This window comes from Cryptomeria japonica, chromosome 5 (assembly GCF_030272615.1).
Source record: "Cryptomeria japonica chromosome 5, Sugi_1.0, whole genome shotgun sequence".
NCBI lineage: Eukaryota > Viridiplantae > Streptophyta > Pinopsida > Cupressales > Cupressaceae > Cryptomeria > Cryptomeria japonica.
In genome coordinates, this window is record NC_081409.1 from 551,421,156 (window position 1) to 551,493,244 (window position 72,089).

Sequence of the window (72,089 nt, forward strand, 5' to 3'; positions counted from 1 at the left end):
ATACTAGTAAGAACACAAAAAACTGCACATAGAACTAAATAAGAGAAAAAAATGAAAGGAAACATTTTGGGTTGATGCAAGATGGCTCATCAACCGGGGATGCACCTACATCAGATAACCTAGGTAGAAAAATATTTTCCATGAGAGGCAACTCATGAACATCTAAAAGGATTCAAAATGAAATCTCATACTCATTTATCTTCCAAACATCTTCCTTATCTACCAACCTCTTCCTTAGCTCTACCGGTACCTCAACCGGCTTCTCTAACCTCTGACTCCCTTTGTCACTCTTTCCTTTCTTCAGGTCTACACATTGTTTCTATTTTTGCAACTTGAATTTTATTCTTCCTAGGACTTCATCCGGTTTGTCACCATAAGCTCTATGTTGACTAGTTCCATCTATCCATCAAGCTCAATGTAAGATCCTTCTTCAAGCTCATGTCACCCTCCGGTATAACCTTTGCAACTAGTTCTATCAGATCTTTCTTCAAACCCTTTGGTATAACCTCTACAACTAGATTTATCAAACCTTTCAATATAGCCTCTGCCACCAGTTTCTCAGTATTGCAACTTCTCTCGAGACTTAGATTCTTCACCTCCTCTAACTCCTTCAAAGAAATCAACGTGAACTTATATCCATCCTTTTGAATAGTAACTAGGTTCCTTCTATAGTCATAAATAACTCCTCTATCATATTGCTAAGGTTTTCCCAGCAAGACTTGACAAACACTCATGGACACAACACTTCAACTCTAAAAGGCCCAATATTAAAACTCACCAAATACTACTCCTTTTATCTCTATCTTCTGATCATCTTGTAACCAACTCACCTCATAAGGACACAGATGCTTAAGCCTATTCAACCCAAGCTTCACAACCATCTCCTCAGATACTAAATTATCAGTACTTCCACTATCTACAATAACCTTGCAACACTTACCACCTAATTTGCACACAGTCTAAAAAAGCCTCTTTCATTAAGTAGATCTGATCTCCTTTCTTCTAAACATAAAGGATTCTCCTTGCTCTGGTGCACAGTCAAATTGATTGCCATCCAGGTCTTCACTTCCCACACAACTTCTTGCCATCCCTTGCTTACATTCATAGGATCTATGTTTGGTTTCTCCACACCTAAAATATTTACCAGAAATTCCCTACCGATACTACTACTACTTTTCCTTGGTGTCCTCTATTCCAGTTATTTACTCCACTTATGTTTTGAATCTTCTTCTTCAATCGGGTTCTTCATACTATCACTCATCTTGAATTTCTCCTTTCCCTTATTCAGTTGTCTTCTTCTCACCTTCTACTTAGCCTTTAAAGCATATCGGTAAGCTTCTTCAACTATGGAAACCTTCAACATACTCATCTCATCTTGAATGTTAAAAGAAAGTCCATTGATGTACCTTGCCACCTTCTCTTTGTCTATCTCTCGATGTCCAGATCTGATTACCACCTTGTAGAGCTCCTTAGTATATTCCTTCATAGTCATGTTTCTTTGTTTCAGGTTCTGTAACTTCTTGAACAACTCCAATTCATAGTCTCCCATTGCGAACTTGGCCTTCAATGTTGCAACCATCTGTCCCCATCGGGTGATCTTCAATTCACCATTCTTAACTCTATCTTTCTGCAATTATTTCCACCATAACCTAGTACCCCCTTTCAACTTAGTTTGTGTTGACCAGACTCTCTACGGATCTTTGACATCCTCAAACTCAAAGTAGTCCTCCAAATCTCCAATCCAATCAATCAGATCCTTTGGTTTTAGCATTCCATAAAAGTTATAAACCTCAACTTTATGCACTTTACTCACTTGTGCCACTGCTCTCAGGAATCTTTCCTCTCTTTCATCTTTTGGTCCTTCAGCTTCACTGGCTTCCTCATATTCATCCTCAAAGTCAGGGTTCTTTGCAAACTAGTCAAAGCATTCTGAATTTCATTCCTCACTTCATTCTTGAAGTCTTCCATCATCTTCTCTACCCTCTGGGGGTTTGTTCTCCTTAACGACACCTCTTCTTCCACTCCCGTGAACTGCCTCAATTCTACGATCTGACTACCGGTTTCAATTGCATCCCCTCGATGATATATTGAACACACACACAACCTACCTCTAATTGGTAGTCTCTCCACCCCAAGGAATGCCTCAATGTTCGTAAATGATTCTTCCACCAACCAGTCCATAACCAACTCTGATACCATTTGATGTAGCCATAACTAGTAAAAACCCTCAAAAGAGTCAACCAGCTTATGAAGGGAGAGACACAACAAAATCAATAAGAAAACATAACAAATTCACATAAATAGATCATAATAAATCCTTATAACTTTTGGCAATCAACGGACAATCATCATATTATCATCAAAGAACATCTTGTAATTAACCGATTACATGCAGGCTTCAAGCTAGATACAATCCAACCGGGACTCTAAGAGTCAACCAGATCACAATATGCGAATATCAAACCTCGTTCTTAGTTCTACCTCCTATGCCCCCTAAAAATGATTACATGACATCATATTTCTACCCACCGGAAAACATCTGGGTCGACTTCATAAGAATTCATTCACCAATCCAAGAAAATGAAATGTGTAATTAGTTATGCCCTAAGATTTAGACAAATATTTTTGCAAAATAACAAACAAGTGATGTGGTTCAGCAAGAAGGTCGGCCACACACCAAACTACATCGAACAAGACCCAAGATAGATCCTTACACCAAGAATTGCACTTGTAAAGAAGGAAAACCAATCGGTAAGTGCAAGAACTATCTCGAAACCCAAAAACAGTCAAGTGAAAGTGATAACTAACTAGGAAAGAACCCAAATGAATTGGAAATCTGGAATCAAGCACATGCAACCATCTAGAAATTTAAAAATAAGATCTACCATGAAGAAGATAAGAAGATAGAAAACTACACAAAGAACTAAACAAGAACAAAAACTGAAAGGAAATATTTTTGGTTGATGCAAGATGGCTCATCGATCGGGGATGCTCCTACATCAATAACTATCATGTGGAGGATGTAGTGACAATCATTATGATTTCAGCTAGAAATTTTTATGAGGATTGGGAGATCACCTAGAAGCGGATCATCGGCTAACTAGTCTGCTATTACTTGTCCTTTGATTTCTTTTCTATCCACATATTCTATGTCAAATTTACTTAACAGCATGACCTATTTAGTAGTTCTACCAGTGAGAGCAGCCTTTGACAAGAAGTACTTGAGAGGGTTGATCTTAGCAATCACTTTTGTTTTGTTATTGAGATATAGTGTCAAATATTTTGTGTGCTAAAGATAAGTTCTAAGCATGCTCTTTCAATAGGGGTATAATTGAGCTCATACCCTACTAGTGTGAGACTAATGTAGTATATAGTATTCTCTTTTCTATGATCATCTATATGTGCCAATAATGCCCCCAATGCCACTGTAGTAGTCGATATGTATAAAAGAAGTGGTTTTCCTGGAATAGGAGGCATAAGAACCGAAGGTGATGGAAGATATTCCTTAAGTTTCTCAAAATCCTTCTGACATAGGCACTCCCATTTTAATTTGATATCCTTGCATAATAGATGATCAAATGGGTGACAATTTTCTGTAAGCTGTGAGATGAAGCATTTGATAGATTGGAGCTTTCCTTGGAGGCTGCATAGTTGTCTAAGGGTCTTTGGGGGATGCATTTCCATGATAGCTTTCACCTTTGTAGGATCAACCTCTATGGCTCTACGCAAAATAATGAAACCTAACAGTTTCCCTAATGTGACAGCAAAGATGCATTTCTTGGGATTTAGGCATAGTTTATATTTTTCCAATCTCTCAAAAATTTGCCTTAGGATAGGGATGTCCTCATGTCTTGTCTTGAATTTTCCTAGAACATCATCCGCATAATCCTCCATGATTTTGTGCAAAAGATCATGGAAAATTGTTGTCATTTCTCATTGGTATATAGCTCTAACATTATTGAGAACAAAAGGCATGACTTGGTAACAAAAGGTACCCCACGATGTTGTGAATGTTGTTTTGTGTTGGTCTTCCTCTATGATCCTGATTTGATTGTATCCAGAAAATTTGTCCATAAGTGATAAAAAATCATGTCCTTCTGTAAGGTCTACAATATTGTCTATCTATATTGGGGAGCAGGAAATCATCCTTAGGGAAGGCTTTATTCAAATCTTTGAAATTTGTGCAAATGCAGATGCCCCCAAAAGGTTTTCCGACAAGTATAATGTTGGAGACCCATTCAGGATAGTCTATTGGTTTTGTGAATATAGCATCCAACATCTTTTGAAGTTATGATTTGATGAGGAGTGGAATGTGTGGATGCATCTTGCGTAACTTCTTCTTTACTGGTTTTTCATCTGGACAAACAATAAGATTGTGAACTACCAAGTCAGGATCTAGGCAGGTGGCATGTCAGCATATGACTAGGCAAAATTGATCTTTGTTTCTGTGAGAAAACTGATAAAGTCCTATCTCTCTTGATCCATCAAGGACTTGGCAATGAGCACATTCTTTGGAGTGTCTTTGGCACCCACATTGATGGTATTTGTTTCCTCTATCAGCAAAGTTGACCTATCCCATTTAGGAAGAACAATGGTAGGGAGGTAAAGTCCCTTATCCTCAAGTGCCTAATCCAAGTTTTCACTTTCAAATACGCCCTTTAATTTTACTTATTCCTCATCCAAAGGTGCCTCAGAGAGGTTTTCACCTAGGGAATCATGATTTTTATTTTTAATTATCTTTTTTGTGACTAAGGGCATTGACCTTACTACCAAAGTATCAGTTTTCATGTAATTGAATCCCATGAACTATGTTGTAGTCTTCTAAATTGCACATAGTCAAAAGAGTCATGAGAGCATTGTCATTAGCACAGATGTCTAAACTAGGCTTGTCTCGTTGGTCCCAGTCTATAATCTTGAGGTGAACAAGTTGTAGTTCATGTGAGGTGGAAGGGGTTATGGGGGTGATGGTGTTGATGTGGGTGTTAAAGAAGATGTCATCTTCATATTCAAGGTCCATTTCATGGAATTCCTCTTCACCAGAGCCTTTGGCATCCAAAGAAGGACTTGAAGGGGCACCGATGATAGTGATATTAGGTACTGGAGTATAATCCAAGCCCAATGTTATACTTGTATGGGATGGTAATTATTGGTGCTTTGATTCCTTTCTCTTTTGGCTCTAGGCCATGTCCTTTATAACCCATCTTCTCCACTATGGCTAATGCTTTTGGATACATCTTCTTGGGTATTTTTGCTAAATCTTCATATTATTCCCGGTACAACCATGAAGAAATATCTGTCTCAAGACTTTCCTCATCAAGTGGACCCCATTTCTTGAAGGTAGTATCCTTAGATTGTATAATGGGTTTCTGGCCTTTTTTTATTTCTTTGGGCTTACCAAATGACCTAGGAGACAAGGGTAGATTGCCTAATAATAAGACATCCTCAAGTTTGTATTCTCCACAACCATTGTATAAGATCTTGACTTTGAGATCTATCTAAGATGAGGTGGATGTGACTTTTGATGTGTCAGATGGGGGAGTTGGAGAAGGTCTATTTAATGGCCAATGATATGGATGTTTCCCCTCTAAGATTTTATAATACTTAAAGGGTTGTGGATCATCTTTGATAGCGATCTCTCAAACATTGAAAGGAAATTTGTAAGTGGAATGAATGGCTTGAAGGGAATGAATCCACGGGCATCTGAGGAGGATGTTATAGGGGTGATCAATATCTAGGACTTGACAAGGGGTCTCAATTGTAACAAGGCCCACTTAAAGAGGCAAAGTAATCATTCCTTTGGAAACCCTTTCTGATGATAAACTTATAAGGCCCTGAGAGGAGGGTAGCTCAGTGCAAGAAAAAACATAATAGATCTCGAGCCATGTGTATCTCCTTGCTTCCTTTATGTCTAATTCTTCTCATCAAGAATAGTAGTGCTCTTATTGAATTCAACTAATAACTCATTTGCATCAACGAAATCCTTCATAAGCTCCTCATTCTTCTTCATAAGACTTTCTCTAAGAAACATAGCCATGTCTAGATTAGCTTGTATTTCCTCTTTCTCCTCTCTTTACTCTTGAAGATGTACATACAGGTTACTGATCTCCTGGTTCAGCTTAACTATCTCATGCTCATGATCTCTTATTTTATCTTCAGCTATCCTCTTGGCTTCCAACTCTTGACTCATCATAATGGTAAGGGCTTCCAACTCTCTCCTAAGATTTGTCTTATCATCATTTAGCTTTTCCACCTTATTAACCAAGGCTTCAATGTTTTCTTCCTCAGATGAACTATTTTCACTAAGTTCCAACAACTTCTTAGCCAACTCTTTTCTTTTAGCCAATGAGGCTTTGTAATTGACCTTTAGTTCATTACAGGCATCTTTAGATTCTGCAAGCCTATATGAAAGCTCTCTATAACTCATTTAAGCTTCCCTCATATTAGTCTTAGAGATCCTTTCCAAGTGGTTAAGCCTTAAGGGAATTAGGCTCTGATACCAATTGATAAACTTATAAGGCACTGAGAGGGGGGGGTGAATCTGTGCAAGCCAGATCTTAATAGATCTGATAACAACTTTCACCAACTTGAAAATCAATATGCATGCAAGAAATATAATCACATAAGAAAACATCCAACAAAGCATGCAAACCATAACACAATGATTTTTTCACGTGGAAACCCAAATGGGAAAAATCTCAGTGGGAATTAGTACCCACAAAGATCAACTATCTGTAGTATAGGGATCTGATCGGTTAAGGTCATACAACACCTTGTTAGGGGTACACCTGGTTAAGAGTGTTTTAGCCCGGTTAAGAGCTATACAATAAGGCATGTTAGGACCCAACCCTGTTAGGAGCTACCCGGTTAAGGGATTTCAAAACAAAAGATAATGTGTCACCTTGTTAGAGTATTTTAACCTTTGGACCTGTTAGGAACGTACCGTACCCTATTAGGAGTGACCTTGTTAGAGGATTTTCTTGCTGAAATTGTTAGGGAACAACAAGTTTGACTGATTTGTTGTTAGCACCTCTATGCCTAATTAGATCCACTTCTTCTCTACTTCTAACATCGACTAAAAATCAAAACCTAACTCCTTCTTCCACCGCATGATCAAATTCTCACTCTTAATCCATGAAATCATTTAATTTCCATCTCCTTATAAAAACTCTATTAAGTCAGCTAAGAACCTTGGAACAATTCCCTAGGTTCATTGAATCTAGATACCTTACTCATTTTCCTGCTCATTATACTTTTCTTATGTCAGCCACACAAAACATAACTTAATAATATAACACAAATTCTGCTGGTAAATGATCAAAGAAACTCTCCTTTATCGGTTCTCTATTTTTCCTGACTATGACTGTTCTTCCAATCATAATAGCTCAATACTCTAAATATTCTGATGTGGTTTCAATCAAAGACTCATACAAATGTCATAAACATATGTTTTAAACTGAAACATCTAACTCTTCTCCAATATTTTGTACTGGTTGCTTGAACATTGCTATGTTCCTGTTTACCAGTTGCAGGCAACATAGCAGTTTTGTTGTCTGACAGATTCCACTACCAGTTGGGTTATACTAGTTGGTCTAGATGACTTAGATGACTAAAAAAGTATGGTTTTCATCAATGAAAACATAAATAAAGTCATCATACAATCTATTACATCAATATCATCATCATCAAGCCAACATATGCATCATCATAGGCTTTGATTGTGATTCATCCTGACGTATAAACCAGGACCTCAGAAAGCCCCAATTGATTTATTAACTTATATGTATAAAGATTGAGTTCAGATCCACCATCTACCAAGATGTGTTTAACCTTGTTTTCTAGATAAGGGCTTCAATATGTAATGTTTTATTATGGTCCTCATCTACACGACTATCATTGGAGGTGAAAACAAGGTGTTGCTAGGTGGAAATGTTTCCAATGAGGGGTTGGAATTGGGTAGCATTAACATTGTCGGGTGTTGGCAATTGGCACTCATCCAAGTTATAAGTGTTGTCATTGTTGGCAAAACACTTCATAGGAGATCCGGAAATCAAGGTAACTGGAATTCACTTCACTGACATTCAAGGAACAGGCAAGTGTATAACTAGCAAACTTGGAACTGGTATTCTAAGGCCAACATAGGAGATTGATCTAGCAAGCATGGAAGTGACAATGGTCATATTGTTTTATGTTTATATTTTATCTGGGCTGACATGTGTCTTATCTTTTGTGATATGTTTGTAAGATGACATAAGGCATTTGTGTTTATTCATGTAAATGGATATATAAGTCAGTCCGGGTTAGGTCATTAAAGAATGATGTGGATATATGGGAAATAAGTGATGCAAAAGGTTTTTCGATGTTATCTTGATCAATAGAATGTGAATGTAAAGATCTATGATTGGTCTTGATTATTTGTCTAGAGGATTGGGAAGTGATCTAAGATATCAGTAAGGGAGGTTACATTTTAATCGGTATAGACAATGTTTTAACCGAAACTCATCTAGCATAGAAGATGCTAAGTTTAGTTTTTATTTGTAATCCATTATTTGGATCTGTAGTCAGTGAGTATCCTTTTGTGATGAGAAGTGTGCTCTAGGAAGTGTGCCTTTTTGGATGTGCAAGCCCTTCTTTTAATATTTATTCATTTGGCCAATGGATAGATATTATGGGTCACAAATCCCACTATGGTTTTTCCTCTTTGAGATTTTCCACATATAAATATCTGTGTTATGGTGTTGATTCATTTGGTTGCATTGATATTACTTATTGTTACTTTATTTTATGCATACTAGTAAATAAGAGGATTTGTTAATAAGGTTAAATCTACTCTATTATGAAGAACACTGATTCACACCCCCTCTCATTGTTCTTGGATTCTAACACTTGGTATCAGAGCCTTCTTCCTCAAAATAAGTCTAACAGCTTAAGGAAGATCTTGAATCCGGAATCCCTGGAGATGACTTTACAGAAGGAACTTGAAGTAGCACTTGAGGACTATGATGTTGAAAGGTTGAAGAACTTGAAGCTGGAAGATGAGTTGAATTCTACAAAGGAATTTAGTCTTACCTTATAGGAGAGGTCATCATCTACTCAAGCTAAAAGGAAGGAACTTTTACAAAATCTGGATGATGAAGAGAATGATAAACTTATAAGGCACTAAAAGGGGTGGTGAATCAGTGCAAGCAAAAATAATACAAATCTGATCACCAACTTAAACAAGTTAAAACTTAATAAGCATAAGAGGAATATCACCACATAAGCTAATTTCCAATAAAACAAATTCCACATAACACAGGAGATTTATACGTGGAAAACTAAAAGGTAAAAACCACGGTGGGATTTAATACCCAAAAGATTTACTATCTATAGAATATAAATTTTGATTGGTTAAGGTCTTACAAACATGCCCTGTTAGGAGAAGACCCATTTAGGAGTCACCCAGTTAATGGATTTAAATGATGAGCCCTATTAGGATATTTGACTTGTTAGGATCAACCTCGCAAGAGGATTTAACACTCTGATCTAGAGTTACCCGGTTAAGGGATTTAAAAAGTGAGGCATGTTAGGACCTACCCAACTAGGGGACTTTACTACTATTAGGATAACAACAGTTCAAATTATCTTCATGTAACACCTTTGTGTCTGATAAGATCTACTTTAGATCCTCAAAAAATCAATAACACATCAATACAGAGCTTCACTAATCACTGCACAATCACAATCTCAATATTCACCTTTGATCTTATGTCTAACTCATATCTCATCACACTTTACTTTTATAGACAACAACTAAGTTGGCTACAACCTTGGAACAATTTCCTAGGTTCAATGAATCTAAGAGAAATAATATTACATGTCAAACTTATCTTGGCCACTGACATAACAAATCAAAACATGTGTCATTTTTGTGATTAAAGTGACTTTCTCACTACCGGTTAAGTGTTCATTAATATACCTTCTTTGTACATCAAATATTGCTTATCTGGATGAACCATCCAATGCGGTCATGAACATAGCTCCAAATACCTATCTTCATCACTCCTGTAAAACCACATCATTCAACTCTTCATCAATTGTCTCTACCGCTCGCATGAATGCAAATTTGTCTTTGTTTACCGGTTAAGAACCTATTTGTTGGTTCACTGGTAAACTGTCATCTGTACCGACTATTTCTTATCAATTGGCTTCCATGGCTTAGATGACAACAAAAATATTGTTGCCATCAAACATGAATCTCAATCTCTTCATCACATTCACTAATCAATCATTTATTGGTTGCATATCACAATAGTCTTTACCAGTTCAGTCAAATGCCAATAGAGAAGAATGTCCTTAAGAAGTTATGTCAGAAGCTAAGTCAGGAGAATAATTGTTAAAATGTGGTGACTGATCAGCAAAGTACTGTACACTCAGCACGTATCCTCGTCGGGGAGATTGTTAAAATGTGGAATTTTTTTTGCCATTTTTCATTGATGAAAACCGACATTGTAATAAAACCCTAAAAAGGCCGACTTTGTTTATTGCCCTAAAAATGCATGTTATAAGCGGTTGGGATGCTTAAGGCATTGTAAGGTTGATGTACTATTTTTGCTGGATATTAAGAAAGATTGGATGACTGTGTATGGTGGACGTAACCCATTCTAGGTGAACCACATTAAATCTCTATGTTATCTGTGTCCTATTTTATTTCTTTATCTTTTGTATTTAAATCTGCATATAATTGTTAGTTCATATTTGCTTCGGATCTGCTTGAAACCCTAACAATTGGTATCAGAGTGAGGTATTCTGTAAATTGGCAAGACTCTCAGATTTGAGTGGGAGCAATGGAGGATTCCAAATTCAAGGTCAAAAAGTTTAACAGCTAGAATTATCAGTTATGGAAAATGCAGATGGAGGATTACCTGTATCAAATGTATTTGTGGCGGCCATTGGAAGGAAAGGCAAAGAAACTGACCACAATGTCAGATGAAAAGTGGGACATTTTAGATAGAAAGGCACTAGGATCCATTCGATTGTGCCTTGCGCTGTCTGTAGCATTCAATATAACAGAAGAAAAAATGGCTGTAGATTTGATGGCAACATTGGCTAAGTTGTATGAGAAACCCTCAGCTTCGAATAAGGTATTTCTTATGAAGCATTTGTTTAATTCAAAAATGAGTGAGGGAGGATCTATAGTGGAGCAGTTAAATGAATTTAATACAATTACCAATCAATTGTCTTTGGTAAAAATTACCTTTGTAGAAGAGGTTAGGGCTCTCTTGATTTTATGTTCTTTGCTAGAAAGCTGGAATAGCTTGGTTATGGTTGTAAGTAACTCTGTCTCTGGTAAAAATACTTTGGTATTTGATGATATTGTTGGTGTTATCCTAAGTGAGGAAATGTGAAGGAAAAGTACAGGTGAGACTCCAACATCATCGAGTAGTGTTTTGAATGTGGAGAACAAAGGAAGATCAAAGGAAAGATTAAAAGGCCTTGGGAATGAGAAGTCACGAGGGAAGTCAAAGAAAGAACGCTCTCAATCTAGAGGAAAGAAAGATTGTTGGTACTGCGGAAAGCCTGGTCATCTAAAGAAAGACTTTTGGTCTCGGAAAAACAAAGAAGGAGACAAAAATGAAAATGACAGTAAGGAAGCTAGTATTGCAAGTAATACTTTACAAGATGCTTTAATCTTATGTTTGGATAATGTTAATGATTCTCGGGTAATAGATCCAGGGGCTTCATTTCATGCTACACCCCATAGAAAATATTTTCTAGATTATGTTCAAGGTGATTTTGTTTGGGTGATGATGAGCCCTATCAAATTGTTGGAAAAGGAAAGATAAAGATCAAGTTGCAGAATGGTAATGACTAGTTTCTCCAGGAGGTAAGACATGTTCCTAATTTAAAAAGAAATTTAATTTCTGCAGGGCAACTAGGTAGTGAAGGTTGCATAGTTACCTTCTCAGATAATATGTGGAAGGTCACTAAAGGATCATTAGTAGTAGCTAAAGGTGTGAAGGTAGGCACATTATATCTGTGTACTGGTAACACTTACTCTACCTTAGCTGCTACAGATAAAGTTACTGCAGGGACAACAACAATAAATGTTGCAAGAACAAATTCGATAATGTGGCACCATAGGGTTGGGCACATGAGCGAGAAAGGGATGAAAACCCTTCACTACAAAAATCTATTACCAGGGCTAAAGAAGATTGATTTAGAGTTCTGTGAAAATTGTGTTTATGGTAAACAGAAAAGAGTTAGATTTCTCAAGGTTGGGAAAGAGAAGAAGAGTGAGAAGTTAGAGCTTGTACATTTAGATGTATGGGGACCGGCTCAGGTATCATCTCTTGGTGGCTCTTGTTATTATGTTATTTTTATTGATGACTCAACCAGAAAAACATGGGTATATTTCCTAAAACAAAAATCAGATGTTTTTGAAACTTTTAAGAAATGGAAAGCTTTGGTTGAGAATGAGACAGGAAAAAAGTTGAAGTGTCTCAGATCGGATAATGGAGGTGAGTATTGTAGCAAATCATTTGAAGATTACTGCTCTTTAAATGGGATTCAAAAGCAAAAGATAGTTCTAGGAACTCCACAGGAAAATAGTGTGTCAGAGAGAATGAATAGGACTATCATGGAACACGCAAGGAGCATGAGATTGCATGTTGGATTGCCCTTACATTTTTGGGTAGATGTTGTACATACTGCTATCTATTTGATAAATAGAGGACCTTCAACCCCTTTGGATGGTGGTATTCCAGAGGAGGCATGGACTGGTAAAAAGGTAAATTATTCTTTTCTAAAAACTTTTAATTGCAAAGCTTTTGTCCATGTTGATAAAGAAAACAAAACCAAGCTTGATGCTAAATCATAGAAATTTACCTTCATTGGATATGGGATAGATGAATATGGCTATCAGTTATGGGATTTTGAAAATAAGAAAATAATTAGAAGTAGAGATGTTATATTCAATGAGAAGGTTATGTATAAAGAACAGATGCAGGAAAAGAAGCATGAACAGGACAAACAAGAATACGTGGTGTTGGATGAGATTCCTAAAAAATGAAATGCCATAGGTACCTGATGCTCAGCAACAACAGATTGTCCCACAAACTCCTGCAAGTGTTAGACATTCTACGAGGACAAGTAGACCCCCTAAAATATTTTCTCCTTCTTTGTATTCTATTTTATTAATGGATTCTGGTGAACCAGAAGAATATGAAGAAGCAATGTAGGTAGATGCCAAACAACAGTGGGAGCTAGGCATGAAAGAGGAGATGGACTCCTTGATGAAAAATAAGACTTGGGACTTAGTCCCTTTACCTACAAAAAAAAGAGCCTTGCCTAACAAGTGGGTTTATTGGCTAAAGGAGGAGGAAGGGGGTCAGAAAAGATATAAGGCCAGACTTGTGGTAAAAGGTTTTGCACAGAAAAAGGGTATAGATTATGATGAAATATTTTCTCCAGTTGTAAAAATGACTTCAATTAGAACTGTACTTAGTCTTGTGGCTGCAGATGATTTACATCTTGAACAATTAGATGTCAAAACAGCTTTTCTAAATGGAGATTTGGATGAGGAAATTTACATGTTGCAACCACAGGGATATGAGGTCAAAGGTAAGGAGAACTTGGTGTGCAGGTTGAAGAAAAGTCTGTATGGCCTAAACCAAGCACCTCGACAATGGTATTCAAAATTTGATAGTTTCATGGCTAAACACGGTTATCATAGATGTCATTCTAATCATTATGTATATTTTAAGAGATTTGATAATGGCAATTATATTATCCTGTTGCTTTATGTTGATGACATGCTTGTTGCTGGGTCTAACATGCAACATATAAGTGATCTTAAATAGAAATTAGCCAGGTCATTTTCTGTGAAGGATTTGTGTGCAGCTAAGCAAATTCTTGGTATGAGGATTACACACGACAGGAAAAATAGAACCTTGAATTTGTCCCAAAGTGAGTATATAAAGAAGGTGTTGAAAAGATTTAACATGCAGGATGCAAAAGCAGTTAGTACACCTTTGGCTAGTCATTTCAAATTGACTAAGGAGATGTGCCCAAAGGCACAGGAAGAGGTTAATAAAATGTCTAACATCCCGTATTCATTAGCTGTTGGTAGTCTGATGTATGCAATGGTATGCACAAGGCCAGATATTGCACATGCAATGGGAGTTGTGAGCAGGTTTCTGAGTAATCCAGGTATGGAACATTGGAATGTTGTGAAATGGATTCTTTGGTATTTGAAAGGAACTAATACGAAGGCATTATGTTTCAAAGGATCTAATGCTGCTCTGAGTGGATTTTTTGACTCTGATCTGGTGGTGATATTGATTCATGGAGGAGTACTATAGGGTATGTTTTTACTATAGGGGGAACTGCAGTCAGTTGGGTTTCTAGGCTGCAAAAGGTTGCATTTTCAACCACTGAAGCTGAGTATGTTGCTGCTACAGAAGCCAGCAAGAAGATGATTTGGTTACAATGTTTTTTGGAGGAATTGGGTTAGACACAGGAGGATCGCCCATTGTATACTGATAGCCAAAGTGTCATTCATCTTGCGAAGAACTCTACTTTTCAATCAAGGACAAAGCACATTCAGCTCAGGTACAACTTCATCCGGACTGTTTTGGAGGAGGGTCAGTTACGGCTTGAGAAAATTCACACAAGTGAGAATCCTACCGATGTGTTCATGAAGGCAGTTCCACAGGAGAAGCTGATTTCTTCATCAGTTTCTGTTGGTCTTCTTGATTGATAATTGTGGAATTTATACCAGTCGAGTCATAGTGTTTTATCCAACGGATGTTGCATGTATAGTGATGTCATGTAGTATCAGTCTCCAAGTGGGAGATTGTTAAAATGTGGCAACTGATCAGCAAAGTATTGTACACTCAGCACGTATCCTCGTCGGGGAGATTGTTAAAATGTGGAATTTTTTTTGCCGTTTTTCGTTGATGAAAACCGACATTGTAATAAAACCCTAAAAATGCCAACTTTGTTTGTTGCCCTAAAAACGAATGTTATAAGTGGCTGGGATGCTTAAGGCATTGTAAGGTTGATGTACTATTTTTGCTAGATAATAAGAAAGATTGGATGACTGTGTATGGTGGACGTAACCCATTCTGGGTGAACCATGTTAAATCTCCGTGTTATTTGTGTCCTATTTTATTTCTTTATCTTTTGTATTTAAATCTGCATATAATTGTTAGTTCATATTTGCTTTGGATCTGCTTGAAACCCTAACAATAATTTCATCAAAAATGAAATGCAAGCCATGACTATGAGGATGTCCAAGGAGATTGAAGACTAAAAGAAGTTTGAAGAAAATCTAGTTATATCTCTGAAAGACAGATCCGAGGAATGCATTAGGTCGGCCCATGAGAATGTTGTGTTGAGAACTGAGTTGGTGCAATCACATAATAATAAGCAAGAGTTGGAATGAATGATTTCAATCCTAAGAACTGATCTGGATGCTACAAATTAATACGAGGAAAGTTCAAGGTCAATTCTTTAAGGCTTGATGAATTATTGAATGATCAAATAGACACTGGAGACACTAGAGGTCTTGGATTTAAGCATGGAGAAAGCTCTAGTATTCCAAATCAAGGGAATCCACCAAACAACCAGAATAAAAAAGGCAACCCAATGCACATAAATTTAATGATAGATGCTTTATTTATAATAAGTTTGGTTATAGAGAAATTCAATACAGAAATAAAGCAAAACAAAATAATAATGTTGTTCTCGGTCAGTTTTCAAAGTGTAATAAGTATGGTCATAAGATAGAAGATTGTAGAATGAATGTGAGATGTCATTCATGTGGAAAGTTTGGACATATGGCTAATCAATGTAGGTCGAAGAATGGTCAAGGACTCAACAAGGCAATTCAGAAGAACAATGTTACTTTCTATGCATGCAAAAAAACAAGACTTATTGCCAAATATTGTAGAAGCAAGAATACAGTAGAAGGGAATGATACATCAAATGAAAAAGGAAAGAAAATGGTTGATGAGATCCAACAGGCTCATGATAAATAGTGGATTAGGAAGTCTGAAGATCAATTGACAGAGGTAAATTCTCCAGTTACCCAACTGATAAAGAAAAATGTTCTTGCACCAAAAGGAAACTTATCTGGTAACTAAGGCTTTGGCCTTAGGGGGAGGCAAATTAATGTCAAATCCTACATTTCCCCATGTAGTGGTCTAAAAGCTTGTTTTAGATCTTGGTGAAGATAGTCTGGAGATTTACTAGCGTTGGGATAATGGATTGTGTATCTGGTATCATATGTTGGCGTGCATTGATGTCAATGGGAAATTAGGGCTTCACAGATTAAGAGGGATAAGTTAATTCATTTTTTATCACACTTCACTCAAAGAAAAGAAGAGTGATTTTAAGGTGATCAAGGCAATTAAGAGCATTTTGCAATATTCTCTATGCGGATTTATCAAAAGTTTTCACCGGCTTTGTTTGTGAGGTATTTTCTTTCTTTTCATGCAATTTTTTTGAAATCAAAATGGCTTCTAGATCTGCTTCTGCTCCAGTAGATGTGGATGTCCTTGTTGTGGTGGATATTAAGGATTGTCCACATCTGGAATTCAAACGATGCCCTCAAATTGCAAAGGTTGATGACTCTATCGACACATTTTCTAGGGTTCCCGATAGAGTTCTTTATGTTGATGTGAGAGAATATATTCATTTCACTCTGGAGGATTTGGGTTCATTAGATATTAAATTAATTTATATGTCTACTTTCCTGAACAAGGATGGATTCCTTAAACCATAATTTCAAATTCTGAAGGATCAAGGTTTTACTGACATTCTGGAGATGCCCGAATTCAAGGATGACATGATTTGGTATGTGCTGAGGCGAGTCCATGGAAAATTCATGTGTCTTGATTGAGCTATAAAATCACAAAGGATGTGATTCGTGCTATCACTGGCTTACCCCAAATTGGATAGACACTAGGTGGGAGGAATATTCCAAACAATGAGTTGAACAAGCTAATAGGTGCCCCCTTTGACAATCGGTCGATGCAGATTAGCACTATCAAGGATAAAGTTATTCAATTTTCAAGCATGGTAATTGGATACAAGGTAACTCAATCAAACCAATTGAACTCTATTTCTAGTTCCTATATTTTCTATGCACACAAAATGGTGAAAGAAAATGAGAAATATGATCTTTGTTAGTGGATGTTTGATGAGTTGATTTCTAATTTGGGAAAGATTAAGGGAGATAAGAAAGGTACATTCCCAGTATGGAAATATCATTGTTTTTTTAATGCTTTTATTTTTAAATGAGATACTGGGATCTAGTAAGAGGAAATGGGCCTTTGATATATTGGTAGGTAAACAGATCAAGGATGCATTGAGAAACTTGTGACAAGACAAAGACTCCATTTTGTGGGGTTATTTCAAAGAAATTCAAAAATCTACGAAGAAGAGGGAAAGGATCCCTAAGAATATTGTTGATAAATACTCTACCGACCTATGCTTCATGGTGAAAAAGGATGAAAATTTGATGGAGGCAGTGCAACCTAGGACTATCTTGGTTACTAAGATGGGCTATGAGGTTGATGCATAGATTTTGGACCTTTATGTCAAGATTCTTATAGATGCCCCAGTTGATGAGAAGGAGAAAACATTTGGAACAACTAAGCAAAAGGAATGTGAGGTAAAGATTTGTTTTGGCAAGAAGAAAAGGGAAGGACAAATCAAGAAGGTTAGATAGGTTGTCCAGAAGATGTCCTCTGAAACCAAACAAATCATTAGTTTGGTAGAGACATTTCCTCCAATTGTTGTTTCAAGATTCTCCAGCTGTAGGAACTGATAAGGGTTTATCCAAGAGGAAGAAACCAAAAAAATTTATTTCTCCTATTGAATCTAGTTCTGAGACTAAGGAAGAAATCCTGAAGATTCCTAAGATCTATATGAAGATTCAGAGGAAGAAGCCTGAGGAAGGGAAGCTACATAAATCCATAGTCACTCCTCCAGTAGCTTAGAAGAAAATTTTGAAGGAGAGGAAGCCTACTGAGAAAAGGAAATCAGCTAAGGAGTCTGCTCCCTCCCCCGATAAGAAGAAGAAATCAGATTTTGATATTGCTCTTGAAACTGATAAAAGTGTAAAGGTTATTGCTCCTCTTTCTATTGCTGAATTGATTGATCAAATAAAAAATAATGGTATTTTGAGTAACATACAACACTATTATGATGATATGGATGATAAAGAAGAAAAAAAGATTGAGGAATCAGTTTTGTTATATTTAGACATATATAAGAAAGCTTTACTTGAAATTGAGACTCAAAAACTGGCAGATTTGTATAATAAGTTAGATGCTAGGAGGTTATCGGCTATTAAGGAGGATAAGCATATTAAGATTTAGGAATTGGTGACTGTTTGTGGTGCTATAACTCATGAAGAGATGCAGAAGTATCTAGAGTTTGCTAATAAAATAATTTTTTGGAGTAGACACTGGCATATAAGTCTTATGGTGCGAAGAGTAAATGAAATTGTGAAATAAACTCTTGAGGCCTGGGTTAAATTCTTTGTGGATAAACTTGGTTTCTTTACATTACCAGATATTCCTCCTATGTCTGACATTCCAAACATCCTGGTTGATGCTAAAGGTAAAGGTATACTAGGTGCAGATCCATCGATTTTGGAATGAAAAACATCTGAGAACATTCCTCTGGTAGTTACACTTGTACAGGATATTGAGATCAATAGACTGGTAGATAATCCTCTGGTAATTAACATTTATACAGTTGAAGTTCATGAGGTTGAGGCAGTGGAAAAAACTACACCACCTAGCAAAGCCACCAATGCTGAGGAGGTAAAGAATAAAGTAGATCAGAAGGCTGAAGGTCAGGTTGATCAAATTGAGGTCCGAGTACTGACACCTTCACTAGTTGTTGGTCCCTCATTGTTGGCACTTGACTCATCCAGTCAAGAATATTTTATTCATCTTGGAAATAATAACATTGAGCAACTAAGCAGTTTTGAATTGATGTTTGTTGTAGCTCAAAAATTAAGTAAGGAAGGGTTAGAATACAAACAGGTTATTGAGCAAGATATTCCTATTTTGCAGCAACTTGCACCAGAATGAAAGATTGATCAGGTAGCTAGTCCATCCAGTAAGTTGAAAGGTTTGACTAAGTGCATTTCCAAAGAGTATACAACTCTTCAACAAATGTTAAACCGGCAGTTGGTGGAAAGGTATAATGTCGCTAGGAAGGTCACCTATGATAACATGATCACATATGACAAGGCTAAGCTGACAGATGAGATGATAAGGATTGATGAGGGTCTTCATCAATGCAGACAAATATACCGGTCTTGCACTAGCACAACAAAACTAACAACAAACCTAGATAAAAAGGTTAAGGAGGATAAGGATATGTTGGAACAACTTGTCGTAAGTTTTGATGGTAGTGAGTCATTGACCAGCATAGTTGATGGTCATATTTTTCTTTTAGAGTCTGAAATTTCAACCCTGGAGAAAGAAGATAAGTTAATCTAGCGGGCCAAAGAGTTGAGAGGTTTGGTAAGTCCCTGACTAAATAATTTGTTACTTCATAAGTGGGAATGTATGAAACAGATGAGTTTTCCCATGCCGACAACCCTAATAAGGGAAGAACTATATACTTACATTCTAAATGACTTTGTATCTATTTTGGGAACTTTCAAATCTGGTTGGGATACTTATTTGGCATTTTTGAAGGGTGCTTATCTAGATATTTTCAAATATATCTAGATCCAATAATCACATTTTGGTTTGTATAGAACTTCATTTCTTATTATATTTTTCCCTAGTCTTTGGCATTGTTGTCAAAGGGGGAGAGATGGATGTGAAAAATGTCTAGGGACATAAGAAGTAATGTATAGCTCAAGGGGAGTAGTCTTTTGAAATTAGTTTTTGGATGGGAACCCATACAACACTTCAATGATTCATTTTTCACATGAGTGTTTCCATCAATACCAAAGAGGGAGATCATTGGCAATTGACACTCATCTGGGTTATAAGTGTTGTCATTTTTGGCAACACACTTCATAGGAGATCCGATAATCAAGTTAATTGGCATTCACTTCATCGACATTTAGGGAACCGACAGGCGTATAAATGGAAAACTTGGAACCAATATTCTAAGGCTGACATAGGAGATTGATCTAGCAAGCGTGGAAGCGGCAATGTTCATATTGGTTTATGTTTATATTTTATCTGGGCCAACATGTGTCTTATCTTTTGTGATATGTTTGTAAGCCAACATAAGGCATTTGTGTTTATTTGTGTAAATGGGTATATAAGTCAGTCTGGGTTAGGTCATTAAAGAATTATTTGGATATATGGGAGATAAGTGATATGAAAGTTTTTTTGATGTTATCTTGATCGATAGAATGTGAATGTAAAGATCTGCAATTGGTCTTGATTATTGGTCTAGAGGATGGGGAAGCGATCTAAGATACCAGTAAGGGAGGTTATAGTTTAACTAATACAGACAATGCTTTAACTGGAACTCATCTAACATAGCAGATGCACATTCTGAGTTCAGTTTTTGTTTGTAGTCTAGTATTTGGATCTGTAGTCAGTGAGGCTCCTTTTGTGATGAGTCATGTGCTCTAGGCAGTGTGACTTCCTACATTTGTAGGCCCCTCTTGTAATATTTATTCATTTGGTTAGTGGATAGATATTGTGGGTCACTAATCGCATTGTGGTTTTTCCTCTCCACATATAAATATATGTGTTATGGTGTTGATTCATGTGGTTGAATTGATATTACTTGTTGTTACTTTCTTTTATGCATATCGGTTAATAAGTCAATTTATTAATAAGGTCAAATTTACTCTATCTGATAGAACATGGATTCATCTACCCCTCTCAGTGTTCTTGGATTCCAATAGTTGGGGACACGTGAATCGAGGAAGGATTGTTCCGAAATCTCCTTGTGAATAGGGGAGGTCTTAAGGATCTCTAAGATGGAGATCTATGTGGGGGTTTTATAGGGATGGTCAAGGAGGCCATATCACTGGGTGGATAACATGGGGGGTGGTTTTGGTAGAGGAGGGGATCCTTGGATAGTTACTATCCTTTGGTGGGTAGTCACATTGTAGTCATTCTGAGAGTGGGAAGTGGAAGGTGTGGCACCTTCAATGACTATCTTAGCAAGGTTAGGTCTTCTTGCTAGTTGAGATGGAGCAGGATCACCTTGGACAGTGATCCTAGATCTATTTTAGGAAGGGGGAGGGTTAGCTCCTTGGACAGTGATCACATTGACATGGTTATTTGTAGGCTCAATGCGACCCACTAAAAAGTCAAAGCCCATTATATGATTGGTATAATCATAGTTCGTGGCATTAGATGATGAGCCCTTACCTTTATCATACTTCAGGAAAGGTTCAAAGTACATCTTGAGTTTGTCATTGCTATTACCAAATTTTGCTATCGCTACCTCAATATCACCCTTATCAATGAGGTGTTGTATGTAGTTCTTCAATTTCATACACTTTCATGTGTCATGCCCATTAATGCGATGATAGTCACAATACTCATTCTTATTGTACCACCTAGGTTTAGGTTGATTTGGATCAAATGAGCAAGTTATCGAAAAGACGACCACACCCGTTTGGACAAGATTTTGGAGCATAACCTCAATGGGCTCAGCAAGGTGAGTATAATCTCTTGTAGCCTAATTGTTAGATCGGGGTGGTCGCCCCTAGACTGAAACATTATTGGGAGGCCTTTGAGATTGATTTTGGTTGTTTTGATGAGTATTGAATTGGCGATTAGTGGTGCTGGACTTTGGAGGAGTGGCCATGGTCTGAACTGGCTCTGCGTCAATAACACCATCATTGACTACATTCTTGTTCTTAGACAAAAATTTTGGTTTGTCATTGTGATAAGAGGAGGAATTTTGACTTGATTTTTGATAATTCTTTAAGATGGCTTCCTCTAACAAGACACATTCAAGGGCTAGGCCCTTGTCAATCAACTTTTGGAAAGACTTTATGCACTGAGATGTCAAGGGTTTTGATAGTTCAGGCACCATATTTTTCTTAAATAATTCAATTTGATGTCATTTTGGCATATCCCATTGGAATTTCTTGATGAGATGTTGCCACCTCTGCAAGAAGTTAGTGAAATTTTCTCTAGATCGTTGTTTTGTGTTACAAAGGTCCATCATAGAAACATCATTGACAATGTTATAGGCATAGTGGGACATGAACTTTTCTGCTAAGTTTGGGAAGGAGGTGATAGAACCTCAAGGAAAGGTCAGGAACCATGAAAGAGAGTCTCCCGTGAGACTCTTAGGGAAGAGCCTACAAAGATATAAATCACTGCAGGAGACTTCTTGACATAAGATATGAAAGTCATGGAAATGGTCTCGGGGGTCCCCTTGACCCTTATATTTCATGAACTTAGGCATCTCAAACCCTGGTGGGTAAGGTGCAACTGATATTGACGGTTCATAAGGATAGGGACAAAATTCCTTAAACAAGTAAGGTTTTATCTTGTTAGTCCCTTCATGTTTTTGATAATGTTTTACATGTCCTGGATTTCCTTGAAGATATCCTATTGTAGATTTTGGACATTATGGATTGTGTTTTCCCTAGTATCATATGAGTCATGGAAGGTGTACCACCACCACTAATATATTGATATGATGAAGAAGTAGGGATGTGAGATATGATGACCAGTATCACAAGGACTTGAGTGACAATTGATTGTGACCCGTGAATTGTTGTGACAGGAGGAAGTGAAGCATGGATGAAATTAGCAGTGTTATTGAGAGGAATAGAAGATTGTGGAATAGAGACATGTGGTCGGGTAGAAGAAGATGGCATAGAAGAATGTTGGAGGATAGATATGATCAAATCGGGTATTAGAATGGATGTCAAGAAGAGAGAAGGTTGGATGGAAACCATGGAGATGGATACCATGGGCGCTATTGGTTGGGGTTGATTGATAGGTGGGGGCACAATTGATTGGGGTTGAAGGATAGGTGTAATGATGTGAGTAGGAGAAAAGTCTCCTTGTGGTTTTTGATCAAGAATGAATCTATCAAAATTAGGGGGAAGGCAACCTTCATTTTAAATAAGAGTCTTTAGAAGACCACTAGGATTATGTCAGATGAATTTCTCGATCATTTCTTGATTGTATAAATCTTCTAGGAATGTTCGCACTTCTGAGGAGAGGTCATCTTGATCAACCATGTGAGGGTCCTCTTGGGGTTGGAGATCTTGGGTGTTGAGTTGCACACTTTGCGTAGGATCTTGTGTAGGGTCTTGATATAGGACACTAATGTATGGCATACCATATTGTTGTTTGGCCATCTTTTTCTTTTGAGATCGAGTTGTGACCATACAAGAATAACCTTAGAAAGATTTGTTGGAAGAAGAGTTTTGATAAAAGGGCTTAGCTAGGACTTTGATATGATTTTGGATTTGATGAAATTGGATAGATTGATTGATGGGGTCCTTGGTTTAGAACATGAGTTTAATTAAGATTTCACCTTAGTCCATGGATGAAGATTTTAGGTGGGAGATGTTGATGAAACCACAAGCAAGGTAACAACCAAGTTGGGTAAAATTTAGACCTTAGGATAACGATCAAAGTCCATTTTCTACTAAGGATTGGCTAATGATCCAAAGAAAAATAAAGACGTAGGATAAGAGTCTTGATCGAATCAAAGGATGAGGAAAAGGTACTTAGGGGAAATTATTTCCCAAGTTAAAAGGCCAAATGATTAATTAATTAAATATGAGGTCTAAACAAAACTTCACAAGGCATAAAACCTTAGTGTGAGGTTGATTTGATTGAAGGATTATTGATTAAGGATGATTGATTGAGAATTGATTTGATCAAAGATGATTGATTAAAGATTGGTTGATGTGCTAAGTCCTTAGAAAAGATTCATGATGAAAGATCAAAGAAGGGTGATAATGATTATTATAAGAGCTTAATGACTAGATTATTTTTGGAATGGAAAAGACTCAATAGATGATAGGTTTGGATGGCAAATTGTATGAAGGTATGCGACCACCCTGATTTTGACGATAGTTGGTATTGAAAAACAAGCCAGATCCTTGGTGTAAAGCATAAAATCTTAGTTCATTGCTAGCATCAAACTCATTGCTATGACCATGAATATGTTGGCAATTTGGAGGAATTGATTATGTGTTGCATTGATGTTTTGTCATTGATGGTAACACCAGTTGTTCCGATTGTTTACCAGTTTCTGGTTGGTTTACAATATTCATCTGGTATGCTTTGGTTTGTGTAATTGGTTTGGATCTATCATTTAGGTTATTTGGATGTGTATCATGATCAGTTGGTTTGGGATTTGATGACTTGCGAGCTATCATTTGTTCTAGTAAGCCTTTTGGTCATCGAAAAGGGTTTTACCAGTAGAGATTTGTTAAAGATATTTTGATGCATGTGATAAGTGGTGTTGATTTGGCTTCTAGATGGCTTCCAGAATGTTGTTAGTTATCTTGTTCATGTTCTAGTTCATCGGTGGTGTTGGATTTGGTTCATGGCGACCTATTTTGGGTTCGGTGTTATCTAGGTTATGGACCGGTTTATGTAACGTGTTGGAGGATGTTACTAATGTGTTACCAATGGGATTTAATGATTGGTTTAAATTTTTTTCAGCCTAAGATGACTTGGTTGATCATTGGATTGTGGGTTTATGTTATGAACTTATTATATTATCTTTTTGGTGGCCAATTGTTTAGGTCCCGAGTTGGTATGAATATGATGTAAGATCTCTTTGTAGATCATGGGTATGTGGGATTATGGTTATCTAGGTGCGAATAATGTTATAATCATATGTAGAAGGATTGGTTGATCATAGGTGATTGAATTGGGTTTGTAAGGGAAATTTAAGGCCTCCGGTATTGAGCTTAACTGGAACTATACTCACGCATAGGAGATGCTATACTTGTAGTTCACTCTTCTTTTTGGATTGTAGTCAGATGCTTTTGTAGTCAGTGAGGCTCCTTTTGTGGTGAGAAGTGTGCTCTAGGATATTGGCCTTCTTGCATGTGTAGGCCCATCATACAATAATCATATACTTACAACAGAAGTATTATCTAACTTTGGGTAGGCTTGCCACCATGGTTTTTCCCTTTACCAGGTTTTCCACATACAAATTTTGGTGTTATGTGTTATGGATGAATTGTAACTATTTTGTGATTTATGCATATATCTAATTGCTTTATCAGTCATTTCGGTATTAAGTTTATGTGTTTTGGTAATAAGGTTTTGAATGCTTAAAGTTTTGTAATTCGGTGACAACTGATTTACCCTCCCCCCCTCTCAGTTGTCCTCTAGTTATTTGAGTTGTCTAACAATTGGTATCAGAACTTGGTCCTCTCTGAAGAAGCTTAACCACTTGTGGAAGATCCTATGGCATCTAGCAATTCAATTTCATCAAATACATCTGCAGTTGTTTTCTAGAGAGAAATTCCTAGGCTTGATGGAATAAATCACATGGTGTGGAAGATTCAGATGGAGACTCATTTGAGATTTCTTGGAAAAGAAATTTGAGATCAATGAGAATTGTGTTATATTATTTAATCCATCATTTTGAAATCCTCCTCTGGCAGGTCTAGATAAAGAGCTTGAGAATGATTGTAGAGCTAGAGAAGCCCTTTTGTGTGCACTTTCTGATCAACAAATAATGGGACTATCTGACAAATCAACTACAAAGGCTATATGGGACAAATTGGAGAATCTGAATGAAGGTAAACCTACTGTTAAAATTGCTAAACTTGATGGTTATCAGGTGAGGTATGAGAACCTGAAGATGGAAGAAGATGAAAGGATTACTGCTTTTATGGAGAGAGTTAATGAGATTGTATTGGGAATTCAATGTTGTGGTGGATGTCTGAGCAAAGATGAAATAGTTTCCAAAGTATTGAGAGCTTTTCCACTGGCTTATAAGATGAAGGCTACTGCAATTAATGAGTTGAGAACTATGGCAAACACCTCTGTTAATAGGGATACCTTGGTTGGGAAGTTATCTTCTTTTGAACTTGAGGAATTTGGACCTTCTGGTGCTATGAAATCTGAACTTTCTTTTCATGTATCTACATCATCTACCAGCAAGAGTGATTGGAAATATTTATATGCGAAGGAACTAGAGGATATGAAAAAACAAGAAGAAGAGTTTGAGAAAATTGAAGCCTTATTTGCTAGAAGAGTACCTAAAGGACCAACGACAAGTAACTATGAAGGAAAATCACCTTTTAAATGGTTTGCATGTAACAAGATAGGTCATTTTGCATCTAGATGTCCTGAAAGGAATTCAAAATTTGATGAAAGAGCTAGAAGATCTTTTAGGCCTAACCATGATTATCAGAACAAGCATAAGAATGGGAAAAACAAAGACAAATCATGCTACTATGTGGATGAGGAAGGTGTGACTGATTCTGATGATAAACTAGCACAAGATTCAGCTATTGGATCTGATAGTGGAAAGGAATGGGTATTTTTGGCTATCAAGGAGATGATCTGGTACCTAAAGTGAAGGCCCATGCTGCTAAAATTGAAGACAAGGGTGAATGGGTAATTGACAATGGATGTTCACATCATGTGGCTGGAGATAAAAGTAAGTTCTTATCTATGCAATAATTTGATGGTGGTCAGGTTAGATTTGGAAATGACAAAACATGTATGATAAAGGGAAGAGGAACAACATCATTGGATGGTAAGCATAACATTGATAATATTTATTATGTTATAGGTTTAAGGAATAATCTTTTCAGTGTGGGATATTTTGTGGATAAGAGATTTTAGTTACAGTTCAAGGATGGAAAATGCAAGATTATCAACAGATTTGGATTAGAAATTGCAACCGGTACACAGACTAAAGGTATTATCTTTCATTTGAACTCCGGTGAGAAGACATGTTTGATTGCACAAATTGATGAGAGTTGGCTATGGCATAAGAGATTGTGTCATGTGAATTTTGATCGCATTGTGAAGATCAATTCTATTAAGGTAGTTAGAGATATACCTAATATTGTAAGGCCCTATAATCCAGTATGTAAGGAATGTCAAATGGGGGAAAAAAGTCATAATTTCTTTTAAAAGTATACAAGACAAATCTAATGATGTCCTTGATATTATTCATATAGATTTATATGGTCCTGCTAGAATCAAATAGGGTGATATATATTTCATCCTAATCATTGATGATTATTCTAGAATGATGTGGGTTACTTTTCTAAGGCATAAATCTGAAGAATTTACAAAGTTTAAAATCTTTAAATCTTAAGTTGAGATAGAAACAGGATTGAAGATTTAATGTTTAAGTTCAGATTAGGGTGGAGAATTCACATCTGGTGAATTTAATAGCTATTTTGAGAAGAAAGAGATAAGGAGACCGTTGTCTGCACCCTAAACACCTCAGCAGAATGGAGTTGTAGAAAGGAAGAACACAACTATCTTGGATGCAACTAGAACTATGATGATGAAAGATAATTTGCATCATATCTATTGGAGAGAAGTTGTAAGCATGGTGGTATACACATTCAACAGAGTTCATATCAAAGGAGATACCAATAAGATACCTTATGAGTTATAGTTTGGTCATAAACCAATAGTTAAGTATTCCAGAATCTTTGGTATTAAATGCTATATCAAGAGAGATGATTACAATGGAAAGTTTGATCTTAGATGTGATGAAGGAATATTTCTTGGTTATTCTAATAAAAGAAAAGCATATAGATTTTATAACAAAAGATTGCAGAGAATTATGGAGAGCACAAATGTCAAAGTGGATGAGAAGAACATAAGTAAAATCAAAACTTATGAGAGAGAACTGGTAGTGGAAATGATCATAACTTAACCAGTAGCACCTACACTGGAACACAATGTTGAACTAGTTACTCTACAATATTAGAAAATTCAACAGTAACTGAAGATCAAGACAGAGGAATAAAAAATTAGAAGACTCCTAGGTATGTAAGGTTGAAGCATTCTGAAGATTAGATCATTGGAGACAAAAAAAGGAGTGATGACAAGAAGAAGGTTGGCAACTAATGAGGTATGTTTTATTTCTCAAGTTAAACCGGCATTAGTAATTGAAGCTTGTAAAGATGAAAGTTGGATGAAAGCTATGGAAGAAGAATTGGATCAGATAAAAAAGTATAACATGTGGACTTTAGTTCCTTGACTTAAAAATAAAAATATTATTGGAACTAAATGGGTTTTTAGGAATAAATTGAATGAGGATGGACAAGTTGTGAGGAATAAAGCTAGATTGGTTTGTAAAGAATATTCTCAAAAGGAAGGAATTGATTGTGGTGAAACCTTTGCACTGGTAGTTATTCACTATGATAACTTTGTTGCTATTGATATATCAAAGAATCTGATATTTCATTCTAAGACAAAGAACATGTCTATCAAGTATAATTTTTTAAAGGAGAAAGTGGAAGCAAATTCAGTCTGGTTTATGTGAACACTAAAGAGCAGATTGCAGACATTTTCACTAAACCTTTTTCCTAAAGAATCATTTGAGTACTTCAGAGATAGATTGGGGATTTCTCCCCCTTCAGTAGAGATCTGAGTGATGTTGATTGGCATCAGTCAACTATGCATTATCAAAGCTACTATTTATTCTGGATTGATGTGGTGGTGCTACTACTCATGGGGAGTAGTCAGTTGTAAGAATCAGAGGATTTGTGATTTTTCTTTGATGTTTATGTTAGATTTTTGGCATTGATGTCAAAGGGGGAGAGATATATGTGAAAAGCAGAGCTTAACAAAATATTAGTCAAAAGGCGAGTTTGGTTCAAAACTTCATTGTTATATCATTTTGTGGGAGATTGTTGCTTGTCTCCATTGGGGAGACTTGTTTGGCATTTCTTGGCACTTGGATGTTTTTCACATCTAGTGTTGCCATCAATACAAAAGGGGAATATTGTTGGCAATTTAGAGGAATTGATTATGTGTTGCATTGATGTTTTTTCATTAATGGCAACACCATTTATTTTGGTTGTTTATCGATTTTCGGTTGGTTCTGATAGAGGGGTTGGTTTATGATATTAATCCAGTATGATCTAGTATGCTTTGGTTTGTGGAATTGGTTTGGATCTGTCATTCATGTTATTCAGATGTGTATCACGGTGAATTAGTTTAGGATTTGATGACTCGGGAGCTATGATTTGTTCTAGTAAACCTTTTGGTCACTGGTAAGGATTTTACCAACATAGCCTTGTTGAAGATCTTATGATCGACATGATAAGTGGTGCTGGTGCGACTTCTAGATGGCTTTCAAGATGTTGTTAGTTATCTTGTTCATGTTCAAGTTCATCAGTGGTGTTGGTTTTGGTTTATGGCAACCTATTTTGGGTCTTGCACTATCTAGGTTATGGACCGGTTTATGTAACATGTTGGAGGATGTTCCTGATGCATTACCGATGGGATTTAATGATTGATTTACATTGTTTTAGCCTAATCCAACTTTGATTGATCATTGCATTGCGGTTTTATATTATAAACTTGTTATATTATATTTTTGGTGGCCAACCTAATTGTTTAGATCTCGGGTTGGTATAAATATGATGTAAGATCTCTTTGTAGATCATGGTTATGTGAGATTATGGTTATCTAGGTGAGAATAATGTTGTAATCATATGAAAAAGGTTTGGTATATCATAGGTGATTGAATTGAATTTGTAAGAGAGGTTTAAGGCCTCTTGTATTGAGCTTAATTGGAACTGTACTCAAGCATAGGAGATGCTATACTTGTAGTTCACTCTTCTTTTTGGATTATTGTCCAATGTTTTTGTAGTCAGGGAGGATCCTTTTTGTGAAGATTAGTGTGCTATAGGATATTGGCCTTCCTGCATGTGCAGGCCCCTCATATAGTAATCCTATACTTACTACAAAAGTATTATTTGATTATGGGTAGGCTTCCACCGTGGTTTTTCCCTTTACCAGGTTTTACATGTACAATCTTGGTGTTATGTGTTATGGATGGATGGTAACTGTTTGGTGATTTATGCTTATGTTTAACTGCTTTATCAGTCATTCTAGTATTTAGTTTATGCGTTCTGGAATTAAATTTATGTGTTTCGATAATAAGGTTTTGAATGCTTAAAGTTTTGTAATCCGATGACAACTGATTCACCCCCACCCCCTCTCAATTGTCCCCTGGTTATTTGAATTGTCTAACAGAATATAATCATGATAATGGTGAAAAAAGGTCCTATGTTTAAGTAAGAGCTTATGGTTCGTATACCAGAACTTTCAGCATCTAACGAGTTATGCTTGTGTGATCTTATTTTTCTTATTTGGACGATGGATTGAGTTCTTAGGATGCTTGTACAACTTAGGCTTATGAAACATGAGGTGAGTGGAGTTTCGACGTAGTTTTGACTTGTTGGAAAATTTGGACTTGTGTGTGACTTAGACTTGACTAAGGTTGATTCAAAATTTAACTAGGATATGACTAGGACAAAACTAGGATATGACTAGGATGACAATTTGGACTTGACTAGGGTATGACTAGGACATGACGTAAGGATGACTAGGGACTATGACTTGGACTAGGCTTGACTTGGATTATAATATTACAAAAGGTGATAGACTTGGACTATGATGACTAGGATGTTGACTTGGATATACTAATTCTACTCTTGGCAAGAAGATATTGAAAATACATTAGCCATTGACTCAAATAGAGACATCAAGCATAACATGCTATCTTCGGAAGTTGGTTGAGGAGGAAAATCTTTGCTTGTTGACTCAAGTATACATCTAATAGCTAATTAGAATATGGTCATTAAGTCTCACACAGTGGATTCTCAATGTCATATTAGCTAGCTCCAAACACTAATGGGGGCAAAACATGGCAAGTCTATTGGGGGAATTACTATCTCCCTTGCACAAATATCATCCACCTTTCGGAGGTGAACTCGGTGGATTCTATTCCTAAAGCTCTTAGTAAGTGTTTTCATTTGAAGAATACCCTTTGCAGTTGTGCAAGCGTGATTAAGGCCTATAGCCCAACAAAGTACTAAGAAAGATGTAGTCGCAAGCATAATTGAGACCTAAAGGCCCTACAAAACACTCGATTTGAAAGTAAACTCTCATATAGCTCCTTCCTCCAAGATTTTCATCCCAAGAAGCCTATTTATTATAGTGAGTTGGAATGCTTGGATTTTAGCCGTACTCAATTGGGTCATTCCCCTCTCACCAAACCCTATGCTAATGTGTCAATCAAATCAAGAGGGTAGGCCTACTAAGGGCTAAAAGCATGCAAGAAAACTAGAAAAGTTTCAAGGGTCTTGATTTTTGATTGTTTATATGTTACTGAACAGATTTTGTCTTTCTTTTAATTGAATTGATTTGAAGCTCTGTTATCCTCTTTGAAAAACAAAAGTTCAACTAAACAATTGGGTAAATGTGACATACATTACTTCCCTCTTAATTTTAGATAGGTATAGCTCCATCCATTAGTTATTCAGAGAATAATATAACTAAATAAATCTGATATGCTTTTAACCTGAAAGCACGTAAGGCTGCCTACTTCATTCTTAGATGAGAGGCCAGTAATATGCAAATATTTTAGAAAAAATATTTCTTAAAGATGCCTCACCATGAAAATCAGAGGTAATTAAAGCAAAGTTTAATAACACTGACTTCAGCACTTCATAAAAAATAATAAACAAGAGAAACAAAGTCTCTTTTTAAACAAATATCCTTCTAAACAACACAGAAAGAAGCCCCAAATTAATAATAACATTCACCATCAAAAAGATAATCACAGATAATTTGACTGGATTAATATTTGCAAAGAAACATTACTCCATGGATTCAAACTCAAAGATTTTCCACCTCAAAATGCATATGATCTTTATGGGTATATTCCATGCAACAAAGACATAAGGATACACACAAAAATTCTTTCCAATTTCAGATTCTGGAAAAACTAATCACTTCCTTCAGAAAAACAAAATTTTCTAATCTTTAAGTCTACTATTCTAAACCTCTCTAAAATCTCTTTTCATCTAATTTATCATAGTCTTTCAAAAAACAAAGGAGGTCTCCCTAAAAACCTGACCTCCTCTAAAACAGTTATAAAACTAACAGAGTATTTAGGGGATAGATGTCCCAAAGTAATTGCAAGGTTTTTCAAAAGTATTTGAAAATAAAAACAAAGCATAAGCATCAAATTATGCTTCATTTTCAGCGTCATCTCCCCTTCCATTTTTCCAGGCATCATGGGCGGCTACAAGCTCCTGAATCATAGACTGACTCGGATTCTTCATGGCATTAATTTTTGCTTTTACAGCTTCCTTTTCCCACCTGTGTTTTACCATTTTCTCAGCATGTTTGGGTAACTGATCATTGCCAATGAACATCATGGATTCAATTCGAGCAATCTGTGTTATATCTTTAGAAGTAAAGTTTCCTTTGGCCCTAATTTTTTCCATGTACAATTTAAATTCCTTTACCATGTTGTGTGTATTTAGCCCATAAAGCCCTAGTTTCCAATCATGATCTGGGTTAACCACTTTGTTATCATTGACCAAGCTATATTGAAGATCCGGGAGCTCATAAATGGAGGATTTAGCATTAGAGATTACAGCCTTGAATGTAATTACTCTCCACGCTATGGTTTTCTTCAACACAAAGAGCTAGCACTCATCAGTTACCAATTTTATTGAGTTCTCTATTAAAAACTTAGTGGCTCCATATTTTTCTATCTTGGTGAACATGGGTAATACATTTTCCCACTGATGCTCCTTCTTTTCCCATTACACAACCTAATTTTGGATCTCCATAATGAGGTTTTGAATTTCATCGCACAGGTTCCTGCAATCTGCAATATATTTTTCACCATCCTTGATCACCCCTTCAATCCATTTTTCTATGGCCTCTATGATGCTTTTGGTTCATTGAACTTGATTTATCAGTTTCTTGTTCTTCGGCAAAGTGGGATCGAAGTTTTTTGAAACTTGCAATATAGGGAGTACTCAAAAATAGCCTAGGCTATCAATGAATTTGGCTAAAACCTTGATGTCTCATTTGAGTTCTTTTTTCTCTTGTCCATCTTTCTCTGACCTGGTGAGCATTTTCTTAGCCATCACATTGAAAAGGTGGTTATCAAACTCCCTGCTCATGTTTCCGAGATCTACTTTGGTAACCTCAAAATCTTCTACATTTATTTCTTTACTTACATCCTTGGGTTTATAGAAAGCAATTTCAGCAACTCATCTCCTGGTGGTTGTTTTGAACTTCTTTTGTTTAGGACCTTTTTCCATGTATTTGACAACCATGTCTTGAATTGGGATAGACACTAGGATTGATCTCCATTTCTTACTTACAGAAGAAGTTAACCATTTGGGAGTTGTACTTGAACTAGTTGTTCCTCTAGTTACCTTAAGTGGTGGTGTCATGGCTACAGTGATTGCATGGGAATCTATGGTGTTGACAATATCAGTACAAAGGTCTTTGACCTAAAAAATCTAAGGATTGAGGGTCTTTTCTTTCACCTCTATGTCTTTGGCCAGGTCCATTTTCTTCTGTGCAACACTCTGTAACCTTGTGAATCGAGGAGCAGGACAGTTCAAGGCAGGATTAGGCTCGTGCTTGGTGTGAGATGACTTCTTATTTTTACCTGCATGAACAAAAATAGAAGTGGGGTAGAAAGGATTTTTGGAGAACGTAGAGAAACTACATTATCTCTTGTAGGACTGATACTGCCTGATTTCATTTCTCTTTTCTTATTAACCCAAATTGCAGTTCTCTCCAAGACTCTTTTTGTTCTGAGTTGTATATCATCTTCTTCTTCCACATTCCAATTAATTGAGGATGTTTCAGGTTCAGTTTGATCTAGATACCTAGGTTCAAAAAGCTCTAGATTATCTTCTTTGATCCCACTTATATCAAGTTTCACTAGCAGTGAAACTATCTGTCCCAAAACCATTCTCATATTGTCTCTCTTGAACACTTCAAGTTCATCATAGAAATCTTCCCAAAAAGCTTCCAAGTGTGAGATAAGAAGATGCACCATAAAACCAAGGCCTTGTGAAAAACCTTTATTATCAAAACCATTCCTTCCTTGATACAGTTTGAAATTGAAATTCTTCAAGTCAGCCCCTATGCTCAACACATCTGACATTGAACTACAAGATAAATTACCCAATTGAACAAGGAAATGATCTTCCCATTTATCTTTGGGTTGATCTTTCTTAATTACACTAGACAATTGTCTACAAATCTCAGCAAGGACAAAGCAATCTGAACAAAAATGAGGAAGTATGAAAGGTTCTTCTTCGAAACCGCCTACCCTTATATAACATAAATGAGGGAATTGAACAAAGAACCTACCATATCTTTTTACCAAGGCCTTGGCATCTTCAAACATTCTTTTTTATTTCATTTTCTTCAATTTATAGCGCAGGTCCCCTAGGAAAGCATTATGCACTCTCCTAAAATCTTGTAATGCAATCTCTCTTTGCAGCATGGGGTAAAAGTCATATACAGAAACATCCCCTTCAGCAAGTTGTCTAGGAATTCCCATTATTTCTTTGACACATGCCAAACAATATATCAAATAAGAAGACATAAAGAAATTTTGTTTGAACTTCTTTCCCATGCTCAACTATTCTCTCATAGAGTCAGCAATAAGCTCTACCCAATCAAGGAACTACTTTCCCTCCAACACCAATTGTACATGATAGTAAATCCATTCATCAAAGCTGTAGGCTTTAGCTGAACCTCTAACTCGGTGTAACAACAACATAACATCATGAATATGGGGAAGCATGTGATTTTTGTTGGGGTATTTAGGTAGCCTAGAGCCACCTCTTTGAGGAACTATCAACCAATGTTTCGCTATATTATTCTAATGTCCACTCTTGTATGCATTGAACTCGGTGACTGATTGGGCAAAGGAAAAATTTGAGAACTTGTAATCTAGCAACTTGAAAACAAAAGAAATGACTTCCCTATTAATCATGAGGAGGGTTTCACCATTGCCCCTCTTGATAGTTTCAAAAATAGGGTCATAACGTGCAATGCACTCCCTAACTAATTTTGGGCAAGGAATAGCAGGTGGAAAAGTTGTTGCCTCTATCAGGCCACTACTTAGAATTTCTAAACAAAAAAACCTTCAATACCTTTAAACATTCTTTCCTTCAAGGCTTCCAAATTCTCCCCTTTTAGGTCTGTGTCAATGATAATGGGTTATGTGCAGGCAAGACTGAAAATATTTCCGAAAAGATGCATAGTTGACTTAATAATTTATAACCAACAACCCTTCTCTCTCCAAGCAATTTTATTACGAGAGAGCAAAATAGCTAAAAATCACTGAAGAAGATAGGAATCAAAACTCACCTTCATGGCTAAAACCAATCAAAAGACTACCAGCAGAAAAACCTTCAACCAGACACTCCGCAACAATGAAGAACAGGTTTCAAAAATAAATCACTTCATACCTTATAACAAATGAAGGGCCAAAGCTCATTTAGTGCATTAATTTTGGCTGTCAACTCAAATGTGCCGAGCATTGGGATTTGACATCACACCTGTGTATTGAATGCACGATGGTGCTCTCGGCGTAACTGCCAATTCCCAAAAATGATTACTTGCCTTAAAAAATTGGTAGGTTGACGTCACCTAAGATATGGTCAGATCTTCATCACACTTAGCAATACATGCACCATCACATCGTTTAGTCTATGGGACCCATCTGATTTGAACATTTATGAACCATTTGAACTGACTTCATGAGGGTTCAGGTAGTTCAAAGCATACGTTCTGCCAAGGAGATTTTCCTTTAGGAAAGATTAACTTTATTGATTGCCACTGGTCCGTTGAACTTCATCAAACAGTTTGAACATCACTTAACTATTTGAACTAGGTTCAAATGGTTTACAGTCTAGAGAAAGACTATACGAAACATCATCCGCGACCGTCAAATAGGGCTGCTGCAAAACACTTAAGTGAACGTTAGCCTAAAAATGTTTTAGACACAACTTAGAACCTGCAATACCTAAATGAACACTATGAACACTTTTCAAGATGGTTCGAGGGGTTCATGAGGTTCAAATAGACCATTGAAATGTAATGCCAAGGATTTAGAAATGATTTACAAGTGGATTAGGGATTGAACCAATGAATGTTTAACAAGACAAGGACTCAGCTAAAAATTTTGCAAGGCGACTCACTCTTGTTATGAGGGACGAATGACAAGGTAACACTATATAGACAAGAGAATACTCTCCTACCTCTACGCTTTCCTCAAACACATAAAATAGAGTTATTTTACCCAATTATATTTAAGTGCCTAAGAAAATAATTTTAAAAAAGGCACAATGTTTTTTTTTTCTTCCTTACACAACCTACAAAAATAATGAATTAGTAGTCCTATGATTTGAGAAATAGATTCTTTGACAAGCAGAGTCTTGGACTAACATTCTATAAAAAACATAAGTCAGTAGTCTCAAATCATGTCTTGGACCACTTGGACAAAACCTGCAAAACTCAAAAATTTGGTCAATACACAAAACTCTGCAAAAACTGTGCTAAAGTACCTTTTCAAGTGTTGAACGCCTTTGTATGCATTACACTAAGATTTGAGAGCAAAAAACCAAAAAAATAGAAAATGTAAAATTCCTTTAAAAAAAATACGTGCAAGCAATTACATTATTCTATTGTTAGTTGCACTGAAGCACGTGCACTCGCTCCAGAAATAGAGAATGGTTAGCAGTTAGGAACAAATTTGAAAACTAAAATATTTAAAAATAAGCGGGATGTTTTAAAAGCATTTGTACTAAAGCGACACCTCTCAAAATAAAAAAAGCTTAAATAAAACAGATTTAACTAATTTTTTTTTAATTTATTTGGCCTTTTTTATGTGTTTTTAGTTACTGATTAAAAAGAATAAAAACTAGATAACTACAAATCTAAATAGAAGAGAAAATAAAGATGAGTCGCGAGCAGATACAATGTTCCTGAAGAACTCATGCTGATCACCAAACCTACAAAAAGGCAGGTTAGAAAATTTTGAATTTGAACCGGATGCATCCAAGTGCATGCACATGCAACGAATCCCATATTGCTTGTACCAAAGTGCATTCGCTTGTACTAATCCAATACCTATGACTAAAAAATTATAAAAACTTCACAAAAATCATTAAATTAGGGACGTGGGTCCCACTGAGCATGCCAAAATGAACCAAGGGAAATATGTGGTGAGGGTATATGGTTAGTTTGAATAGAAATTTCCATAACACATTTAAATAAACACAACAAACATCATTATACCTTCAAAATCCTTCACTTGTTCCTTGGATTAAGTGTGATGAGGTTGAATTAGTGCCCCTTCTCCAACCTAATTGGATTTTCTACTTGATTAAGTGTGGTTGGCTCTCCAAATGTGCACAAATGATTGAGAGGATGATAAAACGAATGAAGTGAGGATGGAATGGAGATTATAGCTAAATGATTAAGTGATGGGTGAGTATGGATTTGGTTATAGTTTAGGTGTTTGGATCATTTCTTGGACTCGAAAGGGCAGCATGGACTTGCTTAATTTGGAGACATGAAATGAAAGAGTGGAGTCCTCAATTTATAGAAGAAGAGGAGGAGAAATGGATGGCTAGGATTGATCCAAGATGGAGGGTCAAGATTGCATGTGATCCCATACATGGATCAAGAGAGGTTGACAAGACAAGTGCGAAGTCCAAGAGATATGCCATAAAGGCATTTCTTGTCTCCACACTCCTCAAGGTTCATTGGGAAGGCTTCCCAATGCACCTAGGGAAGACAAAAGGAATAAAAATATTCCTTGGATGATGAGGAGGAGGACTTAAAAATTCTCCAAAAAATGGAGTATGGGGGTTGGAGGAATAAAAAGGAATTAAAAATTCCTTGGGTGAAGGGATACTTAGAGGAATGTGATATTTTTAAAAATCTCACATTCACCTAGGAAAAGAGCATTTAAGAAAGCTAGTTGGATTGGGGGTGCATAGAGAGATGTGAGGAGATCATTTAAGGAAAGTGGTTGAAAGAGGGGACAGGGAGTTGAATTTGTTGCTAATCATGAGGATTAACCACTAGCAACCCATTAGAAGAAAAATTAGAGGAGGGATTAGGTGAGATTAGAGCAAGTGGGATTTGTAGGAGGATTTTACTAGGAGATATCATGAGTGGAGGTAATTAAAAAATTAGAGGAATAATGCTAGGTGGGATTAAGAGGGTTATTAGAAGAATTAATTAGGCTAATGATGGATTAGGAAAAGGTGTTTGTAGGAATCGTCTGGGTTAATTAATTAATTGAGATTAATTAATTAAAGGGGAGATTTAGGAAGAACTAATTTTGGATACCTTATCAGAATAAAGGCAAATTGATTTATTAAATAAATCGATCAATGGACTATAGTGACAATATTAATTAAATTCAATTCAATTAATATTGAGAATAATAAGGATTAACATAATTAATTAAATTAACTATGTGGGAGAGTTAAATTAATTAAAATAATAAATTTAAGTGTCTACAAGCTGTATTCTAAACCTTGAATAAGGATCGTCCCAGCACACTAAGATTTTATCCCATCACACTAAGCTTCACTTGTACTCTGAGCTTTTCCTATCAAACTGAGCTTCTTTTTTACTTACACATCACCCAATAATCCATCCACACCATGCTAATCAAATCTCAATGATGATATCTCACATTTGCATCCACTTGTACCTCCATATTCTCTATTGCCTAATTCAGTCCCATCAGTCTATTGCAAGGTGTGCATCATTGGTATCCTTGTGTTGTGCAACATAATGCTTGGGTTTGTGACATGGCTCAACTGCCTCATGTGGATTCTATGAGTCTAGTGGTTGTATCAAGCATTAATAGGTTGATCTTTTGTTGCAACGATAATTGCACTTGTAACAAGTAGTATCAGATCTTGGTCATAGGTTCAAACCCCTCACTTGTGTTCAGGGGGATTGTTGCAAGGTATGCACCCTTGGTCTCCTTGTGTTGTGCAGTACAATGCTTGGGTTTGTTACATGGATTAAGCACCTCCTATGGATTTTATAAGTCTAGTGGTTGTATCGGGCATTAATAGGTCAATCTTTTGGAGCAACAACAACCGCACTTGTAACACAGTCACCTTTGCCCATCGAGATGTATCCTTCCCATGTCTAGTATTTTATCATGATCATAGTCCTACTCCTGGTATGACATGTTAGTTGGCCATGTGTATGTCATTTGCATGATTGTTTTTTTTGTTCTGATTTACATTTTCTATCCTATGACTACTCCTATCTAGTGTTACCTTGATCATCCTATATTTTGGTATGTCTTGGGGTATGTATATTGTGGCATCTTTTGGGGTATGGCATTCTTGATGGTGTCTCTTGTATTATCTTTCCGTATCACATTTACATCATTATGGTGTTTTTGAACCTATGTGCATTAAGATACCTATTGTCTGAGAGTCTATTATACACCTTGAATATTCACAACATCTTGATTCCTATAATCAATGTTGTAGATAATCCTTGGCAAAATCAAAGTGTTGCAAACTAATATCACTAAGAGGGGGAGGTGAATCAGTGTTATACCAGAATGATTAAATTTAACCTTATTAAAACATGCATACATCAATCGGTATACCTGTACATACAGAATTGAAAGAAATAATGAAACCACTAAGCCAATCACATAAATGAGAACCATAACATACAAATTTATATGTGGAAAACCTCAAAGAGGAAAACCCACAGTGGGATTTGTGACCCACAATATCAATCCACTGGCTATATGAAGAGGTATTACAAAATATGAGGGGCCTGCACTTGTAGGAAGGCTTATAGCCTAGAGAATACTAGTCAATCACAAAAGGAGCCTCACTGACTACATAAAATTCTAGAGTACAATCTAGAGAAGTGTGAACTGATAAGATAGCATCTTCTATGCTAGAATACAGTTCCAGTTTAAGCTTTGTCTGTTCCAATCTAAAACCCTAAACCCTTTACCAAAATAACCCTTACATAAATTTCCTTACATACATGATCTCTTTGATATATTTTGCATCATAATATCCTATCATATGTCTATTATGTGTATCTCCATCAAAATGATCTATCAAACTATCCTATATACACTATACAAATTTACATTGCTTATGTCAGCTTACAAAGATATATAAAATATCAAATTACATGTTGGCTAGATAACATAAATGCATAAACATTAAAATCAATTTCCGATGCCAAATCCAATAAATGTCAACTTCCAATACTGACAACCTTTACTAAACCATGTCGGCCTACATTACCGGTAACTAAATAAATCCTTCTGCCCTATCAGTGTTGGTGTCAGTGAAGTATCTATGAAGTGCCTGTCGGTATACCATAGAACCAAAATATGAAGCCGGAACACAATACCATGTTTCCATCAATGTCAACATAGTGAAACCAACCAATTGAGTGTAAATTGCCAATAATCTTCCCCTTTGGCATTAATGGCAACACTCATGTGAAAAATGGTCAAGGTTTCATCTATCGGTTTCATCCTGCCCTGCTTCCCCTGAGTTGAATATGCAAAATACTCCATATCACTAAAACTCCCCTTTGACAACAATGCCATCAAAAATTCAAATATCAAAGAATAATAACTATACAATGAATATCCAAAAATGCCTTACCAGAGCTTGACAAATTTCAAAATTTCCAGATAAGCCTTCTCCAATAACTCAATATAAGTATCCCAGTTGGTTTTGAATGTGCCAGAAATTGATACAAGTCCACTCAATAAATGTGCAAAAGACTCTTTCTCATTTACCTCTGTCGGTGTGGGCTTTCCCACTATATCCATGCATTCTTTCTTATGTACACTGATTGAATCCAACTGGGGACTCACTAAGCCTCTCAGACTTCTGGCTCTTCTTACTATTTTGTCTCTTTCCTTCTCAAGAGAATAAATTTGGTTCTCCAAAATCAAAATTTGACCATCAATTGATGTAGTCAATGAAATCAGTTCGTCAAAGGAATTAGCTATACTTGCAATTTTCTCCTGAATTTCTTTTATTTGTTTATCCACATTAGCTATAAGTATTTCAATGTTACAACATACCCTATATGTATTTGTACATTTCTTGAAAAAAATTTCTATTAGTATTTGCTTCTCATCAATCTTTTTCTTCCCATTTTCAATTATCTGATCAAATGCAACTCTCTTAGCCTGAGTAAACCATTCTAGTGCTTGTCGATTTGAGATTTGTTGTTGAAAATCCTTTGAAATATGCGTAGTGATTATCTTAATCTTTCCACATGGGCTTTCTTCATTTTCAATATTACACTCTAAGACCATTCTATGTAAAATGGTGATTGATTGATCGATAATCCCTTTATCTGTGGATCCCTCCTTCATTATTTTTTGTGTTGCCATCATCATTAGTTCAGTGGGACTCATCTTTGTGATGTTTTTCTTTTTGACCTGATAAGTGTCAATTGACAATAATGATGGACCAATAATCGGTTCCCTGTTGGATTCCCTTGCCTTCTCCTCTAAAGATTTATCTTTATAACCGCCTCGCTTGCACCGGTGGCTTCACCACTTGGTGCAGTATGTGTAACTGTTAGTTCCTCTGTAGGAATTGTAACCTCAACCTATACATTTGTATCTAGAGGATAATTATCCTCAATATTAGTATCATGTATAATATTAGCTTGTTCACTCTTTATATTAACTAGTATCTCAATATTTCTCTGTACATATGTATTTACCAGGGGCTCAATTTCCACTATCTTAATACTCTTCAAAACTGAGGGTGAAGTACCCATAATCCCCTTTCCTTTTCCTTAAACTGGGGTATCTATAGTGTCTGTCTTAGTTTCTAGTGAATTAAATAATCCCTTGTTTTCTCTAATAAATTTAACCCATACTTTTTGAGTCTCCTTTATTATTTCATTTACTCTTCCTAGCATCAGACTAGTTATCCTATGTTTTCTATTAAAAAATTTCTATCTTCCTCCTCAATTGTCTTTTCCATTTCATCTGGAGAAATAGTAACACAAATAGATAATAGCTCTTGAATTTTATTATGTTTATCTTCTTGCATAGCTGACAGTCTTCTAGCATCTAACATGTTATATAATTCAACCAATATTTGATTTTCTATTTCTATTAAGGCTTTCTTATAATTATCCAAGTATAATAAGACAACTTCCTCTACCTCTCTTTGTTCATCCACCTCTAAGTGATCATAGTAAAATTGAACTTTCTTCAACATACCATCTTTAGTGATTTCATCTACTAATTCTGCACAGGTTTTAGGCAGAACCTTACTAGAATCAGTGCCATCATTCTTCTTCCTTTTTGCAGTATCGGATGCAGCTAAAGGTGTTGTCTTTGGTGCTTCCTTTTGTGCTAGTATTTTGATTTTAACCTTCCTAACTGGTTGCTTCTTAGCTTTTGCCTTTGTTGCCTCTTGTTTCTTCCTAACAACCCTCTTAAATGTGAATAGTGTGTCATCCTCATATTTTGATTCTGCAATAACAAGCTCAATATGAACTTCAGGATCCTTCCTCTTTCTACCTTTCTCCGGGACAACATCAATTAATGCTTTGATCTCCTTTGAGACCTTCTCCATAGATTTTCTTGATTTCCCTTCCTGCTTCTCTCTTTTCTTCTGGTTGAACTCTATTTCAACCTCTTGATTTTTCTATTGTGCAATACCACATGACTTCTCTGCCTCATCTATTGGTGCATCAATTAGCATTTTTGCATAGGCATCAAGAATCTATACAACCACCTCATAGCCCATTTCTTCAATCCAAATCTTTTGGGGCTTAACTGCTTTCATAAGTGTCTCATCCTTCTTTACCATCAAGCATATGTTGGTTGAATATTTTTCTATAATATGCTCAGGTACCCTTACCCTAGACCTCATATATTTTTGGAATGCCTGTAAATATCCCCATACCTTATCATCTCTCTGACTTCCTAAAGAACCAATTAAATTTTTCAATTTTCTTCCAATCAGTATGTCAAATGTCCATTTCCTCTTACCAAAACTGGGTGCATCATTCATAAAATATAACATCAAGCAACTATCAAGTTTCCATACCAGAATATACCCTTCTTTTCACCCTTAATCTTCCCTAGATTTATTAACAACTCATCTAGCATCCAACCACATAGATCTAATTTTACATTCTCACTCATCATTTTGTATGCAGCCAAAATGATTGAACTAGAAATGTTTGACTAAGTTACCTTATACTTGATGATCATGCTACCAAATTTGATGTCGGTGTCAGTGATAGTGCTCACTTTAATGGATCTTTTATCAGATGTCACACTGGTGATCTTTCTCATGAAATCATTTGAAACCTTCTTGTTTGGATGTTTCCCAACTAATGGCAAACTACCAATTGTATGGATGGCTTCCTTAGTGAGTTTGTAAGGTTTGTTCAGCCATATAAATTCCTCATGTACTCTTCTCAAAACATATCTAATTATCTCATCCTCAAATTCTGGAATATCTAGAATGTTTATAAATCCTAGGTCTTCAATATGTTTGTATGTCGGTTTGATCTTCCCAGATTCTCCCATCAGCTCACTCATATACATGACCTTAATTTTTGAAGTTCCCAAGTCCTTGATGTGATAGTAAATATATTCCCTAACATCCTCTACATAGACAACTCCCTCTGGAATGTGAGAAAATGCTCCAACTGAATCTTCTAGGGTAGCCACATGTGGATAACGCTTGAAAATTGGCCTGGGGCGGTCATTAACCTCTACTACAGTTGGGTTTGCAACAAAACCAAGAATAGATTATGATCTCGCTTCCATGTTTAGAGATAAATACAATTTCATCGCTCTCAGTGAAAAACCTCCAACCAATTCTTTAAGACACCGGTGAGATTGTTCAAGAAGAAATTTGATTACTCTGTATTGCCTTTGATTTCTCTTAGTCACTCTGAATTTCTTTGAATGGAAATGTAACGTCATAAATTGTACGCACTTGCTAAAGCGGTACAATTTAACACCTAGTTTAGCACCCACCTTGGCGCAGTTGCATTTTGCATTACATTTCCCCTTTAGCACTTAATTAATCGAATTAATTAGGTCTAAAGGTGCTATTTCACCATTTTCCACATCACAAAGTCGGGCCCTTTCATTAAAGCGTGCCCCTTTCATTTTATTCCTCCAATACATCACTTAATCAAAAACCCTAATTAGGCCCTATTCTGAGCTTGGGGGCTTGATTTCGGGGGTCAAAACATCTCGAAATCACCTGTAACTTTGGGATTCTCTCTAAAATCATCATATCTGACGGCCCTGAAAATTTGGTGAAAAGTTATCAGGACCGTGGCGCTCGGAGTGCACATGGTCCCGAACATTTTTCCTAAAATTTTAGGAGCGTGATCCAATCATAAAATAAAGCTTAACCCCAAGAAATTGGCAGGATATTCAATCTCTAGGTTGGCCAAAAGACGAAATTGCGACCTAGGGTTTCATACATAAGAGCTCTCTTTCTTCATTTGAAAGGATCCGATTTTTGTTTTCAGGAACTTCATATGTAGCGAAAGAGTAGATCTTTGAAGACTTCAACATCTTACAACATCCCTCTATCAAGCATTTATCAATTCCATTCATCCATTTAGGGCTTGGAAGACATTGAAGAACAATAGGAGATTATCGACTGAAGATTGGCTTGTACTCCTCCCTTGAGGGTTGGGTATGATTTCATGTTGTTTTCATGTCTTTACATAAGCTTCAATACATCATTTATTCATGCTTTAGATCACTTTGCATCTTGATTTAGAGCATTTACGTTATCATTTACAAGCAATTAGGGTTTACTTTCTAGGTTGCTCCAGTTTGCTTTCTTGCATTTTAGGACCTTGCACACACACTAGGTCTGCACACACAATACATTTTACAAAACAACTTGGCTATTCGTGGAGGTGGAAATCACCGAAGTGGGGGTTTGACTAAGGCAAAACCCTATATAGCCACCCATACACCCTTTTTCAGATATCATTGTAGGTTTCAGGATTCAGACGACGTCGCAGGATACAGATCTGGAGAGAGAAGGTCGAGACAGCACTCTGTATCAAATTGCAGAGCAGAAGACTGGGACAGGGGCACCGGGTGCCCTGGTCTTGCCAGGATAGGGGCGCTGGGTGCCCTGGTCCCTGGGATAGAGGCGCTGGGCGCCCTAGTCCTCCGGACAGATAGCTTTCAGACAGCTTTCTGACAGTGTTCCAGAGTGCAGAACAGTAGTTTTCGGTGCAGTTTTCAGGACAGTGGCGCCCACGCCCCCGTCCCGAACATTTTCACTCTGATTTTGACTCCGGGTACACATGTGCATTCTTATTTCATCCTTGTATTTACAGTTGTTCATTGTTTAATCTCAATTCTGCAATCTTGTTATTAGTTCATACTTGCATTTTGGGATTAGGGTTTGAACTTGCATTACTTGATCTTACAATTTCAACAAGGGAATAGAAATCCTAATAGATATCCCGTGGCTCTCTCTTTCACCAAAAGAAGTAGCCAATTGTGCGATATCTCTAGGCTCTTTCGTATTCCGTAATGTGTGTCAAAAGGTAGGATTAGGGCATGTTAACCTAGTCTCGCTTTTTCCCCCACACATTTTGGTGAACCCGACGTGAATCTATCATTGCTTCCTCTTGCATTGCATTTGTTAGATCTAGATCTAGATTTAGTGTGTTTTCATTTCATTTTCATTAAAAGAAAAAAAAAAAGTGTGTTTCTTTGCATTGGGTGTTTAAGTTTTGTGTAATCTTTTCAAAATGTCAGATTTTTATTTGCAAAATGTTCATGCTTTCGATGATTATTATGAGTATAGCCAAGACGAATTAGATGAAGCTTTAGATGAGTTTTTAAACCCTAAAGATGCCAAACCTTCATTTTATCAAAAATTCATAAACCTTGTTACTATGCCATTTCGTTGTGATGAGAAAGATAAGTTGAATGAGTCCTCTCAAGGGTACATTCCTATCAACTCTTCCACTAAATCTAGTAACATGGTTGTTTTCACCAATCCCCTCTATGAGGAGATGTCTCCTTTTGAATCAAAAGATAAACCTTTCAATAGATATGATCATGCTTTGTTGGATGATGCTCTTGATGACTTTGTGGCTTTATCGAAATCTTTAAACAAGAACAAAACTTCTAAATTAGTTAACATGATAAACTTGAATGAGCATAAAAAGCCTCTCTTTGAAGTCCAAGGAGCTTATCCTTCTCCCACCTTTCAAGTTTCTAAGTCACCTCTCCTTACTGTCCAAGGAGGGTATGATCATGATTCCTTTCGTACTCCGAATAAACCAATCATCACTGTGCAAGGAAGAAAACCTATAAGTCCTTATAATTATGCCAAGCAAATAACTAGAGAGAGTTATCATGCGGTTGCCCATACTTATCATACTAGAAATAATAGGCAGCCTAGTCCTCCTCCTGTTATCCCAGTTTCCCTTTCGAATCCTCAACCGGTTCTTCCACAAGCTCCACGTATTTCACAAGTTCTTGGAAAGGAATATGATCTCATAGAACAACTTAAAGGTACCCCTGCTAAGATATCCCTTTGGGATTTGATTCAAACTTCTTCCGCTCATCATGGAATGTTACAAGATGCCTTGAAAGATTTGAATGTTCCTCCACTGAATACATCTAGTAATATAGCATCTTTGGTTAACTCTGTGATGAATCCTAAAGCTCAAATTGTGTTTACCCAAGATGAGTTGCCTACTAGTGAAATCCAACATCAATATGATCCCTTGATGATTGTGGTTATCATGAAAGACACTGCTATAAGGCGAACACTAGTAGATAATGGCTCTGGTTTTAATGTGTGTAGCATTAATCTTTTGCATAAGATGAATGTGGATACATCCTTAATTGAACCGGACTCTCATCCTATTCGAGGCTAAAAATTCATTAGGTACTATCACCTTACCCATCACAGTGGGGCCTGTTACTTTGCCTACACCTATCCATGTTATGTCGGGAAATCTAACGTACAACTTTCTACTAGGGAGACCTTGGATTCACAGTATGCAAGCTGTCCCTTCTACATTGCATAGACAAGTTAAATTTATTTATAACAATAAGACATATACCTTGATAGGTGATACTAATTTTCAAGCTTGTCTACAAACATCTACTTCCAAAGGGGGTTCTTCTAAGCCATCCTCGTCTAGTGATGAATCTTTAAATAAGATACCTATCGGTGAATCCTCGCTCTCCGATGATCAAAATTCTTTGGATGAGTCTAGAGCTCTTGGAGAAGATTCTTCTCGACTTGAAACTACACATAAGAAGGATTTTGATCCTAGGAAGATCCTCAAAGACGACGATTGGGGATCCCTTGATTTTAATCCTACCTTTGTGGGTGAATATAAGGTTCCTTCTAGAGAAATTAAAGTTGAAAAGAAAGAAGAAACTAAAAATCAATCAACCTTACCAGAATCTATGAGTAATAATTTTGTGGCCGCCTCTCAAACTTCTTCTCCTCACATCTCTAATTATGAAGAGTTTGATTCTTTGTCTTATGAAAAACCACCTTCTCTTCCTAAAATGGCTGATCGTTATGGTCATGGTTTTCGCATTTTTGCTAAGCATGGGTATCATGGAAAAGGTTGTGGTGCTCATGAACAAGGGATAAGAGTTCCTCTAGAGACTAATTTTCACAATTATGCCTTTGGACTTGGCTTTAATCCCTGCAAACGTACTAAAGCTTCTAAAAAACCATGCATTAGTGTTAATGCTATCTCTACATCTTTATCAATACAACATCTTGAGTATATTGATGGGGATCCTTTGTGTGCCTATGCTTTGGATGTCTTCCCTACCGACGATGCCTTAGCTGAGTTCTTGGGAGCCTATGACACTCTTCCTCGTTATCATCACAATAGGGGACTCCCTTATTGTTTGAACACTGAAGCCTATTTTGGAAAAGAGATTGATAATGACGAGATTGTGAAAGAATTCCTTTAGTTAAAGGATACTCCTCAACAAAGTAATCTTCTCATAAGTGACACCACTGATGTTAAGATGGATCCTTGCAATAAAGAGAAAGTCATTAAAATTGGGAAATGTTTGGACGAAGAGGAACAGAAACAATATAAATAACTATTGTATGAATTCCCTGAGATCTTTGCTTGGGCATATTCTGACATGCCCAGTATAGATCCTAAGATCGTTACTCATAATATTGTCTTAGTTCCTGATGCTAAGCCCGTGAAACAAAAGATTCGAAAAATGAATCCTAAGGTGGCTCTGCTTGTTAAGGCTGAGCTTGAAAAATTATTGGAGGCTGGATTTATCCGCCCTATTGACTATTCCCCATGGATTTCAAATATTATCGCTGTGGCTAAACCAGACAACAAAATAAGAATGTGTACCGACTTTTGAGATCTAAATAAGGCTTCTTTAAAAGATGATATCCCTCTTCCAAACATTGATGTGATCGTTGATTCTACGGCAGGACATGCCTTGTTATCCTTCATGGATGGTTTTTCAGGCTACAATCAAATTTTCATAAACCCTCAAGATCAATTCAAAACCGCTTTCACCACTCCTTGGGGTACGTTTTGTTGGATAATGATGCCTTTTGGACTTAAAAACGCCGGTGCAACTTATCAACGAGCGATGACCCTTATCTTTCATGATTATATGCATAAGATTTTAGAGGATTATGTTGATGATATTTTAGCTAAATCCTTTCTTCACATGGATCATGTTAAAATCCTCCGTCAAATCTTTGAAAGAATTCATAAATATCACATGTGCTTGAATCCCCGAAAATGTGTTTTTGGTGTGGATAGTGGAAAACTATTAGGGTTCATAGTTTCGCATCGTGGGATTGAGGTGGATACTAAGAAAATAGATGCTATTGTCAACATGCCACCTCCTAGAAATGTGTCTCAACTTAAAAGCTTACAAGGAAAGATTCAAGCTATTCGTAGGTTTGTGTCTCAGCTTGCGGATCGTACCTTTCCTTTTACTCAACTTCTTAAAAAGGATATCACTTTTCAATGGAATGAGGATTGTCAGCAAGCATTTGAAGATTTAAAAGTGTATTTCGCTAGTCCTCCTATTCTTCGACCTGCCGAACCTTCTAAACCCTTCCTTCTGTATACAGCTGCTTCCTCTCATGCTCTCGCAGCATTGTTGGCACAACATGATAAAGATGGTAAGGAATGTCCGGTTTATTACATAAGTCGTACCTTACTCGATTATGAGACCCGATATTCTACGATAGAAAGACAATGCTTGGCCTTGGTATTTGCGACTCAGAAATTGAGACATTATCTTTTAAATTCAGAAGTCCATGTCATGGTAAAGTTTGATCCTTTGAAGCATCTTTTCTCTAAAACTGATTTATCAGGACGTCTAGCTAAGTGGGTTATGATGTTAACTGAATTTGACCTTAAATTTGTTTCACACAGAGCATTTAAAGGACAAGCGTTGACCGATCACTTAGTTGAGGCCCCTTCACCTTTCTCCTTCCCTAACCCTGAGTCCTTTCCTGACGACTTCATTCTTTCTATAGAGAAAGATGAAACTTGGGAGTTATACTTTGATGGCTCTAAGTGTCGTACGGGATCGAGGGCAAGTGTTGTTCTGATTTCTCCTACAAAGAAACCCATTCCCTTATCCTATCGTTTAAATTTCCTATGTACCAATAACATTGCTGAGTATGAGGCTCTTATAGCGGGAATAAAAGCAGCCTTAGCTCTGAACATAAAACACATACATATCTATGGAGATTCACAATTGATTATAAGACAAGTAATAGGAATATATCAAGCAAATAAGACAAATTATCACAATATAAAGATCTCGCCATCTCTTTATTATAGAAATTTGATTCTTATACCATGGAACCTGTTCCTCGAAAAGATAATCGACATGCGGATGCAATGGCATGTGTGGCTTCTCTAGTATCTTTAGAGGACCCTATGGTCGATCTTAAATTTGTTATTCACAACCTTATTTCTCCAGCTATTGAAGACGATTCTAGCTTGGTAACATGTTGTGACTTTGTAGATTCAGATGAATGGTTCTCGCATATCGTAAGATATTTGACCAATGGTACCTTTCCTGATTCTACTAATAGGAATACTAGGGCTAGAATCCGCAAGCTGTTTGCTAGGTATATCATTCTTTCTAATGTCCTTTACCGAAGGGGTTATGATGGTCTTCTCCTTCGTTGTCTTAACAAGTCGGAAATCCCTGTTGCTCTTGAAGAGGCACATTCAGGTGCCTGTGGGGGGCATTTTGGGGGCAAATCCTTAGTTCATAGATTGCTTCATATGGGATACTATTGGCAAACTATGCAGAAGGATTCCTTTTCATTTGTTAAAAAATGTCATCAATGTCAACAACACAATAATCTGATTCATGCTCCCGCCCAAGAACTTCATTCTCAAGTAGCTTCTTGGCCTTTCTCCGCATGGGGTTTGGATCTTATTGGAAAAATCTCCCCTCCTTCATCTCAAGGACACACCTTCATTATAACCACAACGGATTACTTTACGAAGTGGGTAGAAGCTATTCCCCTTCGCTCTACTACTGCTGAAGTGATTTGTCAATTTCTTCTAGAAAACATTATTTCTCGATTTGGGATACCTTCCACTATAATCTCAGATAATGGGACATCATTTAAGAACAAGGATGTGAAGAAATTCCTTGAGAAGTATCATATCAAACATCGATTTTCTACACCATACTATCCTCAGTCAAATGGTCAAGCCGAATCATCCAATAAGATAATTGAACAAATTCTTCGCAAAATCGTGAATAAGCATGGTAAGGATTGGAGTAACCAGCTAATCTATGCTCTTTGGGATTACCAAACGAGTGTACGAATTGCCACAGGAACTACTCCTTATAATCTTGTTTATGGTGCTGACGCTATTATGCCTTTAGAGCTAGAGATTCCATCACTTAGGGTTTCTCTCAAAGGTATAGTAGATGATGACTCTTATAGAGAACAACGACTTCAACAACTTGAGATGCTTGATGAACAGCGTATAAACACTCTTGAGAATATTCAAGTGTATCACAAAACTCTACAATGAAGCTATAATGATAAGGTTATTCAACGTTCCTTCTCAGTAGGTGACTTAGTCCTCTATGAGAATCAGCGCAATGTGAATGCCTTACCTGCAGAAAAGGGAAAATTCAGTCCTAATTGGCTTGGACCATACATCATTATTGAGGATTATGGATCAGGTGCTTACAAAATAGTGGATGTAGACAGTATGCCTCTTAAAGAACCTATAAATGCTATGCACTTGCTTAGATATTATGCTTAATTCTTCATTCTTCATCTATCTTCTTTTCAATTCTTCAACATTGGATAATATGTTAGTGTCTCTTAATTAAAGCAAAATAGAATTAAATATTATATTGTTTAATCTATATTGCTTCATTCCTGACAAGCGTGTCTTCTTACTTTATAGTTTGTCTTGAATTCATTTATGTAAATTGTGAAAGATTTACATTCCATTATGCTAGCATATTATACAGTGTCTTTATGTGTTAAGTAGAATCGTATCATGTTGTGTTTAAGTTCAAAATTAAATCACATTAGTTATATGATTCTTAGACTTAATGCATATTTCTTCCTTATCATCAATGTAGTACTTGATTAAATATTTTAATTAAGTCACACATGTATCAATTTAATCATGGAGCATTGAGAAATCAATCGCATGGAAATTAAATTCTAAACATACATGTACATTTACCAAATGTATTAGATTTAATCAAAACAAAATATACAATGTTTTAAGCATTAAAGATAACACATTTGAGACAAAAGAGAAGCATGTATATATACATATATATGTGTGGATCGTATACAAATATAGGTCACTGTATATCCAAAATGTAACCTCTCCTACATCATAAAATCATCTCCTATCCCTAGGGCTAGTGGCTGGAGAATGTCGACTGGACGCTCCCTCCTGATCTGGCCATGAAGGTGGACCCATGGGTGTGTAGCGTGATACAGATCATGAGTGACTCTGAGAGGAACTCCTGCGATCCCTATCCATAAGGATCGCGCGATAGATGTTGCCTCGCTCTGAGCCGCTGCTAGATCTCGCCGCACTTGCTAGAGCTCCTCTGATAGGACTCTCTCTCTCTGTCATGCTTGCTGGAGGTCCTCTGATAGGACTCTCTCTCTCTCCCTCCATATATCTACCTGTACTCGGAATGGGAAAAACAAATCCTCATGCCGACCCGCGTTCCCCTGAGGCCTATAGGCAATCTGTGAGGAACTGGGGATCTGTGCTATCATGGAAATGTCTATCATTGCCTGCTGAATTAAGGAACGCCACTCCTGCGCATTAGCTGTGGCAGTAGAACAGATTTTTTATTAGTACCATTCTATATCATCAAAACATTAATCAATCAATATAAAACTACTATACCTGGATCTCCCTCACGCCAGTAGGGATCATGATATGGTAGCATCTGTACCTAGGCACCGCTAGGCTCCCCTCGCTTGAATAATCTATCCACGATGGGTGTGGGTTGGACGGTACTAGGAATAGGTCTCCGTATCGCCTCATGTTCCCCCTGTTGGGGAATAAGAGGTGGATCTAGTGCTATGGTATCGTCTCTTGAATGGTGGGGAGTTGCATCCAACTCCTCCTCATCATCTCTATCCTCCTCCTCATCATCCTCCTCATCATCCTCATCCTCATCCTCATCCGCATCATCACCTACATCCTCCTCATCCTCCTCTCTATCTGTATCCTCCTCCTCCTCCTCCTCGTCACTGGGCTGATCGCCTGTGTCTCCTTTGTGCTCCAGGCTCTGTAGAATAATCAGTGACTACATCCTGATCAGATCCCTCTAGGTCTGTAGTCTCGATGTCATCTATCGTTGGTCTCGCTACTGCTCTAGGTCTGGGAAGGACCCGTGAGTGTCGAGTATAGATGGGCACATCGACTGGAACACACTGCTCTAGCCCGAACTGCCTCCGTACTCGGTCGAAGTAGAAAGGGACTATGATATGTGAATATCATCCCTGCAGTAGGCAGTTCCTCTGCAGACATGCTAACTATCTCTCCATACCATCCCATCTGTGCATCCGTAGGTAAGGTCTCCACACTGTCACCTCGGCTGTCAGTCTGTCAAAAATCACTCTCCAATATAATAAATCTCCAAATCTCCACTCGCTGGTAAGTGGATAAGCGAACACCCTAGGTCGCTCGCTCACTGTACTCAGTGGAAAGCCGACAGGCCTGGTGCATGTGAAGTGCTCTAAAATCCACACCTGCAGAAGTGTGCATGTCATCAAACTGCAACCCTGTCTGAATACATACTCCTCAAGGTCGTGATAGAGATGTGCAAGCATACTCCGACCCCAAGCATACACTCTCCTGTGTCTCTCCATCACTCTGATACACCATGTGAGACCCCCATGCATGTGCGTCCCTCACCCATTAGGGTAGACGGCTAGTGCTATGATGGCTATCATAAGGCGTCTTAGAAGGGGTACCTCCCCTATAGGATGTAAGAGCCAACTGACCATGATGCGACCTCTCATCTCGCTCGGCATGACTCTCCCTATGCAATACACCTGCTCTCTTTGATGATCCTCCGCTGACCGATCGATCACGTATGTAACAGTCGCTCCTCTGATAGGAAGGTGAAGTATATGGTACACATCCTCGAGTGTGACTGTCAGCTCTCCTACTGGAAGGTGAAAAGTGCATGTGTCAGGATCCCATCGCTCCATCAATGCCATCAGCATCGCAGGATGGAACCGAATGGCTGGCATGAGGATCACATACCATAATCCTACTATCGACAGTGTGTCTCTCTCTGACTGAGTAAGCCGCAGAATCTAATCTCACAAACTACGAAGAATATGTCCCGCTGTATGCTCTCTCATGTACGGAAGGCCCTGCGACACAAAAACATAACCGTAATCAGTACTCAATCATCAAAATCGCTAATGCAAATTGTCGAACATCGTGTGCTAGTCCTGAAACCCCTCGCCAAGCCCTGATTGGGGACCATAGTGTCTTGTCAGGGACCATGGCACCCTGTCAGGGACCATGGCGCCCTGAGGGGACCATGGCGCCCTGTCAGGGACCATGGCGCCCTGAAGGGACCATGGCGCCCTTGTCAGGGACCATGGTGCCCTGGGGGGACCAGGGCACCCCACAGGGACCATGGCGCCCTAGGTGGGCCCCGGGTCAGCCTTCAGGGCCCGCATACAATCACAGAAAAGTCAAAATGCAGAAAATCAAAAGTCAAAGTTCAGTCAACTCACCTCGTCCAGTGGCTCGTCGTCAATCATGGCCTGGCGCAGGATCTCAACCCTCGTGGGATGCTCCGATCATCGTGAAGGCATGATGATAGCTATGTGGGCTCCGCTGCAATGAACAGTACTCAGAATCAACAAAGTGACAAATGCAAGTGTCTCTTTCAAGGTATATACGTTCATTCCTGTACCTTTATTTTCAAAACCCTAATTTTCGTCTTTCACTCATTTCATCATAACTTGAGTTTGGGAGATGCGATTTTCGAACCGTTTGTTGCATAGGAATCGTATTTTTAGTCCCCTACTCTCGGGATGCTCCAAAAAGTGCTCTGATGAAGCCTTTTCAGTGAACATCCCTCATCAATACTCTCTTACACAATTTGTCGTAAGTAAACATGCTACCCTGTTTCACCTCACTAATAAGCAAGTCGAAATAAGGGGGGGCATACAACTACTCACAAATTTCATCACTTTCCTTAGTAAGCATTAGGCGATTTTTGTGATCTAACATTTGTTTTGTAGGGTGCGGTTCCTAACTGTGTACTGCAGATGCCGCTGGGGGCTTCGTCCGACAACTTATGGATATATCCTTTTTCAAATAATGTTTACTTTCTGTACTTTAGCTTGCATATGCACGTAGTACTCATATGACTGCTAAAGTGGGGGCTAAATGTAACGTCATAAATTGTACGCACTTGCTAAAGCGGTACAATTTAACACCTAGTTTAGCACCCGCCTTGGCGCAGTTGCATTTTGCATTACATTTCCCCTTTAGCACTTAATTAATCAAATTAATTAGGTCTAAAGGTGCTATTTCACCATTTTCCACATCACAAAGTCGGGCCCTTTCATTAAAGTGTGCCCCTTTCATTTTATTCCTCCAATACATCACTTAATCAAAAACCCTAATTAGGCCCTATTCTGAGCTTGGGGGCTTGATTTCGGGGGTCAAAACACCTCGAAATCACCTGTAACTTCGGGATTCTCTCTAAAATCATCATATCTGACGGCCCTGAAAATTTGGTGAAAAGTTGTCGGGACTGTGGCGCCCGGAGTGCACACGGTCCCGGACATTTTTCCTGAAATTTTAGGAGCGCGATCCAATCATAAAATAAAGCTTAACCCCAAGAAATTGGCGGGATATTCAATCTCTAGGTTGGCCAAAAGATGAAATTGCGACCTAGGGTTTCATACATAAGAGCTCTCTTTCTTCATTTGAAAGGATCCAATTTTTGTTTTCAGGAACTTCATATGCAGTGAAAGAGAAGATCTTTGAAGACTTCAACATCTTACAACATCCCTCTATCAAGCATTTATCAATTCCATTCATCCATTTAGGGCTTGGAAGACATTGAAGAACAATAGGAGATTATCGACTGAAGATTGGCTTGTACTCCTCCCTTGAGGGTTGGGTATGATTTCATGTTGTTTTCATGTCTTTACATAAGCTTCAATACATCATTTATTCATGCTTTAGATCACTTTGCATCTTGATTTAGAGCATTTACGTTATCATTTACAAGAAATTAGGGTTTACTTTCTAGGTTGCTCGAGTTTGCTTTCTTGCATTTTAGGACCTTGCACACACACTAGGTCTGCACACACAATACATTTTACAAAACAACTTGGCTATTCGTGGAGGTGGAAATCACCGAAGCGGGGGTTTGACTAAGGCAAAACCCTATATAGCCGCCCATACACCCTTTTTCAGATATCATTGCAGGTTTCGGGATTCAGACGACGCCGCGGGATACAGATCCGGAGAGAGAAGGTCGAGACAGCACTCTGTATCAAATTGCAGAGCAGAAGACTGGGACAGGGGCACTGGGCACCCTGGTCCTGCCAGGACAGGGGTGCTCGGTGCCCTGGTCCCTAGGACAGAGGCGCTGGGCGCCCTGGTCCTCCGGACAGACAGCTTTCAGACAACTTTCCGATAGTGTTCCAGAGTGCAGAACAGCAGTTTTCGGTGCAGTTTTCAGGACAGTGGCGCCCGCGCCCCCATCCCGAACATTTTCAGTCTGATTTTGACTCCGGGTACACATGTGCATTCTTATTTCATCCTTGTATTTACAGTTGTTCATTGTTTAATCTCAATTCTGCAATCTTGTTATTAGTTCATACTTGCATTTTGGGATTAGGGTTTGAACTTGCATTACTTGATCTTACAATTTCAACAAGGGAATAGAAATCCTAATATATATCCGTGGCTCTCTCTTTCACCAAAAGAAGTAGCCAATTGTGCGATATCTCTAGGCTCTTTCATATTCCATAATGTGTGTCAAAAGGTAGGATTAGGGCATGTTAACCTAGTCTCGCTTTTTCCCCCACACAGGAAGGTGATCAAAAATGAAGTGTATTCAACCTTTTAACCTTCGAGAAAAACCCTAATCTTCTATTGACATAAATCATTGTTGGTGAAATATATCAGATCTCGCTCAGAACGTATCCATGCCAGATAATCATCTCCAATATCTAGAACATCTTCTATAACCTCTTCCTGGGTCATATGCATCATCTTCATGAATTCTTCCTACCCCTAAGGCATCTGCCTCAATTACCAAATGAGCTCCCTATCAGTTTAGGAGCAACCTCTTGTGTTGGATAAGTAACCGGGCATTCCCATCAGATGATTGTTCTTCAATCTTTCTAACCCATCTTTGAGTATGATATTTCTGGATTTTACTAACCTTCTCTTTTCCTTTAACATTTGATCCTCCATTACCAACCGATGGATTTCTACTTCTACATAACTTAGCAATATGTCCAACCTCATTACATAAAAAACATGTAACATTGTTCCTTTGAATTGCTTTGCTAAAACCGGTGAAATTGCTTGACTTACATTGATTAGCCATATGTCCAAATTTTCCACAACCATAGTATTTAACATTCCTTCTACAATCTTTTGTTTTATGAACAAACCTGTTGTATTTAGAACATTTACCGAGAGCAGAATCAAGGTTTTGATTTTCTCTATTTCTACATTGCCTAGCCATGTGACCCAATTTATTGCAAACAAAACATCTACCATTTAATTTATGAGCATTAAACTGCCTTACTGATGCCATATGGTTTTGATCTTCATTAGTGGTACTATAACTCTATCCTTGCTCAAATCCAAGTCCACTGGAATCTCCAATCTACCTTTGTTTCTTCAATAACTCATTTAGTTGTGTTGATCTATTCTTGAATTTTTCTTTATACTCACTTGCAATAGTTAAATTGTCTCTCATAATTTTCATTTGTCTCGCAAGCTCTTGTTCATTACTCTAGGATTGTACCAAATCAGTTCTCAACATATCATTTTCATGAACCGACCTACCACATTCTTCAAATTTGTTCTTCAAGGATACAAAAAGATTTTCTTCATTTTTCTTTCTATCCTCAATCTCCTTAGACATCCTCATAGTTATAACTTGAATTTCATTTTTCATAACCATGTTCTCCTGACTCAATTTCTGACATTGGCCTTAAGTGCATATTTCTCTTCATCATCCCGACTTTGCAAAAGTTCCTTCCTCCCATCTTGAACAAATGATAGCCTCTCTTGTAGGACAAGAATGAATTCCTTAGCAGAATTCAATTCATCTTGTATATTTAAGTTCTTCAATCTTTCAGCATCATAATCTTCAAGTGCCATCTCAAGTTTCTTCTACAAAGCCATATCCATGGATTTTGGTTTCAGGATCTTCCTCAAGCTGTTAAGCTGCCTCCAAGACATAAGGCTCTGATATCAATTGTTGGAAACCAATAACACTGAAGGGGAGTGTGAATTGGTGTTATACCAGAATGATTAACTTTAACCTTATTAACATGCATACACCAATCAGTATACCAGTATATACAAAATTGAAAGAAGTAAAGCAACCAATAAGACAATCATATAAATGAGAACCATAACACAGACATTTATAAATGGAAAACCTCAAACAGGAAAAACCACAATGGGATTTGTGACCCGCAATATCAATCCATTGGCCATATGAAGAGATATTACAAAATATGAGGGGCCTGCACTTGCAGGAAGGCTTACACCCTAGAGCACACTGCTCAATCACAAAAGGAGCCTCATTGACTACATAAAATTCCAAACTACGATCCAGAGAAATGTGAACTTCTAAGATAGCATCTTCTATGCCAAAATATAGTTTTGGTTTAAGTTGTGTATGTTCTGGTCTGAAACCCTAAACCCTTTACTAGAATAACCCTTACATAAATGTCCTCACATACATGATCTCTTTGATATATTATGCATCATATTACATTCGCATATCCATAATCTCCTATCATATGTCTACTATGTGTATCTCCATCAAAATGATCTATCAAACTGTCTTATATACCCTATACAAATTTGCATGCCTTATGTCGACTTACAAAGATATATACAATATCAAATTACATGTCGGCCAAATAACATAAATTCATAAACATTAAAATCAATTGTCGATGTCAGATCCAAGATATGTCAACCTCCAATATCGATAACCTTTACTAAACCATGTCAGCCTACATTTCTTGTAACCAAATAACTCCTTATGCCCTATTGGTGTCAGTGCCAGTGAAGTATTTTGTGAAGTGCCTGCTGGTATACCATAGAACCAAAATATGAAGCCAAAAAACAATACCATGTTTCCATCAATGAAAAAATAGTGAAACCAACCAATTGAGTGTCTAATGCCAACACAAAGTAGGTTTTCTCTCCACATCTACACAATAATAAATCCAACCCCCACTTCAAGACATCCTTTCCTTTCATTCAATTATCTTTGAGACACTAATTTAATCAATCCCTTTCCTTTGTCCTCTTCTCGTTTGTTCTTCTATCTAGTCCCGTTCATTCTATAATGGTTGGCTCATTACAAAAAATTGTCCACCCCCATTCTATTGCATTTTCACTTGCACTCACATTATCATTACATTACATGTCCTATTAAAATTTATCTTTAAACTGCATTTATGTCATTAAGTATATAGGTGCATATTGCGTGATAAATTAAATCCTTTGCATTAATTCATTTTACATATTAGGATCATATATTTTCATATCATTTAGGTGTGATTTTCTTTAAAATTCATTTACATTCATTAGGGTTCATTACAACTCTTTTAGGAAGCATTTTTAGTTCATTAATAGTCATATCATTATAAGTTTTATATACATTTAATTCCCATGTCATAATAAGAATATCATTTTATATCATTAAATTCATTAGATATCCATCACATATCATATTCACATATGCATATAGATCATACATAAATCCATCATATCAACATTATGCACATCACCCATATTATATCTTTCATACATCATAGGTTAGGCATACTCATCGCATATCCAAAATCATCATAGCATCAAAATAATGCATATCACATAGGCATCATAAATTCATCCATCTTGGATCCGCAACATATTAGAAACATGGCATATGGAAATCATAAAATGTACCATAAACATGTGCATTCATCATATATGCATGCATACATCCTGCATCACAAACACATCATCTAACCATCATCATCACCATCATAGGCATAAAACCTCAATCATAATCAATCATCATCACATAGATCCAAAGTCCACAATAACATCCATTAATACAGTACATCATGTAAATCATCACCAAAAATCATGACTTGTCTCATATAAAAAATAAATGTGTCTACTCATAATACAATGACTAATCCTAGAGGGTCCAAATGTCAAAATGTCACCAAAAAATGAGATCTAGCATGTTCTCTCCTAGTCTCCCACACTTGGATCGATCCATCTACTAGAAAGTTCTACTAGAGGTGGTATAGGGGCCCTCATCCCTACTGAATCGCTTAAGGTCTGTGAGTAAATCTAACAAGTTTGTTTCCTCTCTACAAAGGTGGGATCCTATTAATCCAGAGGTACACCATCCTGATATAGGCCTCAATAATACTATGCCTCCCATAGAGCTCACTCTGAAGCTCTTTGTGCATCCATGGCCTTTGTAAAAAGTTTCATCATCTACCCTGACTCTACTACTTGATATGCCAAACCCCTCTCCTCTTAGAGGTAGGAGACATATGTCTCTTCTCTACTAAACTTGGCCCTCAAGCTATCCACCTCCCCCTCTAGATTCTCTATGTGCTATAGCATCTTCCCTCCTCGAGCTACCACTAAAATATTTGAGGTAGTGTCAACCTCTATCCAAAGAGAATTCCTCTTTGTTGTCAGTACCTATAATTCCAACATCAAGGTATCTCCCTCCAATCTCAGCCTATCTATCTCTTCATGTAGACTCTCTACTCAGGCCCACTCTTTCTCTACTTGCCCTCTCTCCAAGAATATCTCATCCTCTAGGCTCTATGCATGATTCCTCTTAGTATCTTGATCCAAAATGGCATGTGGTACATATCCCTATCCATGTCTGATCTTTACTAGCACCTATTCTAGTACTTGAACCTTTGTTTCCTAATCTTGTGAGGCCTCTCCTTATAGATCATGTACCTACTTTGTCCGTCGTTCCTGATCCTATGGAGCTAGTACCTATGTCAACACATGTACTAGTTCTTGTCCCTATGGTTGTGCCCGACCACCTCTCGTCAAAACCCATTGAATCTTCTTCGGTCCCCCAGTGGACCCTCCCTCTCCAGCAACATGCCCCTCTCCTTCAACCACCTCATCAACTGAAGGTACCACATCATCTTCCTTCAATAATCCCAGCACAATCAACCAAACTGTCTTATGTGCCTCCCACCAATATGCATAGGCTCCTATACACCCAACGTCAACAATCTATGGCTACTCCTCCCATACTGCTTTCACAGCCTCTGATCAACTAAGATAGACCTCAAAGGGCTTGATGGAATCAACCTAGGTGGTAGTCTCTCATGTGATGTGGGGATTTTTCCACTCCTCACCAACTATATCACGTTGGATGTCAAACTGCTACATAACCTTGTGTGGAAGGTATTGATCAATAATGTGTACAGTCCACTCAAATAACCAGCACTTTGTCTTAGCCCAAGAAACAAAGATGTCCTAACTCCATCGCACATAATCCATTAATGACCTCTAGGTAAAATCCATCATCTCATAAAAAAATGTGAAACCAAAACTAAACTGTACCAACCCTGGTATAATTGAGTAGACCCCTACATTTGTTGACATATAGGTACCATCTTTGCCAAGCTTGTACACCTAGTGGCTGAGTCACTGCTGTATGCTCCCATGCCCATATATATAGAAGCCACACACCTATCTCAAGGTTCTTGTAACCTCGATATACACATATATGCATATCATGATACAACTGGCTAAGAATCGTTTCTCCCCAACCATATCATATCCCATTCTCTAGCATGTAATACAAACAGTGAAACCAACCAATAGAAAATCCATGCCCACTGAGGTCAGGCATCATCCTACTAGTGATAAGTCCACAAATGAATAATACGAGTTGTAGAATGTGTCTATGTCACTCTATTTCCTACTCTAAGACCATCTGAGTCTGGTCCATTAGAAGATCATCAGTATCACACACACTCTGCAGGTACCAATCCCCACCCTAAATTATATACTCAAGGATCACTCTATGAATATGCACCTTCAAGATCTTCCAAACATCAAGTAGAGTGATGTTGGCCTCACATGTTGCTAAGTGGAGAGAACATGTGTCACTATGCTAGTACTCCACTAATGTTGTCATCATTGCTTCATGACATTAGATCTTAGGCCACTATGACACAAACTCTAGACCGCACCATGATAGTAGTGCTTGCTCATCACTATGCAACTGACTCTATAGCACCATGGTGGGAGGCCAATTCTCTTGGGATCCCAAAATAATGAGATCCTTCTCCAACCATTCAACCCCTTTCATTAGCCTTTTCTTCTAACATTATATATCATCCTAATCCTTTGGGAAACTCATTGAATCCCCTTGATCCCTTCTTCCTTCTCATTTCTTCATTTTTTCATGCCCTAGGTAGAGATGGTGTTTCCCTAATGGAGATGCCAAACTTTGGGTCCTTGCATCATTTTGTAGAATGGAGACAACCTTCCCTAGTCCAAAACCTAACCCCCTCTACCTAGTCATGTAGATGTTGATCTTGTTGAGATCAAGGAACACTGAGAGTGGGGGTGAATCAATGTTCTGCAATTTTTAACTTTGACAACTTGTTCTCTAAACCACTTAATGTACATGAAAGAAATTAAAGTGCAAAAACACAAAGCAAAGATCAGCAACACCATGACACCAATATTTTTTACATGGAAACCCAGTTAAGGGAAAAACCATGGTGGGATTCAAACCCACAATATTAGTATACTCTATTAAAAGTATATAAATATTACATAGGGAGAATTCACATGCATTCAAGAACACCGCCTAGAGCTCACTGCTCAAAATAAGAAACCCAGAAAAGATACAACCTTAAGGTAAGGCTCACTGCCTTACAAGAAGTCTCACTTACAAAAATATTCAAACTACAATACAGATCATATGAACTATGAAAATAGTATCTCCATATACTTGAGCGAAGTTCTAGTTAAGCACATAGTCTTCTCTGCAACACTTCTCTTCTTCACACTTCCAAAATATCAGATCACTTGTTCACACATCCAACTCGATCCCTCACTCACATATACAATGCAAACACTCACAGACATACAACTTACATGATTATTTCATTTATTTATACAAACCCTCAACCTATGAAATATAGGTCATTTAAACCCTCAATACAAATTACAAAATAATATCCTTACACACTACAACAATACATGCAGACCAAAAACAATATCGGCTAAGACATAGTCTGGACCCAAATCAATATCGTGAATAAGAAACACCTCCAACAATTACATCTTAATCATCTACAACATTCTTCCCATAGGTTATCTTACCAACCTTAAACACACAATCAACCACAAAAATCGATCCGCAAGATCCGCAAATAGAATCACATGTTACAACTAATATGCATTGTTCCTATCAATAACCCGTCTACCAGATCTTCCAAATTACACATAAATTATCACCAAAGGCCACAAACCTAGAATAAGGAAAATTAGATGTCTACAAAATTTCCCCGAAATCCGCAAAGCATAATACTCAACCAGAATAATCTGCCAACCAAAACATTGTACACTCTGTCAGATACCTTGTTCTCACTGGACCTCACCAATACTTGATCAATCTACAATCAATCTTCTAGAATGATGAAAAGATGAACTATGGATGTCAATTCTAATATGATTTTCCATCAATGCCAACATCTCAACATACATTTAGTGTCTCTTGCCAACAATATCACCTTTTGGCATTTAATGGCAACACTTAATGAAAAATGACTAAGTGTCAGATCAAAACCAAAATATATACACTGTAACCAAAAATCTAATCACTAGATTCCAAAGATTTAAAGAATCAAAGAATTAAGAAACTCCCCCTTATATAAATATTTTTCACTTCTACACACTCCCCCTTTAACATCAATGACAAAGGTAAGATACCGCAAGTCAAGAATTAAGGCCAAAAATGTTGTACAGTCTTCACAAAAACTTGAAGATATATGCATACGGATTCTTTAAAGAGTCCAGGTGACTATCTCAACCCTTTTACAGATTCTCAAAAATTGTTATGAACCAACTAAGAATATAAAACTACTCTTCTATGGTCTTGAGATCATTGGGATCATCTGTCTTGAGAGAACTTTGAGCATCTTGAAGAGCATTTAGCATTACATCCAACTTAGTGATAATATGACTCCTAAGCTCTCCAACTCTGCTAATTAACCTTTCTTGATCATAGATCAGACTCTTAATCTTCTTAAGCAATAAAATTACCTAATTTTCATGTTGGTTTAATGAATTTGACAAAGGGTCAACTAACTAAGATAATCTTTCCAACTAATCCTTGTACTCCTAATACTTCTTCTCAGTATCCGCAGTGAACTTGTTAATGGATAAGCATGATTTATATAAGTTTCCACCTATGTTTATTTCATCCTAAATGCTTTTAACACAATTACTTAATGTGGGTCTATCATTTGAGATCATTTTCTTTAAGGTGTGGAGACTTTTAGCATCAAATTCATTTTTGACCTTTACCTCTGCAGATTTCTCTAAAGATTCAAAGTGGGAATCAATAGAATCAATTAGACTTTTCAGTTGCCCAAATAAAGTATCAGATGTATCTTTTTGGAATGAGGGTATTAACTTCTCCAAAGTACTAATTGACATGTTCATCAACAAGTTATCTTCAATGTGAGATTTTAAAAGGTCTTCACTAGATTTGGCTTGAGCCAATTGAAGTTTTTGTATGGGATATAGGGAAGAAAGGTTGATTGGTCCTTGTACAAATTCAAGGTCATTAATGACCTGCTTACCTTTCACAGTCTCTGCATTATCTCTTATTTTAGTTCTGACTTCAACCTTGACATCAATCTTCTCCACATTTTCTTCTGCAACTACTTCCTTTTTGGGTGCTAGAGGGATCTCAACTTTATCTTTTTTATCATCTTCACCCACACCTGCATCATTTTGCACTCTACTTTCTTTCAAAATATTGGCTTCTACATGTTTTGATGATTGAACTTTCAGAACAGAAGTAACACCCTACCTGCTCAACTGCTTGCACTTCCAGGATTGAAGGTATATCCACATTGGTCTACTCAGTTTCTGGATGAGTGAAATCTTGATGCTTTTTCGGATTGACTTCATATTGATTTTCTTGCAAAACTTTTGTCCAAATTTTCTTTGTTTCCTTAGTAACTCCATCAATTTTACTGAACATGATCTTATTTACTCCGTTCTTACTTCAAAACTTATCCTTGGTTAACTGGAATAATCTAACTATCTCCTCCTTAGAAATAACTGGACATAAATTGACTAATACATATTCCTTCAATTTCTCATCTTCTTTATTTGTTGTTAGTCTCTGAGCATCCAAAATGTCATACAAACTCTTCAGAATCACAAAAGATAACTCTATCAGGGCTTTACTATATACATTCATGTAATATGGTGAAAAGTGATAAGGGGAGATCAAATGGAAAGCTTTACTCCCCTCAAAAGAGGGGTGAAAATTTCACAAAGGATTCCCTTCAAATTCTCACGCACATTACATTTAAAAGAGGGGGTTGAACTCACTAGATCCAATCCCAATGGGAAGAGATTGAACGCTAAGTGAATTGTAGGGAATTGACAATGAATTTCGAAAGTAAAGTAACCCTCTTTTAAAATAGACAAGTTGAATTAAGCGAATTGAGACCAAGTGTAAAGATGAAAAAGAAGCAATTATATCTTGACATAGAGATGCGGGATGAATTTGTGCACCTAGAATTAGCAATTAAATATCAAGATGAAGCTTCCCTACAAATTTGAGAAAATGTTGTAGGGACCGGGTTGAAGTTGCACCTGGTCCTCTGAAAAATCCACATGCCAAAAGGGTTTTTTCATCTTTGAAAATGAATCCTAAACTTGCAACCTACACACAGAAAAGAGAGGAAAATTTGTTGGTTTTGGGGGTTTTCCTTCAAGTCAAACCCCGTTTTGGAATTAACAAAGTGATTGAAAATACCTACAACTAAAAGAAAAGAAATGTCTGAAGTAGAATCCACCTCAAGAGAGGATGCAATTGAAATGTTGATAGAGTTGCTTGAAAGGATATGTGGAATAGAATGTCTTGTATGCTGATAGATATCTCCTCTTCAATGGTTGAATCCTTGATTTGAATGCAACACCTAGCCTTGAAAGGAGACTTGAAATGCTCAATGGATGCTTGTATGCTTGAATGTTTTCTTGCACTTTATGAGAAACTTGTTGTCACTTATCATCACTCTGCTTATGAACTTAATTTTTGCTTGACTTCACTTTTAAACTTATGAAAATAGGAGAGGAAATGCTCCTTATATACTTACCAATTAGGGGTATTTAGCTAATTTTTTGTCTTAGGCCGACATAGGAAAACTTTTTCCTGCTCACAATTGACAAGCCCAATTCAATGTTTTTTCAAAGGAGGCCCAAAATAGGTATGGGATAGGAGCACCATGCCCCTGTCCTACCTTAATTTAGGATAGGCAATGAAAATATGCAGTGCGGGGTAGTAGAAAATGCAAGTTTTTTATGTTTTGAGCATGTCTCGGGTCTCCAATCAGGCTTAGGGAATCATCTGCCAATGCGAAGATCCAAATGCGGTCAAAAATTGCAAGGGTCACAATTTTATGACACTACATTTAGCCCCCACTTTAGCGAGAGTATAAGTGTATGCTAATACTACTAGTAAAGTACAAGAAAACAAGATTGAAAGACTTTCACCATGTCAAGGAGCCAAGATACACCAAGCCCCCAATAGACTAAGGTTCTTACAACTTTGATTGACAAAGTAAAAGGGAAAATCAAGAGGGAGAACCATGACTACAAGTAGTAAGGTTCCCCTCACTGAGTCATGAAAATAAAGTATACAAAAAATTACAAAATAAAGCCAAGTTCACAAGTAACTTTAAGTATCAAGAAGGAAAATATGAGTGGAGTGTATACCCCCATGTTAAAGTGATTGTGCATGACTTATTGGGAGTGATTGCTTTAAGGTAGGATACACCTAAGAGAGAGAAATAGAGGGAGCACGTTATCAAAAGGATTTAGCCCCCAATCAAGGAATAAACCCAAGGATAACAAACACAAAACACAAAGAGTGAAGTGGCTTAACTTTTCTCGAGGTCAGTATATTGTATGATAACTCATGTATATCATGTATATATATGCATAGAATAGTCCTCATTCCCTACAGAAAGGAAACCACCTTCGAAGAAAGGGGACACATGTGTCTTTTGAGTCAACATGAAAGAGACCAAAAGAGATCTCAATACTTTGCATCATCCTCAAGTAGACATCACTAGGGACTGCAAATATAAGAACATGGATACACCTAGAAGAATTATCACAAAAGAGAAAGAAAGGAGAGAGGTAGAGGATCGATGGTGCTAATGTAGCTAATCTAGCACGACATCCACCCCCTGATCTTGTTGATCATTATTTCAATAAAGTGGGAAACATGTCAGAGGAGCGACATCGAGCACAATAGATGGAGCTATCACAAGATCCAAACAAGGACTATGCTCATGTGCTAAGTCACTTTGTTCATTTTGAGGAGATAGGATCAAGGCTTTTGATAATTCTGCAAATAAATGTTTGTCAACATCAACATATTTATATCCACTATTAGAAGCATTAGGAGCTGTATTGCCATCATGAATACCATTTTCACATATTTATTTATTAATATTTATAGAAAGAGGAGCTCTAACATGAATAGAAGTAAAACCATCACATTTTTTTTACAACTTATGATTTGGAGATTTGGGAAACAACTTCACGAGCTCTAGCACAACGTTTTCATCGGTGTTCTCTAGCACAATGATTCCATCGAGTCTTAGCGAAAGGCTGAGAAGGAGGAATATTTATTGAAGGAGGAATGTTTGTTGAAAGAGAAATCTTTTTTGAAAGAGGAATGTTCTCATCTTTGGTAGTTGGATGGTTAGGTTGAGGTCTCTTAGGTTGAACAAGAGGAAAGGCCCATCTCTTATCCCTATAAGAGAAAGGAGGTAGAATTGCACCATATATAGGAGGACTGTTTGGTGTAGGAAGGAGACCAAGTCCATCATGAGGAGGAGGTGCGGGTCTATAGGAGGGATATTATTGTTCTTCTTAGGAGAAGGCATATTTTCATCCATAGGAATAGGTTGGGAATCTTCCTTAGGAGGAAGATTAGTTCTATCCATTAGAGGAAGAACTTCATCTTCAAGAATAATGAGAATATCAAGTGTTGGAGTTCTAGGTTGGTTTACGAATAAGATTATATCTGTCTTCCATTTTTTATAAGATTGAAAGAGAGAATCACTTCTTGTTATAAGATATTGGAATTGGTGAGGCCAAAAGTAATCAATAGGAACACTTGGTCTTCTTTTGGTTGGTTGAAATAAGGTATGGTTAACAGTTATGATTTATCCATTGTAGGGAACTTTCAAATACTTATGGATTGGAGAGGAAATAGCCTTCATGGAAGATAGCTAGGGGTAGCCTAACTTCACATAGAATTGTTCAGATGAAGGAATGATAACAAAGCTAACATCTATAGATTTAGTGTGAACCTCAATAGGGAGTGTGATAGAACCAATAGTAGGACAATAAAATCCATCAAATAACTTAACGACCACATTATTATCATCGTAGATTGGTTGATGCAGATGTAAATTATAAAGATATTCTTCAGGGATGACATTAACCATGCAAGAGGGATCAATAATCACACCATGACAAGGTTTGCCTTGGATCTTCACTATTTATAAAGGGCCATCAGGTGCTCTAATGGTTTCACTAGGGTCAAATGTGATACATTAATCCTTAGGTGTTTCTTATTTCTCTACCATATTTACCCAATTTGGAGATATGGTAGTGAGATCAGAGGGACAAAAAGAAGTATGTTTAGTCTCAATCACATTAGAGGAATGAGAGCATAAAGGATCAATGAAAATCTTATATTTTGATTAGGAGGAGCTATTGATTTGTTTCCCTTATCATTCACACTTGCCACGGATATAGTATTATTATCAATCAGGTCTTGAATCTTACTTTTAAATGCAAAACATTTCTCAATATCATGACCAAATTGACAACAAAATTGACAAAAAGAATTATTATCAAAGTAAGGTGAGGATGCCTTAGAAGGGTCAATTGGTTTTATTAGAGGAAGTTTGATAACGTTTCTTTGTAACAATTGAGACATGATTCTTTGAAAAGATTCATTCAAAGGAGTAAATTTTCTTTCTCTTATGAAATATTTAGAAATAGGAGGCATGCTTGTCATAGCATTCACTTTGTTGTTGTTGATGATGTCATTGAATTTTATGAAGCCTTTGTTCAGTTTGAACTTCGCAAAAGGTTGATGAGCACTCTCACCCTTATCACTCAGAGCCATAGGAGTAGATTGCTCCAATTGACTCACAATCAATTGATAATTATGAAGTGTTATGCACAACTGCGGAAAGGAAGTAAACTCATAACGGAGAATTTTTTCCCTAATGTCTTTTTAAAAATTACAAATGAAAATTCTTTGAGTATCATTATTAGGCACTAGAAAAGAAATTTGAGAACACAAATGCTTATATCTACCAATGAAATCAGTCAATTTTTCTTTAACACCTTGTTTACAATGCTTTAAATTAGTCAAAGTGATTTTAGGACCTATGTTGTTTTGAAATTGTTGAATAAAAGCATTTTCTAATTGTTGAAAATAAGTAATAGAATAAGAACGCAAAGAGAAATACCATTGTAAAGTGTTATCTCTTAATGTTCTAGTAAACAATTTGTCAAGCAATCTTTGATCATAAGCAAAGTCAATGCACAAAGTTTGGAATGTTTTGACATGTGTTAAAGGATCACCTTTTTCATTATAGAGTTCTGATTGAGGGACTTCAACATGTTTAGGAGGGACAACTCTAACAATATCAAGAGAAAGTGGGCCTGCAACATCAAATGTGGGCACATTAAACTTGGGTTGACTCATAGAAGCAATTTGTTGTTGCAATGATGACATAGTTTGAGTAATGTTATTAATGGTTACTTCGGTTGAGAAATTTATGTTAGACATTTGATTGAGAAGCTTGTGTGATGTCATTGAAAGAAGGCATTGATTGAGAATGAGGTGGTGGGACATTATGGTAATTAGGCATAGGCGATGATTGAGTAGGAAATGGGACACTGAAAGGAGGGAGAGAATGATTGGATGAATTGCCCCCTTGTGTCACATTGATTGGTTGAGAGACAATAGAAATACTCATTGAAGTCATGGATAAAGATGGAGGATTGAATGAAGAAGAGTTATTTCCCCCATGACTAATGGTTGTAGGTATGACATATTAAGTTGATGTATCCATGATGTTTGAAGTGAAAGTAGGAATTCTAGTCATAGAAGTGGTCAAAGGAATAGAATGATTGTTTTGTGTAGAAGGTTGTGAATAACCTAAGGTCTCAACAAAACTCTTTATAGGAATGACATTAGAATAAAAAATGTGATAAATACCATGCAATATATCAATTTCATTCTTATCACTTTGAATCATGCATTTTAGACCTTCAATTAATGGAAGAGCTTCATTATTAGGATATTCTTGGGACATCCATTGTTGGAAGTTATCGAATTGAATATCCATTTTGAAAGTTGATCTATGGAAATTATAGACAAAGTTTCTTCTTCACCATGGGAATCATCAATTGGTAGATAGGGATGTTATTAGGATGGCAAGAATTAGCAATATCCTCATTGTGGAAGTCACTCAAATTAGGCTCCATCTCTTCAGGAATTAAACCTTGGGAAGCCTTAATTCTAAAGTTTCATCTAATGGGGATAGTATAGGTAGGACTAATAGTTGTAAAACTGATGCACTAGAGGGAAGATTTGAATTTTGAATTTCGGGAACAAAGTTTGCAAAATTGAATAATGCAAAAAACCAAGAAAATTATGACTAGACAATTTGAACTTTGTGGAAAGAAGAAATGACACAATTTCCAAGAAAATTTATGATGAAAAATAAGAGATTGAAATTTAAAATTAGGGCCAATGGGATATCACTTAATTTCAAAATTAAAATCGATAAAATTAAGATTTTAAATTAGGGCAGATTATAATTAACCACTTAATTTTAAATGTTTCCTTGAAAGTCGTGATGTTGAAATTGGGAAGCATTTTTTATTTTAGAGGGATCAAAATTTGACAAAATCAGCTAATTTTCTAGATTCAAGCAATTAAATATAGTCATAACAATCTCCCGAAATTTCAGGAAAAATGTCAGGGACCAGGTTGAAAGTTTACCTGGTCCACCCAACATTTTGAAAACTTATCAGGGATGATAGCTACGATTATTTGAGAGCTAAATCCAAAAAATTGATTGATTTTACGATCTCTAGATAAGCAAAATTAGGGTTTGAATGTCAAAATAGGACCCTATCAAGGTTTTGAAAAAGATGAGAAATTGAATTGCAATTTTGAAAAAGGTCAAATCTAATGGATAGGGCCACCTTGAATAATGTTTAGAAAACTGAAATTGGTTGAAATTGATTGAAATTTACACAAAATCCAAGTAAATTTAAAAATTGGGGTTTTAGGACCTAACCATTGAATTTTTAAATTTTAAATTTTAGGAAAATGAGGGAAATTGAATTTTGAATTTTAGGCAAAAAGACAAGTCTGAAAATAGTCGCAAATCTGAAAATTAAATGTGAATCCAATCTTTGCACAAATTCAAGTTGATTTTTAAAAATTAGTGTGTCGACTTGAATTTCATCCTCAGAATGCTACCTGTAACAATTTAGTTTCACAAAATACAAATGGAAATGCTACAAGAAATCCAAACTCAACCAATGAAACTACGTGAAATACATATGAAATAAAATACTAATATTACCTTCATGGTTTATGTCTCATTGTGTCCTAACTCCATTGTACTTGGTTGCAGATGGTGTGCTCTCAGAAAATGCACTGATAGCTTCCAAGATGGCATATGAAGAATGGACTGATAATTGGTAGTTAATTGATGCTATGATATGCAATACTACATGATTATGCTAAAATGATTATGCTAAATGATAATTTCTATTTGCTTCAAGATTAAAACTCACGGATACAAATGATTAGCTTGAAAAATGCACTTGAAGTCTCTTGAAGTCTCTTGATTTTCTTGAAGATTTTCTAACTCTCTCTCAACTGAAGCTCTTGATTTTATAGACTTTGAGAGGATGAGATGGTGTGGCTTAGATCAATAGTCATGATCA